Consider the following 60,948-nt stretch of genomic DNA (forward strand, 5'->3'; position numbering starts at 1 on the left):
TCTCTCTACATGCTCCATCTAAAATTGCTACCCTCTGACACTCCCTATCCTCCTTCCATTCTTCATTATTTTTCTGTTTGCATTTAATCAACTTCTTACATACTACGTATTTTAGTGATTTGATTGGGTGCTTTCTGCCTCCCTTCACTATAATACAAGATCATGAGGGCAGCATGTTTTTTGTTTGTTTGTTTGTTTGTTTTTTGTCAATTACTGCTGCATCACTAGAATGGTGCTTAGTACATGGTAGTGACTAAATACATTTTTGATGAATGAATATCGATAGTAGTAAAAGCTAGCCAACTCTGGTTTCATTGGCAATGGCAAGGCATATATGTGATAAACCCGGAATAAGAACATGGGGAGCAACAATCGAGTAGTTTCTAAATATTGCCCTGAATCTATTTTGACACCTACTAAATCCTGGATAATAACCTAATTGATACTTGATCAGAAATCTTTTCATAATACATCATGTTATATAGTAGATCTTTAGAAGTGACTGAATAATTCAAAACCCCTTCTTTGCTGCTTAGCCCTAATCATCAGTCCTGCAGAAGGGCCAGTCTTAGCAACCACATTTGTACTATTGGTTTTAACTGTTCTGACTCAGGTGTATCAGTAGAATTAAATTTAGCTGTGAGTTGTGAAAAGCTGAATAACAGTGGCATAAAAAAGATTAATGTCACTCTCACATGAATTAAGTCTGTTGGTCAGTGGACTAGGAGTCGTTTGGCAGCTGCTATCAAGGACAAAGACTTCTAGTTTGTTTTCTCCCATCCTTGAAATAGACTTTTACTTCATGACTTAAGATGGCTGCCTAAGCTGTAGCCATCAAGCTTGCATTTCAGTTAGCAGAAAGGAGAAGAGAGGAAAAGGGGAACACCTCCTTTTTGGTGTAAACTTAGGATTTGATTTTGTTTTATTGGAAAAGTTAACTAATTTTTACAACTTCATTTGTTAAATGTTTTTCTCATCTTTATTATATGTTAAAATCTAACATATATTATGATCTGTATTAGAACTTTCTATTCTGTTTAAATGGTATGTTGATCTATTTTTATACCAATTCTTCACTGCTTCAGTTCTCAAGGCATTAGAATGTTTTACTGTCTGATCAATTAATCCACTGTCAGCACTTTTCTTTTCCTGCCCTCATTTTTGCTTCTATTGGTTTGATTCTTCTTTCAGAGACATTTAAACTCCTTTCATCTTACCCTGCAAATAATTCATTGAGATTTTGATTAGACTACATTAGGTCTACAAATTGTTTTTCAAAATAATTGACATTGTTAAACTATTCATTCTTCTACCCACCTATGTGATATGTCTTTCTAATTATTCCCATATTCTTTTATGTACCTCTGTTTTCTTTATATCATTTGTGGGAGGTTGAGATTGTGTTCTGTTGGTAAAATGCATTCTGTAATTTCTCTCTTTTTGTGTTTTGTAACATGCTATGGAGCATGAAAACAGTATTTTTTAAAGGTTGAAAAATATCTATGTCCAGTGCATTTTCTTAAAAAATATTTATGTACTATATTATGATTTTAAAATTCATACATGTTTATTATAAATAATGAATAAATATAGAACAGTATAAATCAGAATAATTCACCTCAGTAGTGACTCAGACCACATTTGGTATATACTCTCTTTCTGTGTCACACACACACACACACACACACACACACACACACGGTTAGTTTGTACATCATTTTATAAACTGAACTGCTCACTTAATGAAGACTAAAAAGTCTTAGTTAATTATTTGTTTGTTAAACACAAGTTAAATGGAACATCTTTTTGTTGTATTAGCAATACACACTTCTTTTTTCATGTGCCTATTGATTTATGTTCTTGCCATATTTTCATTTTTTTCTTATTAGTTTTATAATAGTTTCTTATATATAAGGATAAGAGTAGCATGTAGCTCATTCATATCTGAAGTATTTCCTTTAGTTTGTTTTTCATCATTTAGCTTTATGGCAATTTTTGCAAGATGTAGCTTTACAGAAATCAAATTAGTTGATATTTTTCTTTGTACTGAGATATGTTACATCCATCTTAGTAAGATGTATTTACTGGTATATCCCTTCTAGAACTTTTAAAAATTTATTTTCTGCCCATAAGTCCTTAATGCATGGAAAACGTATATGAATTTAAGTTTCTAAATATTTAGGAAATTATTCTACTTATTAAGTAATCAATCATTTGCACACTGATTTGAAATGTTACCTTTATGTTATAATAAATTCTCATCTGTACTTGGGTCTATTCTCATACTTTTATTGTTTTATTAGTCAGCCTAATCTGATGTCATTTTTATACTATTTCAAAATTCTAACTTTTTTATATCTGACAAGGATAGGGTTCTCATTGTCTTTTTTCCCCTCTGGTTCTTCATTCATGTTTTTTCTTCTGGATAACCTTTAGAATCAGCTTCACAAAGTTCAGAAAGTGCCATGAAAATTTTATTTGGGGGCTCATTAAATGTATTGTTTAATTTAGATTTTTTTCCATTTGATCAATGTTTTGTGATTGCTTATTTATTGATAGCAGTAAAAACTTGGAGTATAAAATTTTAGACTTTTTTTTTTTTTTTTTTTTTTTTTTTTTTTTTTTTTTTTTTCCTGCAGCAAGGTCTCTCTCTCTGTTGCCCAGACTGGAGTGCAGTGGCACAATCACAGCTCACTGCAGCTTTGACCTCCTGAGTTCAAACAATCCACCCACCCCAGCCTCCCAAGTAACTGGGACCACAGGTATGTGCTGCCAGGCCTGGATAATTTTTAAATTTAATGTCTACATTATTACAATAATTACTACAATAATGTCTCCCTATATTGACCAGTTTGGATTAGGATTTTGTTGTTGTTGTTGTTGTTGAAATTCTGCACATTTCTCATTCACTTGAATATTTTGTTTTCCTTTCCTGTTGTTTTTATTGATTTGCTGCTACTTTTATTCACTTTTAAAAACCATTCGTTTTTAAATATCAGAGTTTTAAACTCATGCCTGTATGCCTGAGTGACAAATTTCTTGGAAATAAAACTTATTACCTACTCCAAATTTGTTTATTTGTTTCATTATCTTTGTGGTGTAGTAATTTGGAGGAGAAGCCTGGGGCCAGACTGTTTTAAGTTGTACAAAGAGATGACCAAGAATATATATCTCTTCATTCATTTTAGGACTTTTACATCACAGACCTGGATCATTTGTCAACTTGAAAAAATGTTCTCTTATGGTGTCATAACAATTGATTCCAATTCCATTGTTTGTTTCTTCTTAGGCAATACCATGCACCATATGTCAGATCACTGTTCATCTTTTTCATCAATCTGTCCTTTTCCCATGCATTTAACACTTCTCCAGTTTTTCTTTTACATTACTGGTTTGATTTTCTGCTTTGTCTTCCATTGTGCTTTTTATTGAATCTACTTTTAATTTTAATTTTATGATTGTAATTGTAGTTTTAAAATATATATTTCCTAATTTCTTTCAATCCTTAAAAAAATCCTGCCTGTATTTCAGCCAGCTTCCTTTTTATTTGTCTGTTGACTTATCTTCATTTTGATCTGTTTTATGAAATTCTTAATCCCATGAACTGAAAGTTCAATAGTATGAACTTTCTAAAGGTTACTTTTTGTGTAGTAAATGAAATGCAATATATCCTTTCTACTTTATTTTTATTTAATTAATTTGGAGGAGTCACAGAATAGTTAATGTGTTCAAATGGAATTAAAAAGTATGGATGTAGAGTCAACTCTCCCAACTCCTACCCTGAAGGTAACCACTAATACTAGTGTTTTATTTATCCTTTCACAAATGCTTCATTTATATACAAGTATATATAATATATATACACACATATAGGTACATAGATACCTTCACACATATATGACATAGACATACATGCCTTGAAGTGGTTTTAAAGTACAAATGATTCATTTAATATGCCCTATAGCACTTGCTTTTTTCACTTGACAATGTATCATGAATATTATTCTATATTATTGTATAAGAACTTTTGTCATTATTTTAATATCTGAGTAGTACCCCATTGTGTTAATATACTATAATTTACTTCTCCATTTAGATTGATTCCACATTTTTTGCTTTTACAAACAACACAGGCATGAGTAACTGTGTACATAAATCATTTGCATGTATATGACAATATCTGTAAAATAAATTCCTAGATGTGAAATTGCTGGCTCAAAGGATGTATATGATTTTAGGCTTTTATTAGAGATTGGCAACTGCCTTTTCCAAGTGTTATACTAATTTAGACTAGTAACATTTATGACTGACTGTTTCCTCTCATCCTTACTCTTGTAATGCACTGTCAATCTTTTTTTGTTTGTTTGTTTGTTTGTTCTAATCTTTAGGGATATGAATGACAGGGTGTCAATGCTATTTTGTTGGTGTTTTATTTTATGTTTGAATTTCTCTCCGTATTGCCATTATAACAGGTCTTTAGACTTGATGAAATCTCATACTATAAGAAGAGTAGAGTACAAAAATACAGCCAATTCAGTTGGAAAATCTGTATGAGCTCATGTCTTTAAAAAGGACAGATTTTACCACTCCATCACTACTAAAAATGTCCCAATAGCAGCAGCCATGCTTTTTCCTATCACCAACTCTCGTAAGTACTGATAATACCTGTATTTTTATGTCTTACACTATTTCAACACCAAAATGAAATAGGATTTCCTAGATACTTTTGGTTGGAAACTCAGGATGGGTCTGGAATGTCCTTTTGTTGTCAAAAAGCAAGTATGTATCCCATGACATCAGAGGTCATGTTAAAAATATAAAGGAGTCAGTGTTGGGGGCTTCCACTGGTCAATGTGAACATCAAAAAGACAACGATAATTATGATTAATCAGAATAAGTAGAATGTAAAATTATAATATTCTATAACAGATAAGCATTTATAACAATACTGAAAAGAACCAAGTTAATAAAAAATGTGTAAAAGGCAAATATAAAAATGACTTTAATATTAATGTTTAAATTTTATTTTAATGTTTATATATATTATGTGTGTAAAAATCAAAGACTCATAACTTTACAGAGTTATATGCTGCTTAGAAAGCATTCATTCCAAAAAGCACAATAGCATAATGGTTATAAAGGTGAATTCTAGAGCTGACTGTCTGAATTTATTTCCAAATTCATCATTGACTAATCTCTTTGTGCCTATTTCCTCAATTGTAAAATGAAAATGGCAGTACCTATTTCATAGAATTTTTGTGAATTTAAATGACTAAATACATGTCAATCACTTAGAACCATGCCTACATGATAATCATGCTACTTAAAAAAAAATCTATCCATCTTTTATCTCTCTGTCTGTCTATCTATCTATCTATCTATCTATCTATCTATCTATCTATCTATCTATCATCTATCATCTATCTATTCCTAAAGCAAAGAAGGGAAACTGATACCAATTTCTGTGTCAGTTAAAGCACATTTATCATAAACATCAAACATGAGTTTGAATAGGATTTCTGTCACTGTCAATGGAAAACATCCTGATTATTATAAAATTCCTCAAATGAATAATAAATTCCTCAAAGGAATTAACCTCAATATTAACCTCAGATGAATAACTATAAATTCCTCAAAGGAATTTATAAATTATAATATAAATTTATTAGTTAAATTAAATATAAATTTATATTTATATTAAAATAGAAATTTATTTTATAAGTATAATTATAAATTTATATCATAAATATAATAAAATATATAAATTATATTTTATATAATTAATAAACTTCTCAAAGGAATTTATAATTATAATAGTGCCTGACATACAGCATGAAGTTAATAAGTTGGTGCTGAAATACAATAAACTGAAAATACTGGAAGCTAAAATTAATGTTAAAATTTGAAATATATTCCCAATATCCTATTAGAAATAGTTAGTTTTGTTCATCTTTAATGGGTACTGTGACAGATTGCAATATGCCTTCCCTAATATTTCTTTAGTAATTTTATTAATTGATCAATTAAATTTTATTTGCAATTCCAACACAGGTATCTATAAGACTACATGTATCAACTTCTCTTGTAGTTAGGTGTGGCAGTGTGACAAAGTTCTGTTCAGTAAAATCTAAGTAAAAGTGTGGTGTGGGCCTCTTTGAAAGCCTCCTTAAAAGGAGAAGCCATTATATATTTTTTCTCCTTTCTTTCTTTCTGCTTCCTGAAATAGAGACATGATGACTAGAGTTCAGGCAACCACTTTGGACCTTGAGGCAATGCACTGAATATAACAGAACAGAAAGACAGAGGAAGCAAGACATTGTTGAGTTGATGCACCAGACTTGAACTGCTTACCTATGAGAGTTATTCTGTCTCTCTCATACACATACACACACACACACACACACACACACACACACACAATTTTTTCTCCTAGATCGTATCAGTATAAATTACAGATATCATGACAGGAAGGTAGCATTCTGATAACATACAACTGTAAAATTATATTTCACATTTAACTGCAGCCTACATTGAATTAGGACTACATGCATTTAAATCAACTTAGCTTAATATTTGAAGGTGTGGTTGCTTCTACTTCATGATTGGGTGGGAGCATAATTTATGTATTCAATATGAAATTACTCCTTATAACTAATCACAGATAAGAACATGAAATGATTGAAAGGACATCAATTCATTGAAAATATACTCATCAGAATGTTAAGAGATGTAAATAATCAATACAATTTCAGAATAAGCTTCCACTAATAAAAGATGATTTATGGATTCATGACAAAACAAACATGTAATTGATGTTGTGTGTTGCCTACTTAGGTTTAAATGTTCCATTTAAGAATGTCTTTAAAGAAATACAAATGGGTGTATTTTTCTAGATCTATTTCAGGTCTAGAAACTGATAAATATGAGTACACTAAATGTTCAAGAATGTATCGCTTGTTTTGGTATCATTTATGAATTTATGCTTACATACCTGGAATAAATTATTTGAAAATTCACTGCAGGTTGGGTCAAATTTGATAGACACTCAATTGTTTAGCTGACTTAGGAAATGGTATTTCTTAGAGAAAACAGAATTTTATTTTCATGTCTTATCAGTAAAATTTAGATTCAAAATGAAGATATTTCAAGCTATATTTTTACTTAAGTCAAAAGTGTTAATTTCATTTTCACTGTTCACGGTGCCTTTCAAATTTTGTTGTTTAACTTTGAAACACCATCTTCAACTTTTCACTGTGCCTAAAAGCCAAAGTTTTCTGGTCCACATCGAGTCTGTTTTTTGTTATATACATAAGGAGAACTCAATGGGTGTTAGTAATTAAGGGTTTGTATTGTAGGCTTTATGGTAGAATCTCATTGCCAAAGAAATACTTCTCAGAAAGACAACCTGTTGATGAAGTGAAAAAGACATAGACTTTGAAGTAAAAAACAAAATAAAAAACAAAACAAGACAAAAAATCCTGGGACTCGGTGTCTTATTAAGTCTATTCTTTATAACTGTGTGATCTTAGAAGTATTATTAAACCTTTCTGTCTTTAGTAAGCTGTGAGCAAATATGCAGTGGTTAAAATGGTAGATATTGAAATCTAACTAATTGGGTTTTGATCCACATTAACTATGTAGCTTTAGATAAATTACTTAAACTCTCTTAGGCAACTGCTTTGTGTGTGAATGGGTGTAACCACAGTACTTGTTTTATAGAGCTGTATAATATATGAAAAGTATTTAGATCACTGTCTGTTACAGAATAGTTATTCAATATATGCTGGATATAATTATATTAAATAATCACCATTGCCTTATAATTTCTATTGCTGTCTATAAAATGGAAACAAATGGTATGAACTTTATGGAGGATTAAGTAAAGTAATAAACATAAACCACCTAAAATGGTGCAGAGCAGATGCTCAACAAATGTCAATTGTTATCTGTAAAATACTTTGTAAGTAATTTGTGAAGAGTAATTAAAATAATACATTTTAAAGCCCAGCATGGGGAGCAGAACAGTAAAAATGCTTAATAAATGTTGATGTCAACTTGGAAATATTTTCTTTTTCCACAGACTTAACTATGAAAACATATGAAATTTAAATTATTAGAAATATATTCCACTTAGTAATATTCCTTGTAGCTTTAATATAATGGCGTTTGAAGACCAACTCAGTCTTCATTTAGGTTGACATTAGAGAAAATCTCTCAGATGTCATTTTAAACATCTAAAGAATTATCTACCAACTAATTAATAAAATTGGCACACCCTGCTATGCTTGTGATTCTTCTAAATTCTCCTCATGCTTCAATTTCTATGAGGAGCTTACAGAGACCTTCCACGTTATCTCCCTTTCTGTGGAAGTCTTGCTTTCTTTGGGACATCCGTCTTTTGTATGAAACTGCTCATGCTGTTTGCCTCAGAAAGAACTTCATTTTGGAACTGCGGGAACCACAATAACATCACTGCCTGGTACACTAGTACTCTGGAGATACAATCATTATCTACCCATGCAACACATACCTCACCTGCTTTCTGCAAGCATTTAACAGGGAAAACCACATTTGGGACTGAGAGAACTGGGTTACAAGCCCTGGGGGATGGCAGGAGGTAAGGTAGAGGAGGGGCAGTGATTGGAAGAGTTCCAGACAATCTGTTTATTTTTATTTTTTACTTTCTATGTGAAAATCATGTACCTCCCAGTACCACAATATCAATGCTGCTGCCAGAACTACTTAAGTACTAGCCTCTTTTTCCGGGCTGAGAGTCATACTCCTCCATTTACAGTGATTATCAACATTTTTTACACCAAAATGCCCTCAAACCCAGGGGACTTGGCAGAGCTCAACAGCCATGTCAGCAACTTCTCAGTTGTTGGATTTCAGTTTCAGAAATGGAAAATTTCAGAGCCCAGAAGTATGGATACTTTGCTGAACATCTGCTTCCCTCTGCAGGGGGCAGGAGGTAGACAGGGAGAGGTCTTGGTGTTTGTGGTGACTGCTTCCATTGTTTATCTTGGGCTCCCAGGGAGGCAGCAGAGTCTTATGGGAAGAACGCTGGTTTTGGATTAGTCAGATCTGTGTTCACATCCCAACTATTTCACTTATTGCTGTATACTTGAGCAAATTACTTAAGTCTTTCTGAGGTCCATTTTAGTGATCTATAAAATGGATTTTATGAATTCAAAACTTGCAGTGTTAGCATGAGGATTAAATTATGTAATTATGGAAAGGCATCCAAAAGATGTTCTTTTGTCCTTCAACTGTTGCTCAACCATTATGAGATAGGCACATGCAACTCTCTTGGCAACCCCGAACATGGTTTACTTACTACTAGAAGTGTCATAAAACTTGTGTCTGTCTAGGGGAATGTAAGTGAAATAGGCAACTGATCATTTTCCCAGATATCTTTATTTCTATAGGTCCCACCAACCTTATTGACAACAGAGTATAGAGATCTTACATAGGAATTTTTAACTCCAAACTCCATCCCTGTTAACTCCCATCACCTACCATCTTCCCACATTAGTGAAAGTTGATGATTTCTGGCTGCTATTGCTGATATACTTTCCAATCTATTCATCTTTGGCGATCATGTTCTATAGCAGCTGTTGCTGCTCTCAGAGCCTGTCAGAAATGACCAGCTGAGGACCACTGCTGTGGCTCTCAGCTTTGCTGATGGCATTTGTTATCACTTTCTCTCACTTCCTGCTGCTGCCTTTATCACCATGATTCCTGGCACTTCTACCCCTGGAATCTTCTCAGGAGGCCTGTCTCCTTATGGTGATTATAGGCCTAACCAACCTGTAGGATTTTGGACTCTGCTGAGGAACTTGAAACACACAGGTTTACAGAAGTTTGGCTGATATTGTATGAGAGACACCTCCCAGGATTGTACCGTGAACATACACAGTGTCCCTGAACCAGTCAGCATCCAAGAATTGGGTCTGAGAATGTCAAATTCAGCTCCCTTTTACTAAAACATCATTATCCTAGTGTCAGTTCAGGGATCAATTCAGTCTCTAAATGTCTTCTTTGACTCCCAGGTATGACTAATCTGTCATGGTCACAAAGAGGTAAATAGCAAAGTCCTCATCCATGCAGCAACTTGTCCTCAGTGGGGAACTTTGAACTCTACCCTTGGATTTCAATTTTATTTGTTTATATAACTATTGATGCTCTGGGTTGGGGGACAGTTATGAATGAAGGGAATAATAGAGTAAAAGTCATCTTGAAGGATGATGGAAGGTCTCCAAGCAGGTGAATGCAGTCCCAAATCATGGATGCTTAGAGTGCTTTGCATGTAGTTTCATATCTGGAAGAATTTGAGTTACACACGTTTAAGTGATAGCAATTAGTAACAGAAATAGTAACACTAGACATGCACTTTTTGATCTCTTTATAGAAGAGAAGTAAAGACTTTATGAAGGATTGAACTTTGAGTAATGATATACAGAAAAACTTATAAAGCTCTTTATTCTGTTTATTGAGTATATTGATGTTGTTATTCTAGAAAACCAGGCTAGCATGGACCAACCAGAGACACAACATGTAGAAAACAAGAAAATAGAAGAATTCATGCTAAGACGTCATATCAGCCACTTGAGACTTAGATAATGTGGCCATAAAATTTTATCATCCAAACCAGGAGACTCTTGAGAATGAAAAAGGATAATATTACAGTGAAACTTTCCCAGGCACAAAATTAGAATATATGGTCACCCTAGGCTTACAGCCTTGCCATTGCTAGTGAAGATCTATAGGTAGACACATTGAATGTGTGCCTGTGCATGACTAATAATTTATTGTGATTGTTTACATGTAAGTTAACTGTTGTTGAACTATATATTACACATTCCTTAGGAAGGATTCAAGTCATTTGAATTAGTTTTTTTGTTGTTGTTGCATATCTTCAAATTAAAAGAACCACTTTCAGAATTGTTATGAAGAGATACTTGCTCCTTCTTAAAAATTGTAGTTCCCATCTTCATGCCCAAAGAAAGATTAATTTGATTTTATAATTTGAAATGCTAGTTCAACACCAACTTTATTTAATTCTGTGCTCTGCAAACTCTGGAATAAATGCTGATGACTGAGTGGCTCATTGGAGTAAATACTTATGTTTATGCAACCTACTTATTTCTATTCACTACGGAAATATAGTTCTTTTGGTGCTCCTTTTAGTTGTAACAGATTTGAAAATAAAGTTTCACTTATTTACCTATTTTACATGTATCATCGTATTTTGTGATTAAAATAAAATGCATTCATCTTCTAATCTGAAGTATAGAAAAAATAAGTTTTGACATATTTCACACGTCAGGAGACTTTACTCCCAACACTAGCCTTGAGATTATACTTACCTCTCTAAAAAGTAAGTCATTTGCTATAGTATGTATGTAAAGTCATTCAACTTAAAAATATTACATTTGGTCTTGGCCAAAGAAAGGTAGGTTAAGCGATAGGCAGTAAAAGCTGAATAAAGGCATGTTGATTCTCACAGCATCTTTCAAAGTAAAATTTTGCTCTATTTTAAAAGCCACTTCTTCTTAGATTACTCAGATGTCGAGTAAGTACATACAATGTTCCAAATTACTTATTTTCTGTTTAGTGGATAGTCTTTCTGCCCATCTCATTTCAAAATTAATCATGTATTTGAAAGAAATAAAGATAAACTCTATACATCTAAGTACTTGTAGCAAACAGTATATGTTCTGCTTACCTCTACCCCTTCTTCATAAATTGAAGGAAGTCACTCTCTATCCACATCTACTGCTGGCATCCTGCCCTTTCTAATACTGAATAGATTACTTTACTCATGGGGCATGTCCTTTTCTCTCTCTTTTCCAATCAATGTCTGATTGGCTTCCTGGTAACCTTATTCCTGAATGTGTACAGCTAAAATGAAGACCTACAATTTCCTTCTTCTAGCCAAGTTTTATTAAAAAAACTAGAACTTAGAAAAAGCTTACTTTCTTTCCTAAACAGTAAGGAAAAATGAGTACTCTTCTAGCAACATAATGATATCTTCTGTTTTATTTGCACTTTATTTGTCTTCCAGGAGTTCCTACATTTAGAATTTTCTGCTTGTACCCGATTATTTTATGTCACCTATAACACGCTAGTGGCTGCTTGGCTTCTCTTTTCTTCATGAGTTTTGAGATGACCTGGAGAGATTATTGTGGTATAGCAGTGAGTGGAACAGCCATTCTTTGGCCTACCTGAAATGAAAAGCAAGTATACAGAAACATTTCTATTTCTTCAGCAGGAAGCAAAGATAGAGGGTTCTGTTTTTCACTTATCACTAGTCAAAAAGAATTACAATTCTCAGGAGCAAATTGAAAAGTTAGGGGGAAAATATTTTCAAGAGTACAAGTTCTCCAGGTTTTGAAGGGATTGAACACAACAGATCTAATGGATGTATCAACACTGACATTTGTGAAAATGTGCATGAAGAAATATGCATTAATTTTAAATGACATGCCACAAAAGCCTGAAAAATAATGCATGATTTTCCATCTTCTAACTTAGATGGAAAAACATGTGTTTTGCTCACAATTTTGTCTAAGGGAAATGTGAACTCCCAGCCAATTGCATTCACATGCAGGCCCTTCTTCTGAGATTGCTTTCAAATGTAAGCATAACATATGTTGTTCTGTTAGGAAAATAAATGAATAAAGTTAACTTTTACAATGTAAATTCCTAATATATAGGATTATGGGAGTCGTGTTGTTTAAAACAATGTTTAGTTTTCCCTCTAGGTAGATTCACGGGGGTGGGGATGAGGGGTGAGCAATTTTAACCCTTGCATGGTTTATGTTACCCCATAGTGCCTGCATATGTGTCAGAACAACTTTTCTCTGATACAGCATAGAGAGTCAAGCTCAATAACCACTTGAAGAAGAAGAATAGGCCAATGGCACATGTGTTGACAGATGTGTCTTACCCAGTGGAAGGGAGATAGAGGAAATTAGATGATGAATTTTAAGAACTGAAGCATATACTGTAGTTTTTAGAAATCGCCAAAGATTGTGTTCTTGAAACCACCAAATATGAGTTGGCTGCCTTCAGTAACGTGGAAAAGCCCTTAGAGTCTAAATGGATGAGGTCTGAAATTGGTCCCATGATGAACTGCTAACCAATTTGTCTCAACTGGTGCTTGAATACAGAATTTAAAATGAAGGTCTTCTGGACTGCATTGCAGCCTGCAGAAGAGCACTGAATGATTTATTCTCACTCATTTTCTCCACTTTCCATGCTAAAATATTTTTACATGGTCAATAAATTATGGAGGCTGACATTAACAGAATGAACAATGGATAAAATTATGTGAGCCTGAATATTTATAAGAATGTGAAATTGAAATTTTACTTTTTTTCCAACTAGCTCTGGACTTGTGGGATCTGTTAAATGAAGGCATCTAATTTACTTAATTCAGATTAATTTAGTAAGGAGTCTTGGAAACTGATGAATCATGGGTTATTAATAAAGGAAAAAGAGGGTGCTTAATACTTAGGACATTTTAGTAAAAGAAGGTGACATGTTTGGAATGAGTAAGATACTTTCACTCCTTTTTGGGGAAGCCTTTGGTATTGATACTGAATTTGATCCTGACCTAGAGCAATATATGAGTTCTGATTTGCCAATAATATATATTTGTCATGTAAAGGATCAGGTTAGCATCTGACAGAGGTTGCTTAGGACCAGAGGAGAAGACTAACGTTGCAAGCTGTCCCAACACTAGGGGCATATTCTAATAAAAAAGGAAAGGAAATTTAATTCAGGAATAGTTAGTTATACATTAGAGAAAAGCTAAAATGTTCTACTTGGAGAAGGTTGTATGACTCACTTCTGAGAAAAAAAAAAACTCCACATCTTTTGAGAAATCAAAATATTACAAAAGAACCATTAAGAAATAATCCAGGCAGATAGGGAACAACAGTACTGGCAACTAACATTTTCAGCTTGTAATATAACATCGTTGGTACAATTTTTACTTCATTTACATTTCAAGACTATATTATGAAGACAGGCAGGTCTTAGGTTCTTTTTAGTTTTTGGCTATGAACTCTGCCTTGCATTTATAATAATAATATCAAATATATATTAAGCCTCTGCAGGCCACAAATCTCCATCCTAAGTCTTTGAGCATGTGTCAGGCAGGCAATTAAAAAAAATAGCAAGTATTCCATGGTGTATATGTGCAATATTTTCTTAATCCAGTCTGTCACTGATGGACATGACGAGTTGATAGGTGCAGCACGCCAACATGGCACAAGTATACATATGTAACAAACCTGCACGTTATGCACATGTACCCTAGAACTTAAAGTATAATAATAATAATAATAAAATACAACGAGGTGTCACCTCACAGCTGTTGGAATGGCTATTATCTAACAGACACAAGATAAGTGTTAGTGAGGATGTGGAGAAAGGGAGACTTTGCACACCGTTGGTGGCAATGTAAATTGGTATATCCATTATGGAAAACAGGATGGAGGTTCCTCAAAAAACTAAAAATAGAACTACTAAAAATAGAACTACTATTTGATCCCAGTAATCTCATTTCTGGGTGCATAACCAAAAGAATTAAAATCAGTATCAAGCCAGACACAGTGGCTCACATCTGTAATCCTAGCACTCTGGGAGGCCGAGGCAGGCGGATCATTGAGGTCAGAGTTTGAAATCAGCCTGACCAAGATGGTGAAACCCCGTCTCTACTAAAAATACAAAAATTAGCTGGGCATGGTGGTGCACACCTGTAATCCCAACTACTTGGGAGGTGGAGACAGGAGAATTGCTTGAGCCTGGGAGGCAGAGGTTGCCATGAGCCAAGATCACGCTGCTGCACTCCAGCCTGGGTGACAGAGCAAAGACTCCATTTCAAAAAAATAATAATAAAAATTTAAAAAAAATAGCAAGAGAACATTTTTGCTAAATGCTTTATACTATATTGCTTTATACCTGGATTTTGCACAATCAGTAGTCTTCAAGTTTTATGTGTTTTTCATGCCTGAAGGGGGAAATATATTTTCTGGAATCCATTAGGATCTAAATATTTGACTTTTTTTCTAGATGCCAACTTCCTGAGCTCAAAGGTACTGACATGACAAGCACATGGAATGTATGAAATGCTTGTGACCTCATGAACATTGAAATGAGAGATGACGAAGTTTATTTTTAGCAGAGTGTTTAGAGGAGTCCCATGGGCTAATTTTCGCTTAGGGCTTTATATAACAGTTGAAGATGTGCTAATAGGGAACACTGCCAAAGTCTATGATTATTGCTATTTAGCAATTTAAGAGCTTTAAGCACCATCCAAAAATATTTATTAAGTGCATGTATCTTCAGGGCCAGGCTGTCTGAGTGCTGGACAAGCTTTGTAGATCTAAAAACTGAATAATTTCAGCCTTCAGCACATGAAGAGGGATGAGGGCCATTATTCCCTATGCTCCACTGAGCAGAAGACAGCATGATTTGCTTAGTTCTTTTCACAAAAAGTAACAGAGTTTTGAAAAGTTACAATTCTGCTTTTGCTACTCATATTAACTTATTATTTGCTGTATATTACACATAAAAATTGAGAAATGAAAAATAACCTGGGTAGTTCAATGAGTGTGGCAAGATATTCTGTATCAATGTAGTACAAACCTCCTTCTTTGCCCCATAAAAGCTGTTTGGTGGGTTGTGCTGGGTTTTATGGATTTTTTTTACTTTTCATGTTTCTACTTCCTTGTGTGCTGTAGGGATCTACCCTATCTGGGCAGATTCTATTTTGACTTTTTTTTTTTTATCATAATGGGATAGAAATTTCAGGACAGGATCTCAAAAGACAGACTGGCCAAAGGATTTTATTGCTCTTAATTTGTTATTAAATTTAATGCCCTGCAATATCCAGATGCAATCCATGTTTCTCCTAGTTCTCTGCAAAAATGTGGAAATCCTCAATCATCGAAATGACCTGAAGCTCCAAAGGTGGTCAAATTCACTGATTCTGAGGATGGAGACAAAAGGTATTTGCACTTGTAGGATAGCCATACTCCTGTAGAGATTGTCAAGTGACCTGTCCAAGAAGGAGTGGGATGTTCTGATCACTCTATTACTTTTTCTAAAGAAAAATGTGAGTGTGTGGAGAAAGCTGATTATAACCTCTTTTGCCTTATTTAGACAAAGGAGAGATTTATTCCTCCTCTGTTCATATTTAAGAACACATGGTTTGAATAAACATTTTTGTCCCTGCAAAATTCATATGTTGAATTCCTAACCCCAAAGGTGATGTCATAGTAGATGGGGTCTTTGGAAGGTAATTATTTCATGAAGGTGGAGCCCTCATGAATGGGATTAGTGCCCTTATAAAAGGGATCCCAGAGTGCTGTCCTCCTCTTTCTTTGCACCATGTGAAGATACAAAGGTAAGTCACTGCCTGCAACTCAAAAGAGGATCCTCACCAGAACCCGACAATGCTGTCACCCTGATCTCAGACTTACAGCCTCCAGAACTATGACAAATAAATGTTTTTTTATTCAAGCTATGCAGTCTACGGTATTCTGATTTAGCAGCTTGAAATGAGATGTAACTGAAAAAGCCAAGCAAACAAAATTTACAGGCAAAGGGCTTTGAGAAGGGAACCTCAAGTATCTCTTACTTTCTTCTATGTAAATAAGCATTTTAAATTTAGGAAAAGGGTGCCATGATACCAATATGCCCTTAGAATATTGATCATAATCTAATTAGGCTATGTATTGCCATGAGAAGGAAAAGTCGTTATGTAGGTGTGCCAGAGGTTTAAGCATTGAAGTCTTCCATATGCTTAATCTTACAGGTGTTGTAGCTAAAGTTCAAATGAGTTCTAATGTCCAACAACAATCAGTAAAAAAGTGGATTGTCCTAACTTTGACATTTATTTTCTTTATCTAAGAATTTAATTATCCTAAAATAGAGATCATTAACACAACACATACTGAAAAAAAATTAGCCAAAAATAAGTAATGTGAACAAAAAATAAGTACAAGCATACATTATTATTTTGCTATACTCAACTGCTAATACTTAGTATTGCATAGAATAAAAACCAAAGCCATGAATTCAAATAATTATGTTGGAAAATTTTTATGAAGATTAAATAAAATGTTTCTGTAATGCCTTGCACAGTGCTTGACATACGTAGGTGCTGAATGAATCTTTAATACAATTTTTTTTGTAAAAGTTATTAATCATCTATTAATATGTAGCAATGAAGGTAACCGTCAATCATCATTTTGTCCAGCATATCCATGATGTATACATTACACTGATTAATGTATGTATACATTAGTCATTGACATTGTCTGCTTCTGACATCCAGCCATCAACATTGTCATGGCCCAATGATCCAGGATCACCCAAAGCAGATGATCCTCCTTTTTGACATATCATCAGAAGGCCAGTAGTAACCTAATGCTATGTCACAACACCTGCGTCATTCACCTCATTTCGTCTAACCAGGTAGGCATTTTATCATCTCATGTCATCGCAAGAAGAAGGGTGCATATAGCACCCTTTGAGACAAAGAAAGACCTCCTTCACATGACTTTTGTTGTAATTATTTTGTTATTATTACTTATTGTTAATCCCTTAACTGTGCTTAATTTATAAATTGAACTTTAACATAGATATGTATATATAGGCAAAAATCACAGTATGTATAGAATTCTGTACCATCTGCATTTTCAGGCATCTGCTGGGGGTCTGGGAATATAAGCCCCATGGTTAGAGGGGAACCACTCTTGGTGTGTCATTTGGGAAAAATTACCTTATTTCTCAGTGCCTGTTTCATTTTTCATACAATAAGAATAATAATAATTACTTTATAAGGTCCCAGTGAGCATTAAAATATATAAAGCATGTATATCAAAGTGTTTGTGCATGTGTTTGTGTGTGTGTGTGTTTCACTTTATTATGCTTCACAGATATTGCATTTTTGTTTTTTTTAAATGTATTTTATTTTAAGTTCTGGGGTACATGTGCAGGATGTGTAGGTTTGTTACATATGTAAATGTGTGCCATGGTGGTTTGCTGCACCTGTAAACTCACCACCTAGGTACTAAGCCCCACGTGCATTAGTTATTTATCCTGATGTTGTTCCTCCCCCACCTCCACTCCCAGTGTATGTTTAAAACGTTAAGTAATACACAATTCTAACTGAGTTATTTTAAGTGATACTTCCATAAGGATAGAAAAAATCAAGCAGCATAGAAAAGTACAAAATAAAAGGTAAAAGCCTACCCATCATTCTCAATAATTCCAAATGACACCTCTCTTAACTATGGAAATAGATATCTATTTGGTTAATATTGTCTGATATATATACGGAGATAAGAGAAGGATGTTTGAATGGATGGACAGAAAAATACACAGAGAATAAAAAAACTTATCTTATAAAAATAGGATCATACTCTTAAATTGTTCAAACTGGATATGGAACCTCTAATTTAAAATTAAACACCTTTTTGTTATAGAGAGACAAAAGCTGAGTGAGTTGATTAGCTATTAAAAACTGTATGGATACCCCTGTAGTTTTAAATAGCTCATTTTAAGTTAAATAATATGGAGTTCTAGAGTTAGTGATGGTTCTCAGAATTTATATAAGCTTAAGAAAATAAATAGAATCAAGAAGGGTTTAGATGAACTTATGGATCATGAATCTATAGCAGTGAATAAAGGAAATTGGGGATATTTATTGATTTATTTACTTCTGAGATAAAATAACTTGCCATTATGGAAAACATACATTGGTTCCATTGCAAATTTAAATAAGAATTTAATAGGGCTTAAACAATAGGACATTTATTATGGCAAAACTATACAGAGATATTAAACTTCTCAATGTATTTTATTCTCAAGTAGAAAGTCATGCAAGCTTTGCAGTGATCTTGAGAAACTGTGCAAAATAATTAAATGAGCACTGAAATAAGAGTCAGCTGACCTGACTTCCAGTTTTAGGTAAACAAATAACTCCCTGAAAATCCCTGAATTCATCACTGATGCTTTCTCAGCAGAACTTCATCTTTAATTAGTAATGAGACCAAGGCACTTCTAAGACTCTGGTAGCCCTTACAGGAGAAATCACACCTCTCACCTTTCTTGCTCCTAAGAATGACTGCATAGTTCACAGGCCCAGATTATAAAGCATGGTTCAAAATCCCAGTCGCATTTTCAAAAGTGACCAAATGCCCCAATATACTTACTATAGTCACTTTTTGATTATCCATTTTAACAGACAGGAAAAGAAAGGAAAACAATCTTTTTAAAGCAGATGAGCCTTAAAAATATATTTGGCTTGAGATAACACCATGTTTAGTAATATTTTTATAAGAATTTTTTTCTCCATGTTATATTTTACTTTGACTAATGTAACAATTGGTAGATATTTCCTAAGAACACAATTTCACATTTGGAGAAGAGAGTCTTAGAATCGACTTGGTATGAAATGTTTTCTATTTGCTGTTAATAATTCCAAGAGAGAATAATCTGCATCTGCATAAAATTACTAAGGATACCTACACTTTCAGCAATTTTTGGTGGTCTAAAGGATGTTTTTAAAGGATGTGTGCAATTCTTGGATACTCCTCCTGTCTAGAGGTGGAGTCTATGCCTTCTCCTATTCAACCTGAGTAGGACTTAGTACTTAGTGACTTAGTGAAACAGAGGTGATGCTGTGTGATTTCAGAGGTTCAGTTAGGAAAGGATATGTATCATTCACAAGTTGTTCTCAGGATAAGAACAGCTTGTGTTTAAGCCACCATGTGTGCAATCTGGGTATCTCAACATTGCCTTGTAGAGATCCTACATGGAGCAATAACATGTGGAGAGAGACAAATAGCCCCAGCTTTTCCAGCCCCTGGATGTTTGAGCCTTTTCAGCTCAGGCACCAGACAGGTTACTAAGGAAGCTTTGAAGGTGACCCTAGCCCTAGCCACTGTCCAGCTTAAACTCATGAGACAACCTGAACAGAACCTGCCTAGCTGGGTCTTATCAAAACCCCAATTCATTGTGAACAGAAATAATGGTTATTGTTTTAAGTCATTATTTTTGGTAAGTCGTTATGAAATAGATAGCTAGAACACACTTTCAAAATCATTTCATCCCCGAAATTTCCCTGAGAGGGCAAACTTATATTCTTGTTTCACAAATAAGGAAACTGAGACAGAAAAATTAAATAGGTGAACTAGACTAGTCCAAGTTCCTCTTTTTACCAGTGTGGAAAATGAGGACCAGAGAGGTAAGATGACTTGCAAAAGCCATAAAGCCTGTCAGTGGAAAACCTGAGCCTTTTTCCAACCCTCTTTTCAGTAATTAGCTATATATATGTCCCCTGCTCCATTATGGCGACACTCACTTTTCATTAAAATAAGTGGAAGTGTCTAGGATCATTTTTATATTTAGGTCAAATTGTCCTTGCATCAGTAGAAATAGTGGAAAGAGAACTAGCCTTTTCAAATCAATTTGCTGGCTGTGTGTTCACAGTTAAATTATTTAACCTCTCTGAACCACATTTCTATCATCTCTGAAACATGGATAAGAGTGATAACTTTGGAGCAGTGTTAGGAAAACAAGATACATAAGGACTCTAAATTGCCTGGCACAATATAAGTCCTCAATAGATGTATCTTTAGAAAGTCTCTTGTAAAGTAACATTTTAGTACCATCGTTATTATTTTAATTTGTTTCCCGAGGGCCTAAAATGATAAAAGTGATAATATTATAGTATAATAATACTAGCAACTATGATTTAGCTTATTTGATCCTCACAGCATGTGGAATAATGTTTTTAACTTTTCTTAGATGAGGAAACAGTCATGGAGGAATGGTTAAGTAATGTGCCAATGTTACTTGGGATTTGAATCTTGGCAGACCAGGAGGGGAGAAAAATTATTTTTTAGCACAGTGTTAAAAAAGAGAAAACATATTCTGTTACTATTTGACCTCCCCTTCAGGCCCTATAGGGAATAAAACCAAGTGTAATATGCCTGATAACGGCCAAATCTTCTACCAAGCCAGATGATTTCCCAATCATTCTGGAAAGTGAATCAAATTCTATGTAATTGTATGTAACATTAATGTTGCTTAAGATAAGGTCTTTCTGGAATGTCAGGGATTTATTGTCTAGGGTCTTCAGTGTAATTTTCATGTTCCAGATAAGGGCTCCTAACCTGAAATGCGTATGCTCTAAATGAAGCTATGAAGTGTATTTGCAAACTGAAGCATGAGACACCACTATTAAGAACTATTTCAGGCTCAGAGTGAACCTGAAATGAATGTTTATTTGCATTGCGCTATAATTTTTAGATTCATGATTCAACAGTTTTGAAGTAAATTGTCTTTATTGTAATGTTACAGCTATCTGTACATGTGGATCACATTACTTATTAAAAAAATTCTTGTGGCTTTTACATTATAGAAAGCCTTGCCATTGGCCAATAATCCACTTATTCTTTAAAAATGTAATATGCTTATTACATTATATAATTTTCTAGTGTGAGAGTATCTTGTAAATTTCCATGTTGTCACAAAGTTATTCTAATAGCCCTGATCATTTCTCTTGGCAACCCATTTAGGACTGCTCACTGGGGAAGAGTCTGGGGAAATACCTCAGATGTTAAAGCTCAAAGGCACATTGTAACTGCCGGTCTTCATTTCCTTAGAATTCAGACTGTTAACAAAAGTCTGAAAAGCTAATGTTCTCTACTTTCTCTCCTGTCCTCCATAAACTTCTTCAAACTCTTCCTTTTCATTCCCTGCAACTTACATAGTCAAATGAGAATGTCTTGCTTAACTAGTAGAGTGATGCATATGCTTTTAATTCAGGAGAGGGAGGCTGACAATTTAGCATGTTTATGAATCAAGACCAGACTTGCACTTCACTAGAAACAGTTTGTGCTTACATATTATTGGAGTATACTGGAAAGCTAAGTGTCCACTCTAAAATTTTTCCCAATTTTGATATGTCTAGAATTTTACTGATGGAGATGATTTCTTACAGTTATAATAACACAAACCCAAAGAAATGATGGATAAAATACACAATTAAGCAAACAAGAAAAGGCACATAGATGTGCTGGAATTAAAAGTGAACAGTAGCCATCGTGATAGTAATGTGAGCTCTTGAAACCATGGATCAGGAAGACATAGCACCTAAACAGAAGATCTAAAATCCTCTCATGAAAAAAAATTTTTTTAAAGTAAATCACATCAAGAAATAATCCATGAAAAACTAGAGAAATAACACAATCAAAAAGAGAATGTGTTCCCTCAAAAACCTGAAAAGACAGAACTACCCAAAAGATCCTATAAAGCAAACATATTTAAAGTAGAGACATAAAATAAGGAAATAAAATTTTTTTAATGAAATGATAAGACCCTGTAAGAAAACAGTAACAGTTATTTGAAAAAGTATATTTTAGAAATAAAAAATAGTTACTGAAATTTAAGCCCATTACCATCCTATGTGGCAAGTACTGTAATCATTCCCTCCATTTAACAGATAAAGAAACTGAGGTTCTGGCAGGGCACGGCGGCTCATGCCTGTAATCCCAGCACTTTGGGAAGCCGAGGAGGGTGGATCACCTGAAGTCGGGAGTTCAAGACGAGCCTGACCAACATGGGGAAACCCCATCTCTACTAAAAATACAAAAATTATCCAGGCATGGTGGCGCATGCCTGTAATCCCAGCTACTTGAGAGGCTGAGGCAGGAGAATCGCTTGAACACAGGAGGCGGAGGTTGCGGTGAGCTGAGATCGTGTCATTGCACTCCAGTCTGGGTAAAAAGAGTAAAATTCCATCTCAAAAAAAAAAAGAAAAAGAAAAAGAAAAAGAAACTCAGGTTCTGAAGATTAAATAATTTGCCCAAGTTCACATAGCTTGTAAATGCTGGAGCTGGACTTGAACCCATGTCTCTGACTCCAAAGTTTGTACTTTTAACTATTATGCTGTAATTATTAATGAAAGTATGACTCTCATAACCGTAATAAAGGTAGATATACACATATATCTTTATAGGTTACCAATGTAAACATCTATGTAAGCAAACACAGAGATACAGTAATGTTAATAGTGGTGAATTATGAGAGTTGATTTACTTCTGATCTTCTCTATATCCAGAATTTTTTTATGCTGTGGACTGAATGTTTGTCTCCCCTCTCCCCAGATTCCTATGTTGAAACCTAATCTCCAATGCGATGGTATTTGGAAGTGAGACATTTTGGAGGTAAGTAAAACATGAAGATGGGACCCACATGAATGGAACTAGTGTCCTTATAAAGGCATGTAATTACCTTCTCCGCTATGTGATGATATGAGAAGACAGCCATCTGTAAACCAGGAGAAAGCCTTCACCAAGAACCCAACCATGCTGGCACCTTGGTCTTGGATTTCAAGCACCAAGAACTGTGGGAAACAAATGTTTGCTTAAGCGCACACCTTATAATATTTTAGCAGCCTAAAGCTAAAACACTTTACTTAAAACATAATAATATAAAAATAAATCGTCACATCTTATGACTTCCTTTGCTGAATAATTGGATGAAGTAAAGAATGAAAAAGCAAAACAAAACCAGACACAATGAAGAGGATAAAAGGCAGTTTGAATTCTGCTGAAGACAGAATGTGTGATATGAAAAGTAGATCTGAGAAATTACCTATAATACAATGAAAAGAAATCTTATACATTCAATTTCTAGTGGTTGCTCTCATATTTTAAACATCCATACCTGGTTTTACATAATCTAGTTACTCAGTATCTTTAGGCTCTTCCCAAGCAACACAATGATATTCCAATTTTTAACTCTGAACATCTGTTTGAAATACAATTTTTGCTAGTATTTCATTTCCAACTTCTGTGTGTTCCCCCATCTTTATTATTATTTATATTGTCCCATATAGTCAACGTTTGTTTAGAGTTATCCATTGCTTTTTATATCTCCAGCTTCCATCTTTTGAAAATACACTGTAATAGTATTCCATAACAGTGTAAGAAATTAACAGAAACTTGGTAGTTTACAACAACATACAGGCAAGCCTTTTTTTGTTTTGTTTTGTTTTTTGTTTTGTTTTGAGATAGAGTCTCACTCTGTCACCCAGGCTGGAGTGCAGCGGCACAATCTCAGCTCACTGCCACCTCTGCCTCCTGAGTTTAAGCAATTCTCCTGCCTCAGCCTCCCGAGTAGCTGGGACTACAGTTGTGTACCACCATGCCCAGCTAATTTTTATATATATTTTTAGTAGAGACAGAGTTTCACCATGTTGGCCAGGCTGGTCTTGAACTCCTGACCTCAAGTGATCTGCCTGCCTTGGCCTCCCAAAGTGCTGGGATTGCAGGCATGAGCCACTGATCCCGGCCACCTTCTTTTATTGTACCTCACTTTATTGTGCTTTGCAGATAATTGTGTTTTTTACAAATTAAAGGTTTGTGGCATACCTGTGTTGATCAAGTCTGTTGGCACCATTTTTCCACTAGCACGTGCTAACTGTATCTACACCACATTTTGGTAATACTCACAATATTTCAAACTTTTTCATTATTATTATATCTGTTATGGTGATCTGTGATGAGTGATTTATGGTGTTACTAGTTACTATTGTAACTGTTTGGGGGTACCACACACTGTGTCTATAAAAGGAAGAACTTAATTGATAAATGTGTGCATTCTGACTGCTCCACTGACCAACAATTCCCCTGCCTCTCTCCCTCTCCTCGGGTCTCCCTATTCCCTGAGGAACAACAATATTAAAATTAGGCCAGTTAATAATCCCACAATAGCCTCTAAGTGATCAAGAGAAAGAAAGAGTTGCGAGTTTCCCATTTTAAATCAAAAGCTAATTAGCTTAGTGAAGAAAGCATGTCAAAAGCTGAGAGAGGCCAAATTGTATGGCCTCTTGTGCCAAACAGTTAACCAAGTTGTGAATGTGAAGGAAAAGTTCTTGAAGGAAATTAAAAGTCCTACTCCACCAAACACAAATGATAAGAAAGTGAAACAGCCTTATTGCTGATAGGGAGAACATTTTAGTGGATGGAGATCAAATTAGCCACTACATTCCCCTAAGCCAAAACTGAATCTAGAGCAAGGTCCTAACTCTCTTCAATTTTATAAAGGCTGAGAGAGGTGAGGAAGCTGCCAAAGAAAAGTTTGAAGCAAGCAGAGGCTGCTCATGAGGTTTAAAGAGAAAACATAGAAGTTATAAAAGTGGAAGGTGAAGCAGCAAGTGCTGATGTAGAAGCTGCAGCAAGTTACCTAGAAGATCTAGCTAAGAAAACTGTTGAAGGCGGATCCACTAAGCAATAGATTTTCATATATGAAACAGCCTTATACTGGAAAAAGATGCCCTCGATGCCTGAATCCAAAGCTTCAAAGGACAGGCCAACTCTCTTGTTAGTGGCTAATTCAACTGGTGACTTTAAGTTGATGCCAATGGTTATTTACCATTCTAAAAATGCTAGGCCCCTTAATAATTTGTGCTAAATCTATTCTGCCTTTGCTCTATAAATAGAACAATTAAGTCCGGATGACAGCGCATTTATTTGCAGCATGGTTTGTTGAATATATGCAGCTCACTGCTGAGACCTACTGCTCAGAGAAAAAGATTTCTTTCAAAATATTATTGCTCATTGACACTCAGCTAGTCACCCAAAAGTTGTGATGGAGATGTACAAGGAGATGAATCTTGTTTTCCTACCTGCTAATATAACATCCATTCTGCAGCCCATGGATCAAGGAGTAATTTGAAAATCTTCTGGTAAAGCATGACTTTGAGATGTTCAAGACTTCAGTGGAGGAAGTAACTGCAGTTGTGGTAGAAATAGCAAGAGAACTATAATTACAAGTGGAACTTGAAGATGTGGCTGAATTACTGCAGTCTCATGAAACTTGAACTGGTAATGAGTTGCTTCTTATAGATGAGCAAAAAAAGTGGTTTTTTGAGTCATCCATGAAGGTTGGAATCAAACTCTTCCAAACTCCTGTTAATGTTTGTATTTTGACTTCCTTTCATGAACATGAATGTTCTTAATGGCACCTAGAATGATGAATCTTTCCAGAAGATTTTCAATTTACTTTGCCCAAACCCATGATAGGAATCACTGTTTATGGCTGCTGTGGTTTTATGAAATATAGTTTTTAAGCAACAAGATTTGAAGCTCAAAATTATTCCTTGATCTATGGGCTGCAGAATGGATGTAGTGTATGCAGGCAGTCTGTTCCTGGTGAAGATGCTGTAAACATTGCTGAGATGACAACAACAACAACAAAAATTAGAACGTTTACATAAACTTGATGGATAAAGCAGTGGCAGGGTTTGACTCCAATTATGAAAGTTCTATTGTGTCTAAAATGCCATCAAACCGTATCTCATGCTACAGAGAAATCTTTCATGAAAAGGTCAACCAATGCAATAAACTTTGATGTTGTGTTATTTTAAGAAATTGGCACAGCCACCCTAACCTTCAGTAGCCATCACCCTGATCAGTTAGCAGCCATCAGCATTAAGACAAGACCCTCTGCCAGCAAAAGGATTGTAATTCACTGATGACTCAGATGATTGTTTGCATTTTTTATCAATAAAGTATTTTTAAATTAAGATAGGTAAATTGTTGTTATATATAATGACGTTGCACACTTAATAGACTACCGTGTAGTGTAAACATAACTTTTATATGTAGTATAAAACAGAAAAAGTTGTGTGACTCGCTTTATTGCAATATTTGCTTTACTTTGGTGGACTAGAATGGAACCTGCAATATATCCAAGGTATGCCTGTACATCCTTTCAGTTATCTCTCAGTTTCTGTGGATCAAGAGTCCAGACACAGGTGGAAACTGGGACCTCTGCTCAGCTTTTCAAAAGGTTGAAATCAGGTTGTCAGCCAGCCTGCATTGCTTCCTGAAGGCTCTGGGAAATAATATGCTTCCAAGGTTATTCAGTATGTCGGTGACTACAGTTTTTTGTAGTCATAGGATTTAGGATCCCTTTCTGTTGGTGACTATTGGCTTGGGTCTACACTCTCAGCTCCTAGAAGCTGCCCAGTTTCTTGCCATGTAGCCTCCTTCAACTACCCTCACACTTTGAGTCTCTCTGACTTCCCCTGTCTCTGATCCCTAAGCCCAGATCTAAAGGACTCGTATGATAATCTCCTTAAGACCAGTTGATTTGGGGACATCAATACATCAGCAAAATCCCTTCACAACAGCACCCCAATTAATGTTTGAATAACTAGTAGAAGGTATGTTTACAATAGTTACAGGTAAGCATCATGGGTGCCATTTCAGGATTCTGCCTACCACATAAAATGTTAACTTATTTTTTAAATAGAGAAACTATAAAGAGTAAACTCTCTCAGTATTTTATTGTCTTAAAATTTTTGAATGGCTACACTCTTAAATGGTTGTTAAGCTTGATTGAGGATTCTATATTGACAGTACAGTAATCCCCCCTTATTTGTGGGGGAAGCTTTCCAGTTCCTCCAGTGGATGCTTGAAACTATGGAGAGTACCAAATCCTGTATATGCCATGTTTTTTCCTATACATACATAACTGTGGTAAACTTTCATTTATGAATTAGGCACATTAAGGGATTGACAACAATAACCAATAATAAAATAGAACAATTATAACAATATGCCAGCATCACTACTCTTGTGATTTGGAGCCATACGTGAAATAAGGGTTACTTGCACACAAGCACTGAGATGCTACAACAGTCAATCTCATAACCAATATGGCTAATAAGTGACTAACAGGTGGATTGTGCATGTAGTATGAATATGCTGAACAAAGGGATGATTCACATCTCGCCTGGGCAAGACAGAGTGGGATGGTGAGACATTTCTTCATGCTGCTCAGAAAGGTGCCCAATTTGAAATTTAACATTTTTTTTTCTAAAATTTTCCATTTAGTCTGTTTGAACTGCAGTTGACTGCAGGTAACAAAATGTGGAAAGCAAAACCATAGATAAGGGGGGACTACAGTAAACTCTCGGCTTTAAAATATTCCATTGTCTTCTGGCTTCTCTTGTTGTTGTCCATAAACCTGCTGTATGTTGGATTCTCAAACTTCGTAGCAAATCTGTCTTTTTTACCTTGTTTTTGTTCTTTAAGTTTTCTTTATTTTTGATGTTCTGCAATTTCACTAAGGTATATCTAGTGTGGATTTAGTTTTATTTATTCTGCTTGTTGTACATCCTGAATCTAAGAATTTTTGTCTTAATAATTTTGCAAAACTCTCAGCCACTACCTATTTGAAAATTACTCCTTTTCTGTTTTTTTTTTTTGAAACATCTATTAAACCTATGTTGTACCTTCTCATTAGATCTTTCATGACTTTTAATTTTGCTTTAAAAATGTCCACTTCTTTATATTGCTAGGTTGGATTCTGAATAATTTTCCAGAGACATTTTCTAGTATATTAATTCTCTGTTCAGCTGCATTTAATGTGTTTTTAATTCATCCATTAACTTCTGAATTTCAATGACATTGTCTGTCATTTCTGGATGTTCTCTTTAGTTCTTTTACAAATCTGCCTGGTTTTGTTGTTGTGGTTTTCTTTTTATGTTGTCATTTCTTTATTTATACTTTAATTTACTTAAAATACTAATATATCATAATTTGGCAACTAACATAGTAATAAGTGTTTCAGGTAAGAATCATCAAGAGATCCTAAAACTAATGGGTAGAAGTTTGATAGGAAATAAAATATGTACATAGTCTCAAAGTATCTCTCCACATGAAATTTATTAATTACAAAGGAGAAATAGTAAGTTTGTGCTGAAGAAATCTGACACACATTTCTTAACCAAGTGCTCAAAGTTAATCTCCCACAGTAAAAGGGCAAATAGACATCATTTGCCTTCGATATGTTGCACTGAGAAGAACACAATATTATTCTTGCCAAAAATACCTAACTTGAATCTACTCATGAGGAAATTTGAGAAAACCAAATTAGGAGATATAGTACAAAATAACTTGCCTCTATTCTTCAAAAATATCAAAGTCATAAATGACAAAGACTGAAGAAGGATTTTAGATTGAAGGAGACAAAAGAGACATAGCAACTAAAAGCAATGTATGGTCCTGAATTGGGCCTTAAACTAGACAAACATTTTTTTCTTTTACTTTAAAGTATGTTCAATGGACAATTGACAAAATTTAAATAAGTTCTGTAGATTAGATAATAGAGCTATATCAATGTTTATTTCCTGATATTATAATTATATACAGTGATTATATAAGAAAATAGCCTTATTTTATGAAATACATACTGAGGTATTTAATATTAATGTGCATTACATCTATAACTTACTCAAATGGTTCAGAAAAATATCTGTATATATATGATAGAATGCTTATGTTAAACATTGGGAAAATCCAGATTAAAGGTATATATGACTTCATTATTTTTACAACTTTTCTGTAAGTCTGAAAAATTTTTGAAACATCAAAAATAATGAGTTTTATAGGTTCTATCATATTATATTATCTAATCAGCTGTTTGTAGCACTTATAATGAATTGTGTACTCTTTGATTTTAACATTTGGAACTGTGAACTGATCTTTAGTGGGGCTTTAACTGTCAGACTCAGTACACCTGAATTGACAGCTTTTTGTGGTGGTTTCTTCTAGGAAATCTAGGGATAATATTGGCGTAAGAACAAATTTGGAGTCTTTTCTTTTGGCTTAGAGTTTCCCACAATACAAAGGTGGTAAAAATTTGAGACCAAAGTGCACATGATTTTCAGTTCTGTGGTTATAAAGTCTTAAGGGAGACTTTTGTCCACTTATAGACAAGTTCTTTGTTATCTTCTTGCCAGCGAGCAGATTGTCCTTCTTTCTTTTTCTTTTCACCCTGTCATTCACTGATGCTGTAGCTCTTTGACTTGTACTATAGTTCCCACTCCCTCCCACATGTGGGCCTAATATCTCAAATTTGTGTGTGAATGTCAAAAACACTTTCTGAAATTATCAATATGCTGTCTCCTCCCTCCTAACCTCATCCCAGTGATAGTTACCACAGATTGGGTTTATATTCTTACCATTCTATCTTTTAGTTACCATCTCACATCTGACCTTTGGGGATTTTGCTTACTTTCTTAAGAACTCAGATACACATTTATTTATTATATTTTTATCAAACAGTTCTTGGCATTTCCAGAATAACTTTTAGGCAATAATTTTCCTTATTTCCAGAACTGAAGCTAACACATAAAAAGATTTTAAAAATGTGTAAGCAGTTAAGATATTTGGAGGATAGAATAAGAAAGGCCAATATATGCCTACAGAACTTCCAGAAGGATATATTAAAAAGAATGGTGAGAGGTACTATTTGAAGAATTTTGTAGAGATTGAATAGCACATAAATAAGGTATTTATTCTTTTTCATTTAAGGCTCTGTTCACTATCAATTGCTATTTCCCTTTTAAGGACAAAGTGCTATCAATCGATCATAATGTAATATATATTACCTACTGCTATGGTTTGGATGTTTGTCCCCACCGAGTCTCATACTGAAATTAAATTCCTATATGAACAGACACTTCTCAAAAGAAGACATTTATGCAGCCAACAGACACATGAAAAAGTGCTCATCATCACTGTTCATCAGAGAAATGCAGATCAAAACCACAATGAGAGTCATTAAAAAGTCAGGAGACAGCAGGTGCTGGAGAGGATGTGAAGAAATAGGAACACTTTTACACTGTTGGTGGGACTGTAAACTAGTTCAACCATTGTGGAAGACAGTATGACGATTCCTCAAGGATCTAGAACTAGAAATACCATTTGACCCAGCCATACCATTACTGGGTATATACCCAAAGGATTATAAATCATGCTGCTACAAAGACACATGCACACGTATGTTTATTGCAGCACTATTCACAATAGCAAAGATTTGGAATCAACCCAAATGTCCATCAGTGACAGACTGGATTAAGAAAATGTGGCACATATACACCATGGAATACTATGCAGCCATAAAAAAGGATGAGTTCATGTCCTTTGTAGGGACATGGATGCAGCTGGAAACCATCATTCTCAGCAAACTATCACAAGAACAGAAAAACAAACACTGCATGTTCTCACTCATCGGTCAGAATTGAACAATGAGAACACTTGGACACAGGGTGAGGAACATCATACACCAGGGCCTGTCATGGGGTGGGGCATGGGGGAGGGATAGCATTAGAAGAAATACCTAACGTAAATGATGAGTTAATGGGTGCAGCAAACCAACGTGGCACATGTATACATATGTAACAAACCTGCACGTTATGCACATGTACCCTAGAACTTAAAGTGTAATAATAAAAACTACAACAAAAAAAGAAATTAAATTCCTGGTGTGGTGGTATTGGGAGGTGGGGCTTAGTGGGAGGTGTTTGGGTCACGGGAGCAGATCCTTTGTGAATAGATTAATGCCCTCCGTCATGTGTAAGTGAGGGCTCACTCTATTAAGTTCCCAAAAGAGCTGATTATTTTAAAAAAGAACCTGGACCTCACCCATCCCTTGCTTTCTGTCTCACCATGTGATCTCTGCACATATCAGCTCCTCTTTGCCTTTTATTGTGAGTGGAAGCAGCTTGAGGCCCCTACCAGATACAAGTATGGGTGCTATGCTTCTTGCATAGTCTGCAAAACCACATGCCAAATAAACTTGTTTTCTTTATAAATTACCCAGCCTTAGATATTTCCTTAGAGCAACACAAAACAGACCAAGACACCTACTGATTCAGAGCACAGGATTTAGAGTTATATAGACTTGATTTTGAGATCTTGAGCCATCATCCACCATGAAGATATAAAATGTTGAAGCTGAAATAGTTGGGAGAGAGGATTACTATGGAGAAAGCGATTCCACTCCTGTGAGATAAAAGGGGTGCTTTTTCCCCCTTAAGCTAACAAAGAAAGCTTCACAGGAATTATTTGCAGGACTTGTCGTGTAATCCTGGATCCTTGAAGCAAGGGAAGGCAAAAGAAACTAGAGACAGATTGTCCCAAAACAACAGAGCAAGAGAAAGAGGGTTACCTTAGGAATGAAAATCTTATCCATCAACAGCATGCTGAGACAAGGATGCAATAGTTTTTTTCATAGGCTGGATAAGAGCCGTGTGAGACAGAGAGGTGATGGGAACTACTTTAAATTCCACCCCCCACCACCACTTCAAGAAACAGCCTGAATATAAGGTGTGACCCCAGGTAGGGAGTTGACTGCCACATGGTCAGAGGCTGAGGGAAGAATTGAAAGCAGCTAGCAAGCGAGAAGTAAGCATCAAGGGAGTTGTGATTAGAGGAATCCAGTTGGGATATCATTAAGAAACTCACCAAAGCATCCCACAAGAGGAAGAATCAGCTTTGGAACACTGCCATACTCAGGGGCTTCCAGCAGAGATTATATCCATGCCACTCAAGTAACACTCAAGTGTTGCATGCCTCTCTTCCTCACTCTCCATCTCCAAGCCTGACAGAACTCAGATATCTAAGTCCTAAAAACAGGAAGAAGAGGATGAGGAAAAATAGACAGAGAAAAGGGAGAAGTGAAATGTCCTCTTCCCTCATTCTGTATTTCCAGGCTTAAAGCAATATCAAGGTGAGAGGTGGTGGTAGTGGTAAGAATAAGGAGCAGGGATTATTACATTCTTAGCCCTGTAATGAGACTATGGGTACACACAGAAGTGAGTGGAGCACTTCTATTAACTGAGCATAATAAAAAGACTTTGAAACCTGCCAAGATTTCATTGTAGCAGTGAGGAAGAAATAGGTCAAAGAGTACATTTGAAGAGACACGGTGAAAAAGAATCGTATTTGGTTTTGGTTTTTCTGCTTGTATTTGTTTCAGTTCAGATCATTCAATGTCCAGGTTTCATCTGCAACTTGTGCAAGGTCATGTGGTGGTTAATTGGCAGAACTGAAATTGAAATTCAGAGACTGTTTACACTATATGATAATGGCTTTCTTTAAAAAGGAGAATATTTGGTACTTATTTGCATAATTAGAAAGCTTAGTTTCATCTCTGGATAATTTTTGGCCCAAAAGATAAACACATGCAAAGTGCTTGATCCACAAAATGTTCTCTCCAAGGACACCCAAGTCTTGGCTGACTTGAGTATGGAGTTTCCCCGGACATGAAGCTAAGATCGAGACGTCAGGATTTCCCTGGTGAGCCAATATTCACCAAGAGAGCAGATGGTTTTCAAAGTAAAACCTAGAGAGAGAGTTCCCAAAGGACACTGGATCTGAGGATTTTTGGCAGAGAAGAGGTTGTTTCACCAGTAGATTGGAAACAAATCACACCCCCCATCATTCCCAGTCTGATTCCCTTCATACACATGCTTGTAGGGTATATTCTCCACAATGACAACACACAGCAGTGTTCACCACTAAAGGATAATCATATCTTCCTGCTGAACGCAGTGGGCTTTTCAAACAGATTATGAGGAGCCTGCGTTTTGTCGATAAACCTCTAGTAAGACTCAGAAGAAAACCAGAACACAGAGTTGGGATTTGAAACCATAGCCTGGCTAGTGACAGGAACCAGGCCTGCAGCGTCACTGTGGAGGGCAAGGAAGAGGGAGTGGGAACCAGGTGCAGCACAGGAAGGGGATTTCATGCAGAATCTGCTTTCAGTTCTGCATCACTTGGAAACATCACTTGGAAACCATGCTAACGAATGGCAATCAAAGCACACGTGGTGTACTCCTAAAATACAGGAGTTGCTTCCCAGAGCCACTGGCCCAACTATTTGCATGACATTTGGGTTTTAATGTAGTATGGCTTCATTGTGTTATGAGGGGTATGATACCAGGCGTAAATTGGATGTGTTTCCTACAGGAAATTTGCAATCTGAGCAGTGCTCACTCTAAAGTTCTGAAAACCAGTACTTCGGCTCCCTTCAAACAACCTTTCTGAAGTAGAATAGAAAACAATATTGACAGGAGGCTTTGAAGTTGGATTTATTGTTCCCGTCTACTTTACAATAAAAGTTACCTTTCTGCCTCACTTTTACAAAAAGGACAACTTTGAGGAAATTTCAATTTACTTTAATATTTGAGAAGGAAGAATGTAAAACTGATAGTATTAGCCAGAGTTCTTTATGTTTGAAATTTTAAAATATTCTTTAAGAACACATTATAATTCTTCATTAATGGTAGCCTATATTTCTTGAACATAATTAGGGGTTCAATGGATAACTTAAAAATGGATAAAAATATAAATATAAAATATATTTAATAGTAATTATTAAATATATAATTAAATATAAAATAACATAGATTATCTATGATATAATATTAATTATCTTATGCAATATTAATTATAATATTAACTATTTATATATTAATTATTATATATCAATAATTAATGTGTATTAGTTATTAATTTTATAATATTAATAACCATTACATATGCTATGTGATAGATATAACTATATAACAATGTATAATTATTATACAATATTATTAATACAATTATGTAAATATAATTATACTAAATTATATTTATTTATTTATTATTATACATTAAGTTCTAGGGTACATGTGCACAACGTGCAGGTTTGTTACATATGTATACATGTGCCATGTTGGTGTGCTGCACCCATTATCTCGTCATTTACATTAGGTATATCTCCTAATGCTATCCCTGACCCCTCTCTCCTCCCCACAATAGGCCCCGGTGTATGATGTTCCCCTTCCTGTGTCCAAGGGATCTCATTGTTCAATTCCCACCAATAAGTGAGAGCATGCGGTGTTTGGTTTTCTGTTCTTGCGATAGTTTGCTGAGAATGGTGGTTTCCAGCTGCATCCATGTCCCTACAAAGGACATGAACTCATCCTTTTTTATGGCTGCTTAGTATTCCATGGTGTATATGTGCCACATTTTCTTAATCCAGTCTGTCACTGATGGACATTTGGGTTGATTCCAAGTCTTTGCTATTGTGAATAGTGCTGCAATAAACATACGTGTGCATGTGTCTTTATAGCAGCATGATTTATAATCCTTTGGGTATATACCCAGTAATGGAATGGCTGGGTCAAATGGTATTTCTAGTTCTAGATCCTTGAGGAATCGCCACACTGTCTTCCACAATGGTTGAACTAGTTTACAGTCCCACCAACAGTGTAAAAGTGTTCCTATTTCTCCACATCCTCTCCAGCACCTGTTGTTTCCTGACTTTTTAATGATTGCCATTCTAACTGGTATGAGATGGTATCTCATTGTGGTTTTGATCTGCATTTCTCTGATGGCCAGTGATGATGAGCATTTTTTCATGTGTCTGTTGGCTGTATGAATGTCTTTTTTTGAGAAGTGTCTGCTCATATCCTTTGCCCACTTTTTGATGGGGTTGTTTGTTTTTTACTTGTAAATTTGTTTACTTGTAAATTTGTTCTTTGTAGGTTCTGGATATTAGCCCTTTGTCAGATGAGTAGATTGCAAAAATTTTCTCCCATTCTGTAGATTGCCTGTTCACTCTGATGGTAGTTTCTTTTGCTGTGCAGAAACTCTTTAGTTTAATTAGATCCCATTTGTCAATTTTGGCTTTTGTTGCTGTTGCTTTTGGTGTTTTAGACAGGAAGTCCTTGTCCATGCCTATGTCCTGAGTGGTATTACCTAGGATTTCTTTTAGGGTTTTTATGGTTTTAAGTCTAACATTTAAGTCTCTAATCCATCTTGAATTAATTTTTGTATAAGGAGTAAGGAAAGAATCCAGTTTCAGCTTTCTACTTATGGCTAGCCAATTTTCCCAGCACCATTTATTAAATAGGGAATCCTTTCCCCATATCTTGTTTTTCTCAGGTTTGTCAAAGATCAGATGGCTGTAGATGTGTGGTATTATTTCTGAGAGCTCTGTTCTGTTCCATTGGTCTATATCTCTGTTTTGGTACCAGTACCATGCTGTTTTGGTTACTGTAGCCTTGTAGTATAGTTTGAAGGCAGGTAGCATGATGCCTCCAGCTTTGTTGTTTTGGCTTAGGATTGTCTTGGCAATATGGGGTCTTTTTTGGTTCCATATGAACTTTAAAGCAGTTTTTTTCCAATTCTGTGAACAAAGTCATTGGTAGCTTAGTGGGTATGGTATTGAATCTATAAATTACCTTGGGCAGTAGGGCCATTTTCATGATATTGATTCTTCCTATCCATGAGCATGGTATGTTCTTCCATTTGTTTCTGTCCTCTTATTTCACTGAGCAGTCTTTTGTAGTTCTCCTTGAAGAGGTCCTTTACATCCCTTGTAAGTTGGATTCCTAGGTATTTTATTCTCTTTGAAGCTATTGTGAATAAGAGTTCATTCATGATTTGGCTCTCTGTTTGTCTGTTACTGGTGTATAAGAATGCTTGTGATTTTTGCACATTGATATTGTATCCTGAGACTTTGCTGAAGTTGCTTATCAGCTTAAGGAGAGTTTGGTCTGAGACGATGGGGTTTTCCAAATATGCAATCATGTCATCTGCAAACAGGGACAATATGACTTCTTCTTTTCCTAACTGAATACCCTTTATTTCTTTCTCTTGCTTGATTGCCCTAGCCAGAACTTCCAACACTATGTTGAATAGGAGTGGTGAGAGAGGGCATCCCTGTCTTGGGCCAGTTTTCAGAGGGAATGCTTCCAGTTTTTGCCCATTCAGTATGATATTGGCTTTGGGTTTGTCACAAACAGCTCTTATTATTTTGAGATACGTTCCATCAATACCGAATTTATTAAGAGTTTTTAGCATGAAGGGCTGTTGAATTTTGTCAAAGATCTTTTCTGCATCTATTGAGATAATCATGTGGTTTTTGTCTTTGGTTCTGTTTATATGCTGGATTACATTTATTGATTTGCATATGTTGAACAAACCTTGCATCCCAGGGATGAAGCCCACTTGATCATGGTGGATAAGCTTTTTGATATGCTGCTGGATTCGGTTTGCCAGTATTTTATTGAGGATTTTTGCATTGATGTTCATCAGGGATATTGGTCCTAAATTCTCTTTTTTTGTTTTATCTCTGCCAGGCTTTGGTATCAGGATGAAGTTGGCCTCATAAAATGAGTTAGGGAGGATTCCCTCTTTTTCTATTGATTGGAATAGTTTCAGAAGGAATGATACCTTCTTGTACCTCTTGTATCCTCCTTGTACCTCTGGTAGAATTCGGCTGTGAATCTGTCTGGTACTGGACTTTTTTTGGTTGGTAGACTATTAATTATTGCCTCAATTTCAGAGCCTGCTATTGGTCTATTCAGGGATTCAACTGCTTCCTGGTTTAGTCTTGGGAGAGTGTAAGTGTCCAGGAAATTATCCATTTCTTCTAGGTTTTCTAGTTTATTTGCGTAGAGGTGTTTATAGTATTCTCTGATGGTAGTTTGTATTTCTGTGGGGTTGGTGGTGATACCCCCTTTATGATTTTTTATTGCGTCTATTTGATTATTCTCTCTTTTCTTCTTTATTAGTCTTGCTAGTGGTCTATCAATTTTGTTGATCTTTACAAAAAACCAGCTCCTGGATTCATTGATTTTTTGGAGGGTTTTTTGTGTCTCTTATCTCCTTCAGTGCTGCTCTGATCTTAGTTATTTCTTGCCTTCTGCTAGCTTTTGAATGTGTTTGCTCTTCCTTCTCTAGTTCTTTTAATTGTGATGTTAGGCTGTCAATTTTAGATCTTTCCTGCTTTCTCTTGTGGACATTTAGTGCTATAAATTTCCCTCTACACACTGCTTTAAATGTGTCCCAGAGATTCTAGTATGTTGTATCTTTGTTCTCATTGGTTTCAAAGAACATCTTTATTTCTGCCTTCATTTTGTTATGTACCCAGTATTCATTCAGGAGCAGGTTGTTCAGTTTCCATGTAGTTGAGCGTTTTTGATTGAGTTTCTTGGTCCTGAGTTCTAGTTTGATTGCACTGTGGTCTGAGAGACAGTTTGTTATAATTTCTGTTCTTTTATATTTGCTGAGGAGTGTTTTACTTCCAACTATATGATCAGTTTTGGAATAAGTTGATGTGGTGCTGAGAAGAATGCATATTCTGTTGATTTGGGGTGGAGAGTTCTGTAGATATCTATTAGGTCCGCTTAGTGCAGAGTTGAGTTCAATTCCTGGATATCCTTGTTAACTTTCTGTCTCGTTGATCTGTCTAATGTTGACAGTGGGGTGTTAAAGTCTCCTATTATTATTGCATGGGAGTCTAAGTCTCTTTGTAAGTCTCTAAGGACTTGCTTTATGAATCTGGGTGCTCCTGTATTGGGTGCATATATATGTAGGATAGTTAGCTCTTCCTGATGAATTGATCCCTTTACCATTATGTGATGACCTTGTCTCTTTTGATCTAATTAAATTATCATATAATTTATATGACAGATAATTTTTATATTTAATATAATTACACATAATTATTATATTATGATATTATATATGAAATAATATATAATTTATAACATAATTCTTACATAGGTATAACAAATATAACTATTATTTAATTATACTATTTTATAATTATATAAAATGTATTATATAACAATATATAACAATTATATATTTGTTATATGTGATTATATTAAATATATTATTATATAACAATATATAATTATAGTTAATATATAATTACTAATTATTCTATATAACAATATATGATTATATTAAATTATCTTTAATATAAAATTAATAAATATATATAATTATTAAATAATTTCATAGCATAGAAAGTATTATAGTGTAATTATAAATATTACTGTCTTTCAATAATGACCCAAAATATATAACATTCTTAAATTCTTTTTATTCTTTTATTTTCTGCACACAATATTAAGGAATCACATATAAGAAATATTGGTCATATCTTCATTATTTTTTGCATCTGTGGTTCCGACTCCATTATTGTTAAAATAAATTATTTTTCAATTTATGTAGTTTTGATGCATTTAAAATGGGAAAGGCATTTTTCAGTTTATGTAGTTTTGATGCATTTAAAATGAGGAGGTAGATTAAGGACAATTTCACTGAGGTGTGTTTCCCCTTAGATCTGAATGTGGTGCAAATGGCACATAAAAATGATCATTTTTGTATATAGGGTCACAAACTAATAAATGTAAAATCTGTTACTTGTCTTCCTTTCTCAGTAATGCTCTGAGGGTGTCTATTAGCAGACTGGCCTCCCCTCAAATCTAAAGAAACAATTAATTGCACGCTGGTCTAAGAACATGATTGATGAAAACATAAATTATTTTACTATATTGGGAGATATAAAAATGCAGTGTTTTATGGTTGAAACAGTATTTTTCATTCATATGTTTATGTAGATTATATTTTATTATACTAGTGTTTATTTTAAAAAATACCACACTATCAAATACTTTAGGAGTAAATAATACCAGTCCCACACAAATGCTTTCAGAAAATAAAAAGTAGAGAATTGATATGAGGTCCTCACTCCCCTTATTCCAAATGCAGGAATAAAAATAAAAGTACAGTAGTTCCCCCCTTATCCGCAGTTTTACTTTCATGGTTTCAGTCACTCATAATCAAACATAGTCAACTGTGGTCTGAAAATAGGTGGGTATAGTACAATAAAATATTTCATATTTTGAGACAGAGGGAGAGTGCAAACATACACATAACTTTTATTTTAATATATTGTTATACTTGTGCTCTTTTATTATTGTTGTTGATAATCTTCCACTGTGCCTAATTTGTAACAAACTTTGTAATGGGTATGTATGTGTAGAAAAAAGAACATAGTATATATAGGATTCAGTACCATCTGCAGTTTCACGCATACACTGGATATATTGGAATATATTCCTTGTAGATAAGAGGGCACTACTGTATAAAACAATATCCCTTATCAATAGAGACTCAAAAATCTATAAGAAAATTAGCAAATTAAATATAGCAATACATGAAAATTTACTATATCATGATCAAGTGGGATATACCTCAATTAGTAAAATTTAACATTGGAAAATTTATCCATGTAATTCACCATAGTAACTGAATTTAAAAAGAAAAGACATATTATTATTCTAGTAGATATAAAAAAGCATTTGAAAAAATATAATTACTGTGACTGATTTAAAAATTGCTCTCATCAAACTAGGAACAGAAAGGAACTTCCACAACTTGATAAAGTACCTACAGGTAATATTATACTGAAGGGTGAAAGACTGAATGCTTTCCTCAAGATTCTATTTAACATAGTACTAGAGTTCTTAGTCAGTACAATAGGCAAGTAAAAGAAAAGAAAGGCATGCAGATTTGAAAGAAGGAAATAAAACTGTCTTTATTAGTGGACACTGTAATTGAATACATTGAAAATCCCAAGAAACCTAAAGGAAAGCTACTAGAAGGTGTGAGATTTACAAGGTCACAGGATTCAAAGTCAGAAATCAGTGGTATTCCCATATATTAATATAAGCAGAAAACAATCAGAAATTAAAATACTGACGCAATTCATGAAAACCTTAAGTAATGAAAAAAAATGCCATGTCTTTTATGAATTTTTAAAATATGCCATGTCTTTTATGAATATGAATTCTACATTATTGTCACTTCTCCCTACATTTATCTATAGGTCAGTGCAATCCCAGTCAAAATTCTAGTAGCTTTGTTGTAAAAATTGGCTGCTATAGTTTGGATATTTGACCCCTCCAAATCTCATGTTGAAATTTTATCTTCAGTGTTGGAGATAGGGCTTAATGGGAGATGTTTGTGTCATGGAGATGGATCCTTTATGAACAGAATAATGCCCTCCCTGGTGGTGGAGAGGGGTAGTGAGTTCTCACTCTATTAGTTTCTACACAAGCTGATTGTTTAAAAAAAAGAGCCTGGCACCTCTCTCCTTTCTCTCTTGCCTCCTGTCTCATCATGTGATCTCTATGTACATATCACCAGCTCCTCTTCTCCTTCTATCATGAGTGGAAGCAGCCTGAAGCCATCACTAGATGCTGATGCTGGTGCCATGCTTTTTGTACAGCCTGCAGAATCATGAGCCAAATAAAACTCTTTTTTGTATAACTTATCCAGTCTCAGACAATCCTTTATAGCAAACAGATGGATTAAAACATTGTCTATCTTATTCCAAAATTCATACAAAACTACAAAGAACCTAGGATAACCAAAGCAATTCTTAAAAATAAGAACAAATTTCTATCTAATCTCAAGACTTGCTACAGCATTGTTAAAGATAATTTTATGTGATAATAAACATGTTCTATTACTGTGTGTTGACCTAGAGTGTATGAGATAAAGTGGGGAATCCAGAATTATTTCTTCATTTTTCATCCAACGAACTAGGTTTTTGGTGGTACTTTTTCCCATGAAGAAGATGGGAAAAAGAACTGGTTGAGGCAGACAGCCTCTTTTTAATATGCTTGCTAGACTTCCAAGTAGAAATTTAAATATTTACGTTTCAGTAGTCAGGAAGATTATGGTAGCTTGGACTGGGATGATGTACTGATGGCAGTAGTGAACTTCTGATACATAAACTAACTAGAGGTGTTTTTAGATGTTCTCAAACCTTGTGATATATTAGACGGGAGTGCAAGAAATATTCAGGTATCAGAGATCACACTAGTTTCTTCTGCTTGGGCTGGGATGATGTGATGGCAACAGTGAACTTGTGAGACATAAACAAGGCATTTTTAGATGGTCTCAAACCTTGTGCTATATTAGATGGGAGTGTAAGAAATATTCAGGTGTCAGAGGTTACACCAGTTTCTTCTGGCTTGCAGAGCTAGATGGGTGGTGGCACTTTTGAATGGAAATGGACAAGATTTGGAAGAAGATCATGAATTTCATACTGGATATTTAAAGTTTAAAATGATTGTTAGACAGCCATAATGTGCTGCCAAGCTGACAGTTGTATAGGTGTCTCTGGAGATATAGATTTGGGTATCACTGGAATGTATCAGGTAATTGGACCACGGTCAAGAAAAGTAATCATCTAGGCAGTGAGTATAGAGTTATATGATAAAGAAGCATAAGACTGAGTCTGGAGGGATTCCAGTGCTAAAGAACTGGGTGAAGCATGTTGAGCTTGTAAAAGAGGATGCTGAGAGTCCCAGTAAGATAATTTATGTGGGAAGTATTTTACAATTTGTAGAAGTTCAGGCAAATGATAATTTTGATAATTAAATTAAGCCCATGCTTCTCAAATAGGGATTTGAGTGCCCCCAGATGTAAGCTGATTGAATCAAGGGGCACTTAAAGCCCTGAGATAAATAATGATACATTTTCTTTGAACATGAATTTTACTCAAGAGTAAGTAATTTTAAATATTGTTTTTATATGGAAACAAACAGATATATTATGGATAAATGGAAAAATCAAGTCAACTTAAAGGCTATTATGTAAGACTTCAAGGAAATCATCTGATTATACCCTCAGAAATTCCTCCCACAGCATACTTTTTCCCTTATCTCTTGTTGTCTTCACAGGAATGTTTAGTGGGGACGTTTGAGATGCACTGATCAGAGTCTTTAAGGTAATGAAAAACTCTTTCCTCACTTTCAACTCAACATGGTAGCAAACAAGGTGCTTTTGAAAAGACACTGCTTTCTCATTTATAATTTTTAAAAGTAACTTTATAAAAACATTCAAGGTAGAAAAGTGTGAAAAGAAAAGCAAAACTTCTTACTACTCAGAAATCACCAAAGTTAACATTATACAAATATCATTTCTCACAATTCCCTTTGTAAGTATACAAATGGTAGGATACATATTTAAAACCAATTATTTTAAGATGATGCTATGGACTGAATTGTATCTCCCCAAAATTCATATGTTGAAGTTCAATCCGCAATGTATCTGGACATACGGTCTTCAGCAGGTAATAAGGCTGGTGCCTTAATCAGACAGGATTGTGGCCTTACAAGAAAAGAAAGATCTCACTCTCTTTCTCTCTCTCTCTCTCTCTCTCTCTCTCTCTCTCTCTCTCTCTCTGTGTGTGTGTGTGTGTGTGTGTGTGTGTGTGTGTGTGTGTGTGTGTTATGTGAGGACACAAAGAGATGGTGGCCATCTGGAAGCCAGAAAGAAAGAGTCCTGACCTACATAGAACTAAAGAGTCATCCACACTGACTGCTTAATATTGAACTTTCCAGACTCCAGAACTGTCAGAAAATAAATTTCTGTTGTTTAAGCACCTAGCCTGTGGTATTTGGTATGGCAGTGCAAGCTAAGGCAGATGAGATGATACTAAGAAAACTTTTAATTCAAAGTATAAATTTAATTCTATCTTTAAGAGGAAAAAGAGAAAGTAAAATGAGATGAAAAGGAATTACTGAAGGTTCCCAGAGGAGGAATTGTTTGTTTCTTGGAAAACAAAGAGTTAAATTTTTTATGCCAACTTACGCTCTCTTCACAAGGAAATAAAAATTCACATTTTTACTACATCCTTGCCAAAACTGAGCACGCTATTTTCAAAAATTGGATTTTTTTCCAGTGAAATATGTATTGTCTTAATTTATATCACTTTGATTCCTGGAGAGGTAATAATGTTTTTCATTTGAGGAGAATTTATATATTTTTTTCCAAATATTACCTGTCACTACATTTTCTCTGTTTTGTTACTTTGGGGTCTTAGAGATACATAAACTAAATAAATAAAGGAATCAGAGAATTGCTATTGAGCAGCCACAATAATAATAATTATTTGAGATAAGAATCATGTGGATGTGAAAATTGTCCTTTCATGAAGGGAGCTGCCTTGCCCAATGCTATCCTCTGCTAGGTGATAGTACCCATCCACAAGCCAGGACAGTTTATATGGGACTGGATTCTGATGGTACCAAATCAAAGGGATAGAATATCAAATTGGAGAAGAGAGAGTTTATCAATATGAGAGTGTTTTGCCAGGACACAGGATTTAATGCCCAAGCAAGGACCCCAGGAGACAACACTAGTATGTTCTAGAATGGCTGTTGAAAGCTTGGAAAAACTGATCGCCCACACTAAATGAAATAGAAATGCAGATTTGCTATGGGAGATGGTAGTAGAAGGGATTAAAAGACCCAAGATGTGAGCACACTAGACTGCCAATCAGCTATGTTCAGCTGGGGAAGACTGCCAAAATAATAAAGAATGTGCTGGAGAAGGCGGCATTAGCATCATCAAGATCAATGATGGCTGTTCTCTGTAATCCAGGACTGTTGCAGAACTAGGCTTTCTGGTAGCAAAGGGATAAAAAGATTCTGAAATAACAGAGACAAAGTGACAACATGTAACCACCAGAAGCAAAATAGGCAGAATTATTTTAATGAGTACCAAGTTCAGAGTGGCATCCAAAAGGTCTGACCTACATAGAACTATAGAGTTTGTCCATGGAACTCAGCATTCCTATGGGCAAGATGGATGGGCAGTCAACAAGCATATGCTTAACTTTCTTAACGAAAAGAAAGTGAGCATGGATGATCAGAAAGCTGAGGGCTCCTGCCCTAGTTAAAAAGTCTTGATTCCGATCTGAACCAGGCAATTTTCAGACCTAAACCCAGCGCCTAAAAAGAGAGGCTATGTCTCCATGAGGAAGAATCTTAGAATAGCAAGGCAAGTTTTATCATAATGATTCTCCATATCTTTCTTGAAAGGAACATATGGCCTTTCACTTAGGTGACCATACATTGGAGTAAGAATACCCAGACATTTCAAGGACTACTGGAAACACTGTACAAGTTGACATTGAAGGAAGTGTCACAATGGATTCTTCTATTAGAGCAGCGGTCGGTGGGATCCAGGTAGTAAATGGAGTCCCAACCTTGATCTCCCTCAGTGGGTCAGTTGTGTTCACAAATGCAGTGGCCACTTTCCCAGGCCTCAAGTGTATAATTGAAATGTCCATGTTTAGTAATTGGCAGAGCCCTCCCATGGGTTCCTTGATCTGTGGGATAAGGACTAGCACAGAGGCAAACACCACACAGAAGACTCTGAAACTGCCCCCTCCATTGGCCAAGATAGAAAATCAAAACTATTATCATATTCTGGGTTGGGTTTCTTTTATTTTTCTTTTTCTTTTTTTTTTTTTTTTTTCTCGGGAGCATAGATTTATGTTGCCCTGAATATAAACACCTTGAGTTTCTTAGTGGCTTGAAAAAGTATAAAGTAATGTTGGAAGAATTCTTTATGAAGTATTGACATTTTTACAGTATTTAGCCTTCGGCTCCCAGAAGAATAAATGTGACTTTCCATTTATTCAAGGTTCCTTGCATATCTCACTCAGTGTGGTTTCCTATGTATAAATATTGCATGTTTCTTGAGAAAGTTGTTCCTAAATATTTTAGTTTTAATGGCCATTCTGGATGGGAAAGTTCACTACATTTTCTGATTGTTCTTGCCTCTGACCAGCTCTCCAGTTACTAGTGTAATTCCTTAATCCAACAGAGGAATCATCATCTTCATGATTCAAAAATAATATTCCTTTGAGAAACACACCTAAGGACAAAGCAACCAATTCAGTTTTGTTTTGTTTTAGGGAGAAGAATATTAATCATTTATTCGACAAATATTTATTGAAGGCTCATTGTGAATACAGGTTTGAACCAGATGCTTTGTAGGTAGGTATACAAAAAGGAATATACAGACCCTGTCCTCAAGATGGTTACCAGTTCATAGGAGAAATAAATCTGTATTTCATTAATGATAAGAATGACAACAACAAGAAAGGTAAAGGATTATTGAGGTGGGGAAGGCGGGAGAGGGAAGGAGAGAAGGAGGGAGGAAGAATGATGGCAGTTAGAGGAGGGAGAGTTGTCTTCTGTATGACGGGATTGCAGATAGCCTCAAGATACAGGGCACAATATCAGCCTTGGATAGGAAGTTCTCTTGCCTCTGTCATAAAGAGAAGAGTTGCAAGGATGGATTCAGAAAAAGAGAGAGAGACGCTCAAAAAATGGAAACTGAAGAAATGCACCTTAGTTACCTTGTTCTCTGTTAAGTAACACGCAAGGTCATCTGTAGATAGTGAATACTGGGGTTTAACCCATTTATACCTGAGGTTGCAATTTTTTGAATTTTTGCAATCAGACGTTGGTGATGATCTTGAGCAGTAGGATATAAATCACTCCCACATGCTTAGCATTCCAATAATGGAACACTAGTTAAGGAAAAGAACCACCCGGCACGGTGGCTCACATCTGTAATCCCAGCACTTTGGGAGGCTGAGGCAGGCAGGAGTTCAAGACCAGCCTGGTCAACATAGTGAAATACGTGGGGAGCATTCCTGTAATCCCAGCTACTTGGGAGACTGAGACAGGAGAATTGGTTAGACCCAGGAGGTGAAGGCTGCAGTGAGCCAAGATCACACCACTGCACTCCAGCCTGGCCACAGAGCAAGACTTCATATCAAAAAAAGAAAAAAAAGAAAGAAAGAAAGAAAAGAAGAAGAATAATAGATTTTAAAATTGGTAACGTGGGAGACAGTGTAGAGAACAATTAAAGATAAGAAAAAGCAAGGTTTCACTAAGTGTGATCTTACAGATCACCTATATCTGAATCACCTATGGATATTTGGTAAAAATGAGAAGTCCCCAGTTCCACTCTAAACTTACATAATCAGAAAGGAGAGGACAGACAAGTGCATTTTAGTGTCCTCTTTAGGAGATTTTTATGCTCACTTTAAAGAAAAAAAAAAAGAATCAAAGGAATTCTGAAGCACACCAAGTGTTCAGATGAGGTTAGGTTACTTAAATTTGTATATGAAACATTCAATTAATTTGACTTTTATATTAAGACCGAGGAATTTTTAAAGACTGTCTTTAACACTAATGATCAATACTAAAAATATATTTGGTATCGTGATAAAGACCAGTTAATGACTTCTGGGAAGGGGACAAAATCGTGGGGGGATAAGAAGATAAAGAAGTTAAAGATGGAGTGGAAAGAGAAAAAAGTGGACAAAATGGAAATATTGGAGAAAGAATGAGGAAGGCACATGAAGGAAAATATTAGAAGCAGAAAGGAGAAAAGAGACACAGTTACACAGGGAGAGAAATTAAGGGATTTAATAAAATGTGAAAAGGGGCTAAGTAGATTTTGGGGTTAGTATTAGCATAGCCTGCTTTTTAATTTAGCCTTCAGAATAAATTATCACATTGTTTTCACCTTATTTGCAATTCTGATTAGCTAATTTGCTACTCTCTTTCACAGTTAGGAATTTCAGCCAGCAATGTGTTGGCTAACCACAGCCATCCTGGGAAGGAAGTTGTACTTGTTCTTCTACAGCGCTTTTTGCCACAGGATGACAAAATTACACCCAGAGCTCATTCTTCTGGAGACTTCCTATTATGACTAACCCCTAGGGCTCAAAGATGAGGGAAAACTGGAAAATCTGAGATTTAGGCTGCAGACAGTTATGGTTGGTACCTGACCTTTATTCACATACACACCATCATGTCAGTACTTTTCCTTTTGGAAGTCACTTGTTACGTAAGTAACCAATCAACTAACTATCTCTAATCTGGATGCTAGATCCCTAAATACATCATCACGTGTTATTTATATTCCTTTATAGAATAAGTGGAGCTAACTCTTCCTTATTACAAGCCCAGCACTCCTGTGTTAGAAATGTAACATAACAGTGGTTGATGCCCATCACAGAGAAGTTAGTGCCTAGTTGACCGATGGTATGGAGACTTTCCTGGAAATTCCTAAGCAAGGGTTTGAAGTGCAGAAGTGAAGACAATTTGGGGAAATTGTTCTTCCAGGTAGCAAAATTTGTGTAAATTAAACTGTGTATTTACAAAATGGCCTTTGATGAAGTTGAGAGGCATTCACAAACATTCAAAGAGCCATCGGTTGAAGGAGAAAGATAAATTTATCTCAGCAAGAAGTAGAGCAGAGCTGTGGCCTTTACATACTTCATAACCTCACCACACTCTCACTCTTACCATCTTCATGATCAGCAAGCCACCCCCACTTCCTCTCTTCCCTCCCTCACAGCTTTGGGTGTTCTTTCATGAATTTTCTTCATGTCATTCTTATTGTGAACCTGGTTTAATGAAGATAAAGATATTTCCTGTGGAATATGGTGCCTCTGTAGTTTGTTTGTTTGTTTATTTTTCCCAGAGATGACATACGTAACAGTCCCTGAACAATGTAGTCTGTTGGGAGTCAGTTTTTAGATAGAAGAAATTCTAGACTGTCACTATAACTTCATAGAGGATAGCAGCCTTAGACAGAGCTTGATCAATTTTTTAAATAAGTCTTAATTACATACCGTTACTATTGCTGAGGACAATTTGAAATTGTATCAATATTCCCATATCACATTGTATGCAAAAATAAAGTATAAAAATAACATGAAATCTTTAAAAGTGCATATGCTTTGGACCAGAAATTCTGATTCCAAATAGCTATCTAAAGAAAACTAGGATACCACCAATGACTGCTATGTGTTTACCAATCCTACTTCTCTTTCTTCCTGGGTGCCTTGCCTATATCTCTGTCTCCTTTGCAGTTTGGTAGAATCAGGCGACTCTGAGATCTAGTTAATACAATGAGGGAAAAGTGATTTACATCGCTTCAACAACTGGGCCATAAAGAAACTTTCCATACAACTCTCCAGGCTCTCTCTTTCTCTATCCATGTGACTTTATGCCGAGGAGGAGAAAGTCCTAGAAGATGGCTGAGTCACATAAAGGAAGGTGCTTAAGTCTGGGATTGATATGGTTTGAATGTGTCCTGTCCACATCTCATGCTGAAATGTTGTCTCCAGTGTTGGAGGTGGGACCTGGTGGGAGGTGCTTAAATCATGGGGTCAGATCCCTCATGAATAGCTTAACACCATCCTCTTGGTGATAAATGAACTCTTGCTTTGAGTTCACATAAGATCTAGTTGTCAAAAAGTATATGACACTTCTCCCCTTCTCTTGTTCCTGCTTTTGCTATGTGACATGAAAGCTCCTGCTTCACCTTCTGAAAAGGGTAAAAGCTCACAGAGGCTTCCCTAGAAGCCAAGCAGATGATGACACCATGTTTGTACAACCTGCAGAACCGTGAGTCAATTAAACCTCTTTTCTTTACAAATTACCCAGTCTCAGGAATTTCTTTATAGTAATTCAAGAATTGCCTAATACAGAAAATTGGTACTGAGGAGTGGAGTACTGCTATAAAGATACCTGAAAATGTGGAAGTAACTTTGGAACCAGGTAACAGGCAGAGGCTGGAAGAGTTTGGAGGGCTCAGAAGAAGACAGGACAATGAGGGAAAGTTTGGAATATCTTAGATACTTGTAAATACTTGTGACCAAAATACCGATAGCGATATTGTCAGTAAAGTCCAGGCTGCCAAGGTCTCAGATGGAAATGAGGAACTTATTGAGAACGAGAGCAACGGTCACCCATGTTATGCCTTAGCAAGGAGTTTGGCTGCGTTGTGTTCATGCCCTAGGGATCTGTGGAAGTTTTACCTTCAGAGTGATGATTTAGGGCATCTGGCAGAAGAAATTTCTAAGCAGCAGAGCATTCAAGAAATTGCCTGGCTGCATCTAACAGCCTATATTCAGATGCAGGAGCAAAGAAATGACTTAAAGTTGGAACTTATATTTAAAAGAGAAGCCGAGAGTGAAAGTTGGAAAAATTTGCAGCCTGGCCATGTGGCAGAGAAAGGAAAAGTTTTTCAACGAGAGAAATTCAAGCAATCTGTGAAACAACCACTTGCTGGAGAGATTTGCTTAACTAAAAAGAGCCAGGTGCAGATACTCGAGACAATAGGAAAAAGGCCTACAAAGCATTTCAGAGATCTGTAAGGCAGCCCCTCCCATCACAGGACCTGAGGCCTAGGGGGAAATAATGGTTTCCTGGGCCTGGCCTAGGGCCCTGCTGCCCTGCACAGCTTCAGAACAGCCCTCTGCACACCCAGGCCCACTCTGTCTCCAGCCTCAGCTCAAAGAGGCCCAGATACAGCTCAAGCCACCACTTCAGAAAGTGCAAGCCATAAGCCTTGGTGGCTTTCATGTGGTGTTAAGCCTGCAAGTGCACAGAGTGCAAGAGTGAAAGAGGTGTGGCAGCCTCTGCCTGGATTTCAGAGGATGTATGGAAAAGCTTGAGTGTCCAGGCAGAAGCCTGCTGCAAGAGTGGAGCCCTCACAGAGAACCTCTACTAGGGCAGTGCTAAGAGGAAATGTGTGGTTGGAGACCCCACACAGAGTCCCTACTGGTGCACTGCCTAGTAGAGCTCTGAGAAGGGAGCCACAGTCCTCCAGACCCCAGAATGGTAGATCCACTGGTAGCTTTCACCCCACACTTGGAAAAGCCACAGGAACTCAACAACCTGTGAGAGCAGCCCCAAGGGCTGAACACTGCAAAGCCATGGAGATGGAGCTGCCGAAGGCCTTGGGAGCCCACCCCTTACACCATTGTGCCCCCTGGATGTGGGACATGGAGTCAAAGGAGATTATTTTGGAACTTTAAGATTTAGTGATTGCCATGATATGTTTAGAACTTGCATGGGGCCTGCAGCTTCTTTTTTTTTGTCTCACTTCTCTCTTTGGTAACAGAAAAGTTTACCCAATTCCTGTACCCCCATTGTATCTTGGAAGTGAATAACTGTTTTTGGTTTTATAGGCTTATAGGTAGAAGGGACTTTCTTTGTCTCAGATGAGACTTTTGACTTTTGAGTGATGCTGAAATTACTTGAGACTTTTGAGGAGCCATTGGCATGGGATGATTGTATTTTGCAATGTGTAAAGAACATGTGATTCTGGGGGCCAAGGGTGGAATGATATGGTGTGGATTTGTGTCTCCTCCACATCTCATGATGAAATGTGGTCTTCAGTGTTAGAGATGGGGCCTGGTAGGAGGTACTCAGATCATGGAGGCAGAGCCCTCATGAATGGCTTGTCACCATCCCCTTGGTGATAAGTGAACTCTCTCTTTGAGTTCACATGAGATCTGGTTATTTAAAAAAGTGTGTGGCACCTCCCCCTGTCTCTTGTTTCAGCTTTCTCCATGTGACATGAAGCTCCCACTTTGCTGTTGCCATGAGTAAAAACTCCTTGAGGCCTCCCCAGAGACTTCAGGGAGCTTTTGAATAGATGCTGATGCCATCCTTGTACAGCTGCAGAACCATGAGCCAATTAAACCTCTTGTCTTTATAAATTACCCACTTTCAGGCATTTCTTTATAGCTATGTAAGAACAGCTTAATACAGGGACTAACTGTATGCAGCAGAGTTCTCCTGCCAATATATGTTGAACTACGTAATTGATAATTCAGTTTTACTAAGCCACTGAAAGCTTTCATCTATTTTTTGTAACATTTAGCTTACTTTCACAAATACACATGTTATAACACAATATACCTGTTATAACACTTTAGCAGATTGAGAAGGGAGTACATAAAGATTAGAAATTCGAAACAAAATGGTTAATATTGATTAATAGACTGTCCAAGAGAACACAAAGCATTAGAAACAATAGCAGAGTTCAGTTACATTTCTGGGAATTAAATAAATATTCAAAATTTATTTATGCAGAATCTATACTCAAGCATCAAACTATAAATTAAAATTACAAAATAGGTACCATTTATAATACCAATAAAACCTATATGGTACTCAGGAATAAATCTATTAAAATATGTGAAAAACTTACATGGAGAAAAATTAGAAAAGATGACCTGAAAATGTATATATAAAGACATTTATCATAAGGAATCAGTTCATGTGATTATTAAGGTGAGCAAGTCATAAGATCTGCAGGATGAATCAGCTGACTGAATCAGCTGACCTAGGAGAGCCAATGGTTTAGTTCCAGACTAAAGTCTAGAAGGTTTGAGATCCAGGAAGAACCAGTATTTAAGTTAGTGTCTGAAGGCAGGAAAAAAGCCAATGTCCCAGTTCAAAAGCTGTCAGTAAGGAAAGAATTCTGTCTTATTGGAGGGAGGGGTCAGCCTTTTTGTTCCATTCAATCCTTCAGCTGATTGGCTGAGGCCCACCCACGTTAGGGAGGACAATCTCTTTTATTCAGTCTATCACCTTAAATGTTAATCTCATCCAAAAACACTCTCATAGAAACATCCAGAATAATATTTAGCTAAATATCTAAGCACTCTATGGCCCAGTCAACTTGACATGTAAAATTTGCCATCACAAGCTGCAAGCCGCCATCCTCAGCAAACTAATACAGGAACAGAAAACCAAACACTGCATGTTCTCACTCATAAGTGGGAGTTGAACAATGTGAACGCATGGACACAGGAAGGGGGACAACACACACAAGGGCCTGTGGAGGGTAGGGGGAAGGGAAGGGAGAGCATCAGGACAAATAGCTAATGCATGCAGGGCTTGAAACCTAGGTGATGGGTTGACAGTTTCAGCAAACCACCATGGCACACGTTTACCTATGTAACAAACCTGCACATTCTGCACATGTATCCCACCACTTAAAATATAAATAAATAAATTTAAATGAATTATTAAAAAATTCACCATCACACCAACTTTATGGAAAGAGTTACTACTATAAAAACAGCCACTTCTGCCAAATTGATTGGAATTTAATACAATTTAATACAATTCTAATCAAAATTATATTTTTCATATAATTTCATGAAATTCATTCATCATTCATCTAAAGTTCAAATAAAAGAATAAAGGTCCAGAAATAACCAGGAAGATTAGAAAAGAAAAACAGCAGGAGAGAGTTCTTCTTACATTTATTTGTATTGGTTTTCTATGGATGCTATAACAAATTGCTATAAAATTAATGGCTTACAACAATGCAAATATATTATGTTAACATTCTGTAGATTATAATTTCAATACAATTCTTACTGGGCTAACATCAAGCTGTCAGAAGGGCTATATTCATTTCTACAGTCCCTTGGGGAGATATTTCCTTTCCTTTTCCAGCTTCTAGAAGCAGCCAGCATTCCTGGCTCATGCTTCCTTTCTCCATTTTCAAAGCCAACCACCTTGCATGGTTTTCACCATTCTGCTGTAATTATATCTCCCTCCAACTCTAATCTCAGCTTGGAAAAGGTGTATCCTTTTATTGACTGCTGAATGAGGTTGGCCTCACCCGAATAATCCAGGATATCCCCATTTCAAGGTCCTTAATTTAATCAAATATGCAAAGTTCCTTCTGCCATGCATGGTTACATATTCACAGAGTCCAGAGATTAGGACATGGACATCTTTGGGGAGCCAAAGTGTGATATTGGTATAAAACTATAAAAATAGAGACCTAGGAAAATCATATATATTGGGAAGTTTAGTCTATGAAAAAAGAGAGTTGCAAATAATAGGATGAGGGATAAGTTATTCAATTCTTAACACAGGGACAAGATTAAAACAGACCCCTATATATTATGCAAAAGTTAATTTTAAAAATAGTGGCTCACACTTGTAATCCTAGCATTTTGGGAGGCCGAGGCAGGAAGATTGCCTGAGCTCAGGAGCTTGAGACCAGCCTGGGCAACACAGTGAAACCCCATCTCTACTAAAATACAAAAGAAATTAACTGGGTGTGGTGGCGTGTGCCTGTAGTCCCAGCTATTCGGGAGGCTGAGGGAGGAGAATTGCTTGAACCTGGGAGGCTGAGATTGCAGTGAGCCGAGATCGTACCACTTCACTCCAGCCTGGGTGACAGAGTGAGAATCTGTCTCTACAAAAAAAATAATAATAATAACAATATAAAAATAAAAGTTGTAAATCTTTTAAAAGAAAATATTAGAGAAAACTTTTATGGCATTATGTGAAGAAGCATTTCTTTAACAGAATACAAAACGCAAAAATCACAGAGGAAAATATCAATAAATTTAAGCCCATTAAGATGAAAGCAGTTTCATGAAAAAGACATCGTAAGATGAAAAGACTGACAGAAAGACATTTTGCAACCTATGTCTTAAAAACCAACAAGAATAAGAAGACATAAAGTCAGAAGGCAAATTAGCAAAGGATATGAAGAAGCAATTCATAGGACTGTAAATAGTCAATAAAATATAAAAGAACGCTCAATAGTATTAGTAGTCAGAGAAAATTAAAACATCAATGAGGTATAACTTCACAACCATTAAACTGACAAAAAGTAAACAGTTGGTTTACATCAAGTGTTAGTGATGATGTGAGGAAACAGCAATTCTTATTTATTGCTGATGGTAGTGTAAATTGTTACCATTTTAGAGAGGAATGTGGCAATGCATGAGAATGAAGATGATAATTCCATAGCTTCTAGCAATTTGATTCCTAGAAAAACTCTCTTACATGCATTCAAGAATATATACACAAAAAAGTTATTTTCAGCCTTGTTTGTAATAGTAAAAAACAAAACAAAAAATCCCGCCATCCTATTAATTGGGATCAATCTAGCAGTTACTGAGAACTATCCCCTTAGGAAGGGAATAGGTTATTCACATAAAGGGATAAAGAAACGTTATTCTGTTGTTAAATCACATACATAAATATGAATAAATTTTAATATGTTAGAAAGTTGCAAGAGGATATACAAAGCATAATACCATGTACAAAAATTGTGAAATGAAATGATAGTGTATGGAACACATACTAATGTAGTGAAAGTACAAACATATGTACAAAAATGATTTTTAAAAAACTGCAGATAAGTTTTCACCTTTGAGAAGAACTGAGGGGAAAAGGATGACGGGGTGAGGCTATAGCTATATGACATTTATGTCTATGAAAGAGGGAGATATCAAGCATATATTTAAAAAACATTAAAGTCTGTTTAATCTTGGTGGTGGAAAACAGAGGTCTGTTATATTACATCCTGTGCTTTGTGGCATGTTTTATATTTCAAATGAAATGTTTTATTCTTTTTTAAATAAAAAAAGAAAAGCAGAGATGGGCAAGAGATGAGAGAAAAGCCAAGCAGTGAAAACACTTTCCTTGAACTGAAAATCATTCAATATTTTTTTCAACAGGCATTGATTACAGATTTGCTATGTGACTTATCTTTGTGTTAAGAATTTGAACAAAGTCCTGTTTTTTTAAAGTTGTGCCAGTAGTAATTATATTAGTGTTATTTAATAGTAGAACACTATGCCTTATGACTTCAGCCAGCTGAAGTCAAACTCAGTAGGGATGCTTTATTTTGTATAATACAGACTAGTCCAAGTCTTTAGTTTCCACTAGATTGTTCCTGTGTATTTGGATGGCTGCTGAATCTTTTAGGGACATACCCCTGTTCATTAACTCAGCTGCTTCCTCTTCAGTGAAAACTAAACCATCTGTTGTAATGAATATAAGGCTTCCTGCTCTCAATTCTGTGTTCTGATTCCCCTACTAAATGCTGGTTGTCACTTTTAATTTAGAAAAACATCACTATACTCTCCAATTCCTTCTTTAGAATTTTCCTGTGAAGATCTCAAAGCTCTTCATCCACGTGAGGGAGGCATTGCAGTTTTTCTAGGGGATTCAGTTGTGGTGTTAGCCCCATTTTATAGACTGAACAAATGGAGATTTCTAAAAGTTTCAAGGCTTTCTAGTTACTGTTTTGAAAGTTAGTGCCAGTCAAGAAGCAAAGTATTAGTTGCTACTTTGAAACCTAAAATGTCAACATCAGGTAGTGCTCTGTGGAAAAATATCAGCAAAATGTTCACAGCATTAAAATCTACCCTGACGGACTCTCTGTCAGCTGTGGCTGACAGGTTCTCAGCACTTTTCCATTTGTAGGATGTGGGTGGTCTCCAGGCTGGTAGAGCTGGTTAGTGAATTGGATGGGACTTGAGGAGGAGAGAGGTACTTGGAAAAGAGAAGGCCTAGAAATGGTGAGATGGAGGTAGGGGAGAATTTTATCAATGAAAGTAGACACAGCAGAATACCTGGATCTTACAAGGGAATCATTGAACCAGCTATTCATTAATCAAGGGAACTGAGATTTAGAGTTGTAATAGAAAAGGCAGAAAAATCCTCATTTGTAAATAGGAAATGGGAAATTTCACCATAGTAACCACAAAACAAAGAATTTAAAGTGAGTTAAAGGGTTTTCCTAATATACTTCTTACCCTTTCTTTGCTTTCTTCTCCTCTTCCTTTTTTTTTTTTTTATTTTCTAGAAGTCTCTCTAATATCCATCTGTCAAAGGTGGTCCATGAGATATTGTCAAGAGACAGCTTAGCAGTTTGACCCTTTCAGATCTTGAACTATGAGATGCTCATTGATTGGATTCTGTGCCCCCAAGTAACATGATTCATTCCACTCAATTAAGAAATTTAACTTTTCACTTTCCACTCTGTTAAAAAGAAAATAAACCTCTTAGCAATGTGGGACATACCTGTATCTTGAGCATCGAAACTAGCTCAGTGTTTTCAAGGAAATATAGTCTTTATATCATGTTTAGGTATTAGCCTCACAAAAATCATCTAGGAGTAATTAAAGAAGTGACTGAACTGTGCAAGTACAAATTTCTGATTTGTTAATAAAATGAACTTTTCATTCTAAATGACCAAATGCCACTTTCCTGTGTGAACAATATATTGATCTGGCTTATATTCTAAATACGGCCACTCAAAAGAAATCCGGCGAGGTTCTGGCTTGCCCTTTGTATTGACAGATTCAGATCTCAACTATATCAAACCTAAATCTTAAGTCTCTTTGTTAGGGACCAGCAATAAATTACTTGAGGTCAAGTTCTGTTTATACAGTGGACTGTTCTAAGAGAATTACCTTCTTGACTTAATAGCTTCCTTTTGGGTGACATTTCTCCCTGAAAGAAGACAAATTGTCTAAGGTCAGTCTGCAGATCAGTTCTGAGTGTAGGAGGAAATTGTAGTGGATCAACAAAATTGCACCAGTTCTACCAACCAGCATAAGGCAGCATGCCGCCAGTCAGAGGCCGACCCTGAGGGACTGCAGCCAGAGCTCCTTGAAAGGGCAGAGTTTTCAATTCTTTCTTTTTGGGCTGCTCTTCACTTTTATTTTCTCAGGTCCCACTAAAAAACAAAAACAAACAAACGAAAACAAAAAACAACAACAACAAAAAACAAAACAAAAGAACCCCTGCATTAACAATGAATTAAGATCTATTAAACTCTTCGTTCAGTGCTGAGTTGCTTTAAAAGTTTATTTCCCTCCATCTACCAAGGCTAATTTGAAAGTTGAACAAAAAGAGAGGGTGAATTACAGACTCAACTTGAGCTTGAATCTGTTCTGTTTCAGCTATTGGAATGACTAAGTGAACCCCAAATTGCCATTTTAAAAAGGGAAACGTTAGAAATCAGAAGTGGATTTAAAGCAATTAATAAGTTTCAGGATACTAAAAATTGAGTAATTTATTCTTAAAGTTAAATGTATTCTACATGAAGAAATTTAAAAACACAACTTCCTCATTACATATTCACCTACAATGGAATTGGTAGATTTGCCTTTTTACTACTCCTTTAGAGGAAAAACAGAGAAAGAGAGAAAAAATAGAAATACAAGTCTCTTTTTAATTAAGCATTTTATCCTTTGAAGTTATTCTGATTTTTTTCACATTGATGATGTAATTTATGTAAATAATCATCTATCTATGAAAGGAGTGTGTCTGTCAAAAGCTGAAATAAAAAACATCCGTCATTTTGAAGTGATTAACATTCTCCAGATGTTTAAATCATCAGATTTCAGGAGTTTCTCTTTGTTGTGATAATGATATAGTATCCAGAACAAGAATGTTTACTTTTTTCTATGGGTCAAACGCAGATTTTTCACAATCCTATTAAGGCATGCAGTTCATTGTAATTGTATGTGCAGATGAAAGCATATTCAGTTATTATTATTCCCCTTAATTGTAAACTGCTGCTGGTAATTTTACTGTAAAGCTCAAACAAAAGGAGAATACTTGAAAGGACCACCACTGCCCACTTATGTAATCAATTTATATATGTCAAGTTTGTACTGGGATGGTTATCCCCTTCTGTTACCAGACATGTGACATGCTACCACCCTGCAGCTCGGGGCCATGTATGCATGTCTCTGGCTCCTTTTGCAGGCTGCTTGGAAATACAGTACATGTCGGTGATAATGTTAAATGACAGTTTCAAACTATTTCCCTTAGGCCTGCTTGACCCTCGGGTTCAAGGTAAAACAGGAATGGTTCCGCTTACCTTCAAGACCTGAGCATCCTCACCACTGGCAAATTTAACGTGGAAGCTTGGTGAGGTTCCCTGGAGATCCAATTACCCTTGTTAGGGGACCTATTGAAACATTAATGACATGTAGCCACTTCATTCATAAAGTTGGGCTCAACTCATGCCTAGCATTACCTCCCACACACCCCCAGCTTCAGATCTGAAGTGCTTGTAGGGTTTTATTAAAACCGTTTGACTAGGGCACAAACTGACTACACGCTTATTATATGCTACCTCAACGCAGACAAGCCTGAGAGGGGGGGTCTCGATCCCCATCTGCCAGTGCAGTCTTATAGAATTGCATTAATTAAGAACAAGAGATATCAGAATAGTGTCTCCAGAACTGTTCATTATTCGTGTTTTTGGCATTTTGAGTGTGTGTGTGTCTATTGTGCTCCTGATACATATATGTTCAGGAATTTAATGTGGTACTGTTCCATAAATTGCCACACAATTTTCTCTCTCAAACATAGCAACAGAAGGAGGAAATGTCTTCTTTTAGTGTTCTTATGAGAAATCAAAGCAGTAAAATGGTTAGATGATGATGAGTCAGACGTAGAATACCTTCTTTCTTACTGGACTGAAGCCTTGGTAATAGGCTAATAATTAATAGCTACCATCTGCTATTCCTTGTGCCCTACCTTCAGATCATTCTTCATTTGTATTTGAACACACACATTCCTTTTAATCATTCTATGGCCATTACAGTACTTTGATAAACCTTCAGTCCCTAAAATGTTTCCAAATCATCCCCATCTGACATGTACCCTTGAATTAGAATTTTATTAAAGAGGAAGTGTGTCTAATAAGTGACAAAGGGCTGGAGCATTGGGCTGGGAATCAGGTAACTGGGGCTCTCTTCGTTGTTATGTCCAAGCATCAAAGCAGGCACCTCAGCCAGTCCATTGGCTCAGTGCATTAGCATTTTGTTCTCATCTTTTCTGAACAAACGTAGTGGCCTCTTCTTTCCCATAAGAATGGGTTTCAACCCTCCTGTCTATGTACCCCTCATTTTTCCTCTATCTAGAAGAATGTTGACTCTGGGATTATCATGGGATTGGAACATCATTCTTTCTCTAAATTAGAGAGAAATATTTGCTTCCAGGTTTTTATACATTTCAGTTATGTTTCCACTGGATATTGAAAGGGTCAAAAATGTCTTGAGTAAAAGAAAATAAATGGGCAGCGGAATCTGGGGACATAGCAACTCTATTTTTTATTTATCACCATCATCATCACAGCTACTCTTCACTTACCATTGATAGAGCACATTGTAAATCTTCATATCAAATTAAAATAAGAATATTATTTCAAAAATTTAAAATGGTTCCAGATAGGGTAAATGACTTACCCAAGGTCTTATATTTGTTTATTCATTTATTGAACATCTAGTTTGCTGAGCACTGTACTTTATGTTTATCATAGAGCAGGAGTAAAATAACGATCTCCTGTCTTACGAAAGAAGCAGAGCCAACACTAGAAACTTAGGGTCAAACTGCTTCTGCTTCTATTTCCCACTTGTTCCCCTCACATCTGAACCCATTGTTTTTAAGCATAAAATGATTTTCTGTTGTGATTGGGTTTTATTTGACAATTAACCTCATGAAAAAAATGGTGGCCACACTTCTCCAAGGAGGATAGGCAATGGCTATAGAGGAGAAAAAAGAGCACGCCATTTATTTTCTCAAATTATTAAACCTTCACATTATGATATTTTTTTCCTGAGATCCCAAACTAATGTCTTTACTGATAAACCAAATCATATCATTGACAGAACAGAATTCTTTTTGATAGGATAAAATTTCCTAGACCAATTTTAGACTCATTGGGAAATTTCTAGTAATCTTCAAAATAGCTAAAAATGTTAATGGTGAACCTTTTGTCTTGAGCAATCTCTCACCCACGAGGTACTATCATAGATCAATGATGTTCAAGAGCACAAATATGTAAAATTGAACAAACAACGGGGAAGGTATCAATAGGGCATTCTCAAGACTGACCAGTCCTCCCAGATCTCTAGCAAGTAATTTAGCAGGAGATGGAGACAAGTTTTCTTATTTTTATATTAATGCCATATTAAATAGACTCCTTAATGAAGTCTGTAGATGTTCCCTTCTTTGACTTTTAAGGCTTTTGAATTAATGTACTTAAGTCTTAGGCAATTTTTTTCTGTTTCATTTCCTTGATACAAAAAATGTGATGTACAGTTTAAGTCTAAGAATTTTTTAAAATTTCAGTATGAATGGCTATAGCCTGTTGGCAGAATCAGAATAACGTGTTTTGTTAATTTGTTATGCAAATGAATCTTTTAAAAAATCCCCCCCATTTCTCTCTCTTCGCCTGCCTCGTCTCCCTCTCCGTCCTGCTTTCCCCTCCCTACCATTTGCTTTTCTTTATATATTGGTTATAAAGACTCACTGTCTCTACCTTCTTAGTCTATATTGGATCAAATTGTTTCAACAGGTATTGTATCTAGGCCCTAACAAACATGTCTTAGCTCTTCACTTTAAGGCCATTTTTTTTCACCCCCTCACTCACTGCTAGGTCAGTCTTCCTCATATTCAGTTTTCATGTTAGTAAATAACCATTAGCTAATATAAAATCCAAACTCCTTTGGATTTTTTTTTTGATCATTTATGTGTCCTTTTTAATCATCTCACCCTCTCATAACTCATTTCTGGGTTAGCATCTTTAGTAAGTATATTATGTAATACTTTACCATTTACAATGTAGTTACTCAACTGATAGTCCATAAGAGACTCATAAAAATTGTAGATGAAGCTTGGAGATAATAAACTACTTGTTTAACATCTCACAGGTATTGAAAGAGCATGCATAGGCTTGAACTTTGCCTTATTGGACCCAAACCTTAGGTACAGGGATTGGCAAACTATGACTTAAG

General features: G+C 35.7%; 1 long non-coding RNA gene across 2 annotated transcripts; it reads right to left on the minus strand.

The window, feature by feature from the left end:
- Positions 1–23,322: 23,322 nt before the first annotated feature.
- On the minus strand, positions 23,323–58,608 carry LOC106999234 (uncharacterized). 2 transcript variants are annotated; one of them, XR_013412716.1, is made up of 3 exons: positions 58,023–58,608; positions 55,945–56,870; positions 23,323–23,434 (listed from the first exon to the last, which is right to left on the minus strand). It is a non-coding gene; the product is annotated as an uncharacterized LOC106999234 (long non-coding RNA). The 2 variants fall into 2 exon arrangements; XR_013412715.1 differs by lacking the exon at positions 23,323–23,434 and adding an exon at positions 52,479–53,585.
- Positions 58,609–60,948: the final 2,340 nt, after the last annotated feature.

This window comes from Macaca mulatta, chromosome 1 (genome assembly GCF_049350105.2).
Source record: "Macaca mulatta isolate MMU2019108-1 chromosome 1, T2T-MMU8v2.0, whole genome shotgun sequence".
In the NCBI taxonomy this organism is placed as follows: Eukaryota; Metazoa; Chordata; class Mammalia; order Primates; family Cercopithecidae; genus Macaca; species Macaca mulatta.